Source organism: Theropithecus gelada, chromosome 9 (genome assembly GCF_003255815.1).
Source record: "Theropithecus gelada isolate Dixy chromosome 9, Tgel_1.0, whole genome shotgun sequence".
In the NCBI taxonomy this organism is placed as follows: Eukaryota; Metazoa; Chordata; class Mammalia; order Primates; family Cercopithecidae; genus Theropithecus; species Theropithecus gelada.
Window position 1 is genome coordinate 5,514,251 of NC_037677.1, and position 68,152 is coordinate 5,582,402.

Here is a 68,152-nt window from a genome sequence, read left to right on the forward strand (position 1 = left end):
AAAAAAAAAAAAAAAAAAAAAAAAAAAAAAAAAAGAATTCCAACCTGGACAACATGGCAAAACCTTGTCTTTACAAAAAAATACAAAACAAAAACAAAAAGCCAGGCATGGTGGCACACACCTGTAGTGTCAGCTACTTGGGAAGCTCAGGTGGGAGGATCACCTGAGCCCAGGAGATCAGGGCTGCAGTGAGCCGAGATCACACCACTGCACTCCAGCCTAGGCTATAGAGTGAGACCCTATCGAGAGAGAGAGAGAGAGAGAGAGAGAGAAATAAAGAAAAGCAAGCAAGCTGCAGGGGAGGGGACAGGGACACTGTGTAAAAGCTGAGTCCCTGTCCACTTCTTTTGCCTGTGAGCAGTCTGAAGAGTTGGCCAATTGAAGGAAATCTTTACTGCTTTGGGTCTTACTCGGAAACCCAAAGGCTTAGCTGAGTATGAGGCTGCAGCAGTCCCGGTTCTGCTATCTTAAAAGTATATCTGTGGGGCAGGCACGGTGGCTCACACCTGTAATCCCAGCACTTTGAGAGGCCGACATGGGTGGATCACCTGCGGTCAGAAGCTCGAGACCAGCCTGGACAACATGGTGAAACCCTGTCTCTACTGAAAACACAAAAGTTAGCCCAGCATGGTGGTGTGTGCCTGTAGTCCCAGCTACTTGGGAGGCTGAGGCAGGAGAATTGCTTGAACTCAGGAGGCAGAGGTTGCAGTGAGCTGATATTGTGCCACTACACTCCAGCCTGGACAGAGCAAGACTCTGTCTCAGGAAAACAACAACAACAACAACAAAACGTATGTTTGTGACTCCATTTCATGACCCAGGCCTGCCCTACCCTCCACCTGGAAAAGGTCCTCAGCACTAGGCCCCATGGGAGACGGACTCCGCAGTCCCCTCCAGTTCTCTGCTATACTCACCTTCTCCTCCCTGCAAGCAAACAGAGGAAAGATACACGTTCCCGAGGGTGGGCAGAGGTCTCCAGTCCCCACCGCGACCACAGGGTTTCCTCCTCCGCAGCCCTACTCCAGCGAACCCCAGGCTCTGTGTCGCATCAAAGGCTGGGGGTGAGAGAAGTGCTGCCCCTGCCTCCCCAGTCTAAGCACCTGGATGGTGGACTGGGGGCCAGAGGAGGACGCAGGTCCCAGGTCCTGTCTGTGCCAGGGGCACAAGGCACTGCTTCCCCTAGGCGGGAAGCATTTGATCCCCTAGGCAGCTCTTTCTTCCAGAAGCCTTACTTATCACAGGCGAATTCATCCACCCTGAAGCTGCACGTCATAGTGGGGGCAGGGAGGAGATTTATATGGCCTTCTAGCTGAAGCTCAGGACCACTCTCTGGAAGGTTTTTCAGGAAATCGAGGACTGCCAGGAACCAGGTTGTGTTTAGCTGTGCACACTGGCCTTGACAGTCATGGAACATTCCAGAAATGCACCGCCCTGATCCACCCTGGGGCCAGTATTTTGGTTAGGTGTGTTTGGCACCATCTCATCAGTAACCCCGTGGTTTCCAAATGCCTCCTCCCTGCCCCTGTTCCACTAGGGCCCTTTGCCTGGGGCCAAAGCAAACACTGGGAACTGGAACAGAGGAGGACTTTCCCAAGGGAGCGGCCACCACCTGCATTTTAGCTGTTCACCCCAGCTGAGCTAAGGGCAACCTCCAGCTCCTGGCTGCTAAGATTCCTCCAGTTTCCTTAGATTGTCAGCCTGGGACATGCCAATGTGTTTCATCTGTCTCAAACCACAGAGCACCGTAATGAACAGAGGCATGGAGAAACCAGTGTCTTTCCCCCACCATCCCAAATGTGGGTCTGTCTCTCCTCCCACCAGCCTGGAAAACAAGGGAAAATGATTAACAGACACGCTAACTAGGGCGTGGCTGAGCCTGCAGGGATCAAGGATGGGCTTTGGTTTCCTTGGGTAAGAACGCTGCTTTCACTGTGTCCGTGAAGGATAAAGGGCTGGGATCTCACAGATCGCAGATTTCATAACCAAAGCTGGGGTTCATTGCATGCTTTCCTGTAGTAACCAAACTCAAGCTATAGAATCTTAACTAAGTTAACACATACATCCCATCTTTACCAAGATGGGGAAGGGACCCGAATTAGCAATTCATTTCCATTCTTCTTGGTCGTGGTGTTTTAGCTTTCTTTCTTTCTTTCTTTTTCTTTCTTTCGTTCGTTCATTTCATTTTGGTTTTTTTGTTTGTTTGTTTGTTTGTTTGACGGAGTCTCGCTCTGTCACCCAGGCTGGAGTGCAGTGGTGCGATCTTGGCTCACTGCAACCTCTGCCTCCCACTTCAAGCAATTCTCTTGCCTCAGTCTCCCAAGTAGCTGGGATTACAGGTGCCTGCCACCAAGCCCTGCTAATTTTTGCATTTTTAGTAGAGACGGGTTTTCACCATGTTGGTCAGGCTGGTCTCGAACTCCTGGCCTCAGGCAATCCATCCGCCTTGGCCTCCCAAAGTGCTGGGATTACAGGCATGAGCCACCGTGCCTGGCCCGCCCTCCCTCCCTCTCCCTCCCTCCCTCCCTCCCTTCCTTCCTCTTTCTTTCTCTCTCTCTCTTTCTTTCTTTCTTTGTTAGCCCAAATGCCTATTTTGTTTTCCAAAGTGTTCAGATAGAGTAAGTTACTAAACCATTTGGTCACTTTTCCTGGTGTCATTCAATGACCACAGTCAGCAGGTTAAAGCGAGGCTCTAACTTAAATACAGAGGCTACTTTAATAGGCCTGTTTTTCTCAGAAACATGAACATCTTCACTAAAAAGCCGTAGTTAGGTTCCTGTACACGTCATGTTGTATTGAGGACATCTAAGCCTAGCCCAAAACTTTAGGAAGAGGCAGCTCCCAGGGAGGGTGCTGGAAAGCATCCAGGGAAAGCGCAGCATGAGCGCAGCAGGCACCCACAGAACCAGCATCGGAGCGCACCTCAGTGAATGGCAATTTATTCCACGGTGACACAGGCCAGTCCCGTGCTGAGCAAGTTTATATTTTATTTCATTATCCCAACAGCCTCTGAAATTTTTTTATCTCCATATCCAAACCCATGCAGTCAGAGGCTGTGACTTTTACAAGGCCACACTGAGAGGCCCAACCCCGTCCAGCCTGGCCTCTGTAGTGTCCAGGCTTGGACTCTTAACCACTGGGGTCCTGGGTTTGGCATCTGACTCCCGGGCTCAGGGACTGGTGATAAGCTTCTTTTCTTCCAGGGCTTCAGCCTCCTTGTTCTGCAGTGGGTATCATTGTCAGCCATTTACCCAGGGAATGTCCATGGCCCATGCCTGGCACCGCACTTGGGTAGCCGATGGGCCACGCTATGAGCAGACTCCGGGTTGTTATGGAGATTAAGTGAGCTGACATCTAGGGGTCACTCAGCACAGTGCCTGCCCATAGCTGGTACCCTGGATGGGAGCTAGCACGGCAGCTCCACACAGCCTTCTGGGACCCGTAGACTCTCTTCTTCTGCACCAACTCCAGGACCTCATTTAGCCCCTATCATAAGCGTAACTCTGTCCCCTGCTCGCTAAGGTCCAGCTCTGATGCACCTTGTATCAATGGTCAGTGTCTGGCAAAGGGTTTGTGGCATAGAAGAGGCTCCAATACTTGGGTGGTTAGCTCCCCAAGTGCCGTCCCCACTGAGTGCCGCCCACCCCCCGCCCCGTGCCGTCCACCCCCACCCCGGGTGCCATCCACCCATCTAACGGTGCTCCCTATCTTCCAAGGCAAATTGAGACACCCCTCGGTACAGAATGAAACCATTCTCTTCGAAGAACTGCGTGTTTCCCCCAGTCATTTTTGTTCTGGGGAGTCAAGTGTTTTTATGAACCCCTGAAGCTTAAGGACACTGTGGCATCACCCATTGTTGGGGGAGTTTTCTGGTGATTATCAGTGAGCAAACCTCAGGGCCAGCCCCGATTCAGAAAATCAGCCTTGGAGCTAGGACTGGGCAGAGACCCCTGGCCCTTGGTCCCTAGGGAAGCCAGGGGATTGGGGCGGGGCAAGTAATGAGATCATGTCTGCAGAGGCCCCCAGCCTCTTGGAAGAAGATTCCGCTGTAATTTCTTGGAAAAAGCCAACTCCTTCCAGCCCTTTCTGCTCACACCATCTCAGTTTTCCTGTCTGGCTGCAGCCACCAACAGCAGCTGCAGGATCTTGCCAAATTTCCATTGACTCGCTCTCTGGTCTCCTCATGCTGGCGCAGTCCTCCCCTCCCGACCACGAGAGCCAAGGGCAAATTGTGTGGTCCCACCGATCACTCAGTCCTGCAGATAGCTGTGTTAAGGGTGTCTGGGGACCTGGGGAAGGAGTGTGTTTTGTGTTTTGTTTTTATGCATTTCCTTACTCTGGATACGGGGATCTAGGGAGGGAGAGAGAAGGTAGGCTTTCTTCGCAGGGGATGCTTACCTACTGGGGAGCACAGCGATTTGGGCTTTGGGGGCCTCCATCAGCCCTCAATGATGTATGGTTTCCCTCATTGGCCTTCACTGGGGTTCCCCTCAGTGCACTAAGGTGGACATGGGTGAAAAAGACCTGTGGCCCCCTAAACAAATCGACCCCGGATGCCATGGGACAGGGTTCCAATCCTGCCTCTTGTGTTGATTTTTTTGGTGATGGATGACAAATCCCTTTTCATCTCCAGTTCTGATCCCCTCATCTTGGAGGCACTCCTCCCTGTCTGGCATCCCACAATTTTCTATGGGAATGTGAAGATGCTTCAGTAGGGCCACTGCCCTAAGAAGCATCTGGGGCAGGTGGACCAGGGTGAATGCATCAGCCATGAGGACAGTGAAGGGCCGTGGATGTGGCAGTGGAGAGGAGGGCTGGCTGGAGAAGATGGGAGAGCGGCAGTTCCCATGCAGAACAGCAGCAGGAGGGCCAGGGAAGATGAGCTGGACAGGTAAGTATGGCAGGCAAGTGGGTAAGCAGGTGAGCAAGTAACTAGATAGGTAGGTGGGCAGGTAAGCAGGAATACAGGTGGGCAGGTGGGCAGGGATGAAAGTGGGCAGGTGGGCAGGGATACAGGTGGGTAGGTGGACAGGTGGGCATGTGGGCAGGTAGGCAGGTAGATGGGTGAGCAGGGACGCAGGTGGGCAGGTGAGCAGGGACGCAGGTGGGCAGGTGGGCAGGGACGCAGGTGGGCAGGTGAGCAGGGACGCAGGTGGGCAGGTGGGCAGGGATGCAGGTGGGCAGGTGGGCAGGGACGCAGGTGGGCAGGTGGGCAGGGAGGCAGGTGGGCAGGTGGGCAGGGATGCAGGTGGGCAGGTGCAGGGATGCAGGTGGGCAGGTGGGCAGGGAAGCAGGCCCTTGAATACTGTGCTAAGGAGTTTGGGTTTTACCTTGAGGATGAAGAGTTCTTAGCAGCTTGTTAGTGGAGCCTAGCAAAACCAGAGGCACAGAGATGCTGCCAACTCACCTTGCAGAGAGCACCTCAGAGATTCCTAGCAAAGAGAAGTCCCCGGGAAACCCAGTGACTCTGAAACCTTCATGCAGGGATGTGCCTGGAGAGCTCTAGAAAGGGCTGGAGCCAGAGGGATAGTTTCCGAAAGCTTCACAAATGCTGTGCTTCTGAGCTAAGTCCGCACCCTGCATCTGGGCAGTGCACACGCAACCATGCACCAACCACACCACTCTGTGCAAGGACCTCAGCTCCTCGCCCAAATGTCGCAAGGCGAGGCCAGGCAGGGCTCAGTATTCCACTCTGAAGGTGAAGCTAATGTGCTTTAAAAGAAGGCAGAGGCTCTCTGTGGTTGTTTCTGTTTCCCTCGCTGGGAGGTGGGACAGGATAGTGGTTAAGCGTGGGTTCCATCATGGAACATCTAGGTGGCAATCCCAGCTCTACCACTTAACAGTGTGTGCCCTTATGTGCATTTCTTAACTTCTCCGGGCTTCTGTTTCTTCATTATCAAACTTAGGATTGAGTGGATTTCTCTACTCTCTACACCTGGAGAGAGAGTAGTGGGGTTACCTCACCACATGGCTTGTTAGAAGACTACGATAAAATGTGTTGTTATGATGATCTGTTTCTCCAGCACTTTTCTTTTAAACAGTCTGGAAAGTTGAATAATAACAACAGGCCTTTTAAGACTTTTGGAGGTAGGAACTACAATGATCCCCAAACTCCTGATGAGGAACCGAGCCTCAGAGGGCTCATAACATCCCAGGATCTCATGCCCCCAAAAAGGGCAAGGCTCGGGAGGTGGAAAGACTTCTCATCACCAAGTACCACAGGGAGAAGGTCGGCTCTGGACTGAGCCTTAAAAAGCGTGTCTTGTTCAGGAAGGAGGTTGAGGAAGTGGGTGGCCATGTGCCCAGGGTCCTGGAAGGCTCCCTGGACCCGGGCCTCATGGACAGACTGAGAAAGCCACTCCTGGCCGGGGTCATGCCTGCAGGGCCCTTGCTAGCCTATGAAACCCCACGGGCCTGTACATTTCCTCCACAGGCTGTGAGAAGCATCAGTATGTCCTGTTCGGAGTGACAAATGACACTCGACCCCAAGGACCACGCAGACTTAGTAATCAGTGACAGCTGCAGCAGCGGTTCTGCTGGCCAGGGGGCAAGGTCCCAGGCAGCTTCTCCTTATGGGGTATAACCTGATTGCACTGCAGCTCTGAGCTGCCCCAGAAGCCCCGTGCACAGAGCCTGAGACTACCTCGAGCCCCTCCATCAATCTGGAGCAGCCCCCCTCTGAGTCTACAGAAAGAGACCGGAGCAGTGCAGGTGCCCACTCAGTGCTGAAATGATCAATGAGTAAGTGAATGAGTGAGTGAAGGAATGCATGAATCCTTCCACCTCTTCCCTTGTAAGAGACATTCTCTGAGCAGCAATTGCCCCAGCCTCATGGGTTTTTCCAGAACTGTGTGAGAAGAAAGGAACTGCTCAGTGTCAGGGACACCCCTCCAAGTCCCACAGATCACAATAGCAGGCATCTGACCCATGCCAGACCTGTCCCTCTGCAGGGAGCACACACACCCACCTGCCCCCTGTGTGGTCGGCAGCCATGCCCCTGAGCCCTAGACGCAACAGAGAGCAAGATCTCCAGGCCCCAGCTCCATGCTGATGGCTGCTCCTGGACAAGGATGCAGGCACCTGGAAAGAAAGGACAATCCACCACCGAAGGAAGCGGAGGGGCTGGGATTTGAGGTCACAGCATGGAAGGAAAGAGCTGAGCTTCAAAGGCCGCAGAAGAAGAACAGGCAGAGTTAACAGGAAAAACCACAGTCAGGCCCTCTGGGATAGGCTGGGGTTGCCTGCAGGGCTGAGGAGGGGGAAGAGGGGCCGGGACCAGCAAAGGCTGCCTGACAGTCTGCCCTCCAGACAGCCACTTCCTCCCCTGTGCCTGCGCCATCTGGGAAGCCCCTATGGGGGCTCAACTTTCAGCCGTGCTTCAGAGTGGGGGGACCGTCCCCTCCCTCGTTGCTCCCCATTCTCACGTCCCACCCCCCAACAGAGACCCCTTTCTGCAAGGCCAGGAGTAAGCACACCACATCATACCCTTGCATCAGAGCCCTGGCACGTCCTTGTTTTCAGTGGTTTGGAAGTGAATCGTCTCTGGGCTTGTGCTGAGGCCAAGATACATGTTTCTCCTTTCTCCGCTTTCCTTTCTGGTGCCTTGTTATGACTGGCTTTGGAGCCTGGCTTCAGGGCGGTGGGGAGAGATGGAGAACGGGCAGGCTGTGGGGGAGGTGGCTGGGGTGCCAGGGAGGGAGGTCTCGGGACAGCTGCCCTGCCAAACTCAAGGCTATTGGGCGGGTGACCTTGGCCTCCAGGTCAGGGAAGCTGGCGGTATCTCACAGGCCACAAAGTCCCAGGATCCAGAGAGGAAGGAGGAGGGAGCCGCTGGGAAAGTGGTTTAGGCTTACGTGGTTGATGAGTGCGTGGGACAGCAGGAGGAGGAAGAAATGGGGAGGTTGCCAGATGGCAGAGTAGGAACCCACACTCAGGAGAAACTCACTTTGTTCCAGCCTCCACTCGGAGCCGAGTGTCATCCCGTCCACCCCGGGCTGGCCGTTTCTCCTTCGCTGAAGAAAACCAAAAGGCAGAATTTAGGGACCGGCCTTCAGAGCCCATCAGGCCAAAAGACACGCCCTGAGCACCCTGCGCCAGCCCTGAGCTGAGCGGCAGCCCCACCAGCTGGCCCTTACGGCCGAGAGCAAGAGCAGGCAGGTGGGAGCTACTGACGGTCTCAGGGTGCTGTGGAACGTGCACCCCCACCAGCCTTCCACAGCCACCACATCCCAGGAGAGGCCAGGACACCACCCCAGAGCAAACAGAAGATGGGAAAAGGCTGGTTCTGAAAAATGTTCACATTCTCCTTCCCAGAACTCCAAGATACTAAGATGTTGTAAAACAAAAAGAAACGAAAAGATAGGAGGGAAAACACCCATTGATGACAATGATTCATTCCCTCAATACATTTCCACAAAATCAACCTGGAGCAGGACCCAGAACTCTGCGTTCTCCGTCAGCGCCCAGCTAACTCCTCCGCACCCCTGTTCAGGGCCAGGTGGCAACACATCAAGATGGTTAAATTGAAGAGAAGTCACAGGGTGGTGGAAACATTTTAAATAACAAGCACCTGGTGAAGCGGTTCATAGCTGGGTGTGGACGAAGCCACGTGGGAGCCGGGGTTGCAGGGCTATGGTTGTTGGACAACTAGGTAGACTTGCTACTCTAGGCTCAGTTCTCCTGTTTTTTCTACCCAGACTCAGCTGTCCCTCCATGCCTCAGCAGCAGGACAGTGGAAGGTTCTAGTCTCCAGGTGCTGGAATTACCTGGCCCCCTGTATGCAGCTCCCTTCCTCTGAGACAGCCCCCAGCCAGACCTTCCTCAGCCAGTGTGTGGGATGGAGGTAGAAAGCAAAGTTTACATAGACTCCCCTCTCACCCCACAAAGAATGCTCCCACACAGTCTGGGACCCATAGAAAGGACAGGGCTGGCTGGGCACAGCAGCTCATGCCTGTAACCCCAGCACTTTGGGAGGCTGAGGCAGGAGGATTACTTGAGGTCAGGAGTTCAAAACCAGCCTGGACAACATGGCGAAACCCCGCCTCTCCAAAGTATACAAAAATTAGCCAGATATGGTGGTGTGTTCCTGTAGTGCCAGCTACTCGGGAGGCTGAGGCATGAGAATTACTTGAATCCAAGAGGTGAAGGTTGCAGTGAGCTGAGATCATGCCACTGCATTCCAGCCTAGGGGACAAAATGAGACTGTCTCAAAAACAAAAATAAAAAATCAAACAACAGGGCCAACAACACACAAAGAAAGGGAATCCGAGAGGAAAGGTGACTTGCTTCAGGTCATCCAGCCAATATAATGGCCGAGCAGGTATCAGAAACTGGACGTGCCGTGAAACATGAGCTTCTGCTGCCCTAAAAATACCAGGGTTCATTCCCCTGTCAAGCAACAATGACTCTCCGTGAGAATGCAAGTTTTGATCAATAAGAGTTTATTACTTGGCTCCAGTAAGGAGGGCACTGGGCATACTCCCAAAGCAGTGTCTCTCCAAGGGAAAGTGACAGGAGGGTATTATGGGGCAATGGAGAGGGCAGAGGGCACATCGTCGCACGTAGAGCAGGGGTCTCTGTGGCACAGGCACCGTGTCATCATGCCAGCACGGGGGTTGCACGTTATGGACCTGAAGCTGCAGCGTTTCCAGGGTAGAGAGTTTAGCACTGTCATGAGGAAAGTTCACTGGGATTCATGTCTAAGCTGCCGGGGTCTTTCAGGAGCTGGTTCTGACCAACAGGGTGGCCTCATTCCACCCAGGGTTTAGGGAAGAGCAAGCTGCAGGGCAGGAGGCTGTAACCCAGGCTGATGGCTCAAGTGGATTAAATTCCTACAGTCCCTGGACGTGGTAGCACACACCTGTGGTCCCAACTGTACTCTGGTAGGCTGAGATGGGAGGATCCCTTGAACCCAGTGCGTCCGGAATTGGTGGGTTTTTGGTCTCACTGACTTCAAGCATGAAGTAGCCCCCCCTTGCGGTGTTACAGTTCTTAAAGATGGTGTGTCCGGAATTTTTTCCTTCAGACTTTCACATGTGTCTGGAACTTCCTCCTTCTGGTAGGTTCGTGGTCTCACTGTCAGGAGTGAAGCTGCAAACCTTTGTGGGGAGTGTTACAGCTCTTAAAGACAGCGCGTCTGGAGTTGTTCATTCTTCCCTGTGGGTTCCTGGTCTCGCTGACTTCAACAGTGAAGCTGCAGACCTTTATGATGTTACAGCTCATAAAGGAACTGTGGACCCAAAGAGCCAAAGAATAAACATTCCAGGGCGGGGAAGGAGATCCGAGTGAGTTCCTGCTGACTGGTTCAGGCAGCCAGCTTTTATTTCCTTATCTGGCCCCACCCACATCCCGCTGATTGGTCTATTTTGCAGAGAGCTGATTGGTCCGTTTTGACAGAGTGCTGATTGGTGCCTTTACAATCCTTGAGCTAGACACAGAGTCACAAGAGTGCTAGTTAGCTAGATACAGAGTCAGCTAGATACAGAGTACCAATTGGTGTATTTACAAACCGTGAGCTAGACACAGAGTGCTGATTGGTGTATTTACAAACCCTGAGCTAGACACAGAGTGCTGATGCGTGCATTTACAATCCTTGAGCTAGACATGGAGTCACAGAGTGCTAGTCCTCCAAGTCTCCACTAGGTTAGCTAGATACAGAGTACCAATTGGTGTATTCACAAACCCTGAGCTAGACACAGTGCTGATTGGTGTATTTACAAACCCTAAGCTAGACACAGAGTGCTGATTGGTGCACATAAAATCCTCTGGCTAGACATGAAAGTTCTCCAAGTTCGCATGGGGTTCAGGAGCCCAGCTGGCTTCACCCAATGGATCCTGCCCCTGGGCTGTAGGCGGAGCTGCCTGCCCGTGCCGGTCCGGAGCGGGGCCTGCACTCCTCAGCCCTTGGGCTGTCGATGGGAACTGGCGCCAGGGAGCAGGGGGCGGCGCCCGATCAGGGAGGCTCAGACCGCGCTGGAGCCCACCACAGGGGGAGGAGCTCAGACATGGCAGGCTGCAGGTCCGGAGTCATGCCCCGCCGGGAGACAACTAAGGCCCAGCGAGAATTTGAGTGCGGCGCTGGCAGGCCGGCACTGCTGGGGGACCCGGTGCAACCTCCGCAGCTGCTGGCCCGGGTGCTAAGCCCCTCACTGCCCTGGGCTGGTGGTGCCGGCTGGCCCACGCCCACAGGAACTTACACCAGCCCACGAGCGCAGCCCGGGTTCCACCCGCGCCTCTCCCTCCACACCTCCCCGCAAGCAGAGGGAGGCGGCTCCAGCCTCAACCAGCCCAGAGAGGGGCTCCCACAGTGCCGTGGTGGGCTGAAGGACTCCTTAAGCGCCACCAGAGTGGACACTGAGGCCGAGGAGGCTTTGAGAGTGAGGGCTACTAACACACTGTCACCTCTCACCAGGAGGTCAAGGCTGCAGTGAGCCAAGATCATGCTACTGCACTCCAGCTTGAGCAACAGAGTGAGACGTGTCTCAAAAAAAAAACAAAAAACAAAAAAATTTTATGGTGGTCCCTGCAGACACTCCTTGTCTGCTTACACTTCGGCCCTAGTGCATTTACTGCAGAATTAAGATCTGAATCAGTCAAAGGGTATAACATTTTGGCTATGCAGGATGAGTAAGTTATTTGAGATCTAATGTATGGCATCGTGAGTACAGTTAATAATACTGTATCCTGGGAATTTGCTAAAAGATAACTTCTCACCACACACACAGAAATACTGTCACTATGTGAACTGATGGGTTTTTTCATTAGCTTGACTGTGAGAATCATTTCGGTCTATACATATATCAAAGCATCACGTACACCTTAAATATATACAATTTTTATTTGTCAATTATACCTCGATAAAGCTGAAAAAGTCTTTTTACATTAATTTTAATTTTAGAAGAATTGAGAGCATAAAGTGACCTTCGAGACCTTTCGTGTGCACCCTGCGTGTTTCAGATAAGAAGTCCGAGGCCCAGAGTGTGACACCCCCAGGCTCTGAAAGACCTGTAATCAGGACAGCCTAGCTCCACCCAGCCCGTGGCTCCCTGGGACTGAGTTGCCTTCAATGTCTCCAGGGCTGGGGGTTACTGATGGTGGCAGGGAGCAGGGGCCTTCTAGACGACGCCCTCCTGGGCCCACGCCACAGCCAGCTTGGGGAGGCCCAAGGCTTCTCCCGAGGCTCCTCCTGCTGCGGCTCCCGCAGCCCAGATGGGACGAAGGCCAGTCTAGACTGTCCCGCTGGTGCCCCCGTGTGGCCAAACGCTAAGCACCAGGCGGGTGCAAATGGACTTACTCAGCTTTTGAGCCTGCTGCGCGCTTGGACCCGCAGGTCAGGGCCAATGGGGTTCAGGACGTCTGTGCACGGACGACTTGGACCACAAACCTGTGCCTGAACAGTGGCTGGCAAATATTTAGGGGTGAACCTGCGGATCATTCATGAAAACTAAGAACATGCAGAGGACCCCGAGCTTCAAGCAGCTTAACAGTGACACTAAAAAGCTCACCTCAGCCTGGGCAACACAGGGAGACCCTGTCTCTGCAAAAAATTTAAAAATCAGCCATGCATGGTGGTGTGTACCTGTAGTCCCAGCCCAGCTACTTTGGAGACTGAGGCATGAAAACTGTTTGAGCATGAGAGATCAAGGCTGCAGTGAGCCAAGATCACGCCACTGCACTCCAGCCTGGGTGACAGAGTGAGACCCAGTCTCAAAAAAGTTAAAAAGCTAACCTCAAGAATCTCCCCTTTTGTTCTGATCTTCAGCAGTTACAGGATCCCAGAAGGATCACTTTCCCAAAGCAGCCCCTTTCGGCACATCCCAGTGGCTAAATTCCCACTCATTATAAAGGGTAAGACGCTCCGGCCACTCATCCTCCAGTGTCTGGGGCCCACAATCTTTTAGGGACTCAAGAAAATGTTCTTACTTCCACTTCTATTTATTCATTTATTTATTTAGAGACAGAGTCTGGCTCTGTTACCCAGGCTGGAGTGCAGTAGCATGATCTCGGCTCACTGCAACCTCTGCCTCCTGGGTTCAAGCGATTCTCCTGCCTCAGCCTCCCAAGTAGCTGGGACTACAGGCGCCCGCCACCACGCCTGGCTAATTTTTTTGTATTTTTTAGTAGAGACGAGGTTTCACCACGTTAGCCAGGATGGTCTCAATTTCTTGACCTCGTGATCCGCCCACCTCGGCCTCCCAAAGTGCTGGGATTACAGGCGTGAGCCACGACACCCAGCCCTCACTTCTTTTAAAATCAAATTTTAATATAATAATAATACACAGCTATGAATCCAGCCTAGATCACATTCATCTTTGTACCAAGAGTCATAAAATTGCATTTTTTTTTTTTATACAGAAAAAGGTCCCTGAAAGGAAAAGAGTCCCGACCAGGCCCCCTGTTCCTACACAGCCCCAGGACTGTGCCTCTGAAAGCTCTCACAAAGGTAAAAGTCCATTTCCAAAGAGGAGGAGCACCGTGGGCCCATTCTCGTTTGCTTTCTCTGAGACAGCACAGATCTGAGGGGGTGTCCAGGTCAGTGAAGCCATCCGAGAGCGTGTGACAGGAAGGGGGATGCTTGACCTGGAGTGGGCAGAGGGGGACGACATGGGCCACGCGGGCGTCTCCACCTCTGCAGAAGCAGTAAGAAGAAAGGAGAGGTCAGGCACAGCTGGGTTCCTCTTCGATGTGGTCTGGAGGAAATGGTTTAATCTCCCAGACCGCTCCACATCTGTAAAGCAGGGAAGACACCAGCATTGGCCCGATGCGGCCATCTCGAAGATCTGCCACCCGTGGGAGGTACCGGAAACGGAGCTGCCAGGACCGTTTTCTCAAGATGGCGCCCGAGGTAATGAAGGAAGCTCCTGCCCCTCCCAAAGCCCAAGCCGAAGTAGGGGCTTTGAGGGCCAAGGAGGCAGTGCTGAAAGATGTCCACAGGCACAAAAAGTAGATCCGCCGTCAGTCACCCTCCGGCGGCCCAAGACGCTGCAGCTCCGGAGACAGCCCAGATATCCTTGGAAGAGCACCCCAAGGAGTGTCCCCAACCCGAGTCAGCCATAAATAAGTTATTAGGTTGGTGCAAAAGTAACCACGGTTTTTGCCATGACTTTGGATGGCAAAAACTGCAAGTACTTTTGCACCAACCTAACAGAAGACCACCACACACTTGTCAAAGCTGACAGGTGCTGGTCAAACAGGCTAGAAAGAAGCCCTCCGACATCGGTGTGCCCCAGGCCCATACCCTGTTCAGGCCCAATGTTCAACTGGCACCTGGCTAAGACGGTTTGGATGTTGCCCAAAAACTGGGTCATCTGAACTGTGTCCAGAGCTGGGCATGGTGGCTCACACCTGTAATCCCAGCACTCTGGGAGACCAAGGTGGGAGGGTCACTTGGGCCCAGGAGTTCAAGACCAGCCTGGGCAACATAGTGAGACCCGATTTCTACAAACTTTTTTAAAATTAGCTCAGCATGGTAGCTCACGCCTGTGGTCTCAGCTATTCTGGAGGCTGAAGCAGGAGAATCACTTGAGCCCGGGAGGTTGAGGCTACAGTGAGCCATGATCATACCACTGCACTCCAGCCTGGGTGACAGCATGAGACCCTGACTCAAAAATTAAAAGCAATTAATTAAAAAATAAAATAAACTGCATCCATATAAATATAAGCTATAAAAAGTATAAATATAAAATATAAATACATATATACATATCGATATAAAAAGTATATATAATTCTAAATATATACTTTTTCCCATGAAAAGAGTGGAGCCATCATCCTAATGTGTTTTGGCTCTCATTTCCTAGGTAGACCCTGAGCCAGGCCACATCCAGAGGGGAGCCCTGCATGGGCAGCAGGTGAAACCCCGTGGAGATGCCCAGGGATCCAAAGGCGGCGTCACTGATGGCAAGGCTGCCCCTCTTGGTCTCTGGGTTTGCCAGCGCTCTGGCTTGGAGACAGGTGCTGCAGCCTTTCCAATGCTGGGCTCATTCTTGACTCGTCATGAAGTGCTTTCTGCCAGGGCACCCTGGTTGGAAGTTTAGAAGCCCTAAAGGACAGCTACAGTTGTGGCAGCTGTGAGAGAGCAGCTGTTGTTGATCCACACATGGGCCATAAGGTTTATTCCAAGAGGTTCTGGAAATCTGCTGGGAGGGATGACTCCTTTGTGTGGGGAACACGCTCAGATAGTTCCACATTCACTCATCTCTACACCACACCATGAATAAAACTTAGATTCCAGATTTTAAACACTGCCAAAGGGCAACTTCCTTCCTTTACCCACTGACCCCACAACTGCCCTCAGCACACAGTCATCCTGGACCTGCTCCCACAACAGGGCTCCCTTCAATGCTGCGGACTGGCTCAGGGTCGCCCTGGGAAATGATGGTTAAAAAATCAAAATGGCCGAGGTGCCCGGTTCAGCCCTCTGTGCCAAACGAGCACAGCAGCCAGGTGCAACCGGAATGACCGATGAGGACCAACAGACGTCCCTCCCACATGGCACCAGCAGCCAGGGCCCCTGAAGGTCACTCACTGTTCACCTTGGCCCTCATCCTGCAAACACATTCGGAGCTCATTCTCTGAGCCTGGCTGTGTGCTGGGCACAGGGCTCCTGGGGTGAGGGCAGACAGGACCTGGCCTCTAGCCTCAAGGTCTGGGAAACTTTACAAGCACATGAATAAAGTATTCGAATCAAGAAAGATAGGAACTATTACAGAATTAAAAGCAAAGTGCTTTGGGTAGAGTTATAAGCAAGGTACCTGGAAACCCAGAAAGAGAAGGATTCTTCAGTCCGGGAGGAAATTAAGGAACATTCACAGAGGTCAGAAATGAGCTGAGCCCTAAAAGATGGAAAGGAATTTCCTGCTTAACTAGAAAGCTTTCTCCACAGTCCGAAATATGTTTCACAGTGAGAAGGAGGATAGGCAGGGAACACGTTGGCATTGTGGCGTTGTGTTGTTACTGCTGTTGTTGTTTAAGCCAGCAGTACACCTCACCACATTAGTGTGGATGTCTGGAGAAAGTGTGGAGACTACATTGGCATCTAAAAATTCCAGTTTCGCTGAACGTAGCGGCTCACGCCTATAATCGCAGCAATCTTGGGAGGCCAAGGTGAAAGGATTTCTTGAGCCCAGGAGATCAAGACCAGCCTGGGAACCATGGCAAGACCCCATCTCCACAAAACATTTTGAAAAATAGCCAGGCATGGTGGTGCACACCTGTGGTCCCAGCTATTCATGAGGCTGAGGCAGGAGGATCACTTGGACTCAGGAGTTCAAGGCTGCTATGAACTGTGATTGCACCACTGAACTCCAGCCTGGGTGACAGAGTCAGACCCTATTTCAAATAAATAAATAAACAAACAAATAAATAAAAATTCCAGTTGCTAAAGCCACAAATATCCAGAACCCACACACTGACCTGTGCCTTCCAGGACTGCGGCGGGGAAGGGTTCTGTCTTACCGGCTGCCACAACGGAGCCCCACAGTCTGGGAGGCTTAAACAGCAGACATTTATTTTCTCACGGTCCTGGAGGCTGTAAGTCCAAGGTCAAAGTGCTGGTGTGATTGGGTTCTGGTGAGGGCTGTTGTCCTGGTGTGCAGACAGCCACCTTCTCACTGTGTCCTCCAGTAGCTTTTTCTGTCTGAGACAGAGAGAGATCTCTGGTGCCTTTTTCCTTTTTAAATAAGAACACCAGGTTTTTTGAAAAGAACGGTCCCACCTTTATGATTTCCTTTAACCGTATTCACCCCCTTAAAGGCCCTACCTCCAAATATAATCACATTGGAAGTTAGGGCTGCAAAATATGAATTTGGAGGAGGCATAATTAAGTCTGTAGCAGGCATTCCCAGCAATGCATCAAAAAACAAAAAGACACGGAAGGGTGGAAAGAGAATGCAGTGAGGAAAGGGTTGGAAAGGGAGGGGCTGTGGCCAGGACGGTGTCAGAACTGCCAAAGAGATTTGAAAACCAGGGACCCAGGCCATCCTCTGGGCCACTCCCAAATCAAGGGAAGAGGCTGGACGGGTCCAGGGTCGTCTCCTTCTTTTCTGTGTCAGATCTCCTTGATTCTACGGTAACTCCAGGCATCTTTCTTCCTGTCCTATCCAGTCCTCACCGTAGACTCATTCTGGAAAGCGGGGAGGGATGGCCGGGGAGGGAGCAAAAGAGAAACTGTTACGCTGTAGGTCCCGGAGAACACAGCTCTCCCTGGGTCTGGGAGCTTAGGGACTTTCTGCCGCACCCCACGCCTCACAAGATTGAAAAAGTTTCATCAGGGTCTGAGCTCTGGGATTTGGAAAGACTCATGGAAAACAGAGCAGAGCCTGAGCTTTGCAGAGAATCCCTGCCTTCTCATAAAATTCTCCTGGAGGAGGCAGCATCAGAATGGATGCTTGAGACACACTACAGAATCTGCTTTCCCAAATCCTCCAACACACAGGACAGATGCCTCCTGGTTCTCATCGTACCCCATCAATCATGCCCCAAAGCTGCCTGAGCCCTCACCTCCCGGACTCTCCGAAAGCTGCCAACAATTACTGCTGAGCCAGCAATGCATAATCGTCTCCTTCCTGCCTTCCCGTCTCTTTCTGTCTTTTGTTCCCTGCCTGGAAATCTATACAGCATGAAAGGAGTTATTGAGGTGTGTGTGGTGTTTTTTTTAAACAAGAATCGGAAAATTTGAGTCATCTTTTTACAAAGTTAGACTGTAAAGGTTGTCGTCCCCTCTAAGGATTTAATAATGAAGTGAAGAGACCAGAGGTGACCAGAAACAAGTATGAGAGGAAACGAGAAGCCGTTATTCATGGATTTCCTGCAGTGTGCTCAGCACAGCACTACTCTAGGAGTTGGATGATTTTTTTTAAGGTGCTGGTGCTAGGGGCTGAGTGGTGCTACTTACTATCTATTCTTCTGTTCTTCCTCAATAAGAGAAACCTTATATTGCTTGGGATGGCACTGTGCCCAAAGTAAAACAAATAAACACACCAAAAAAAAAAAAAAAAAATACAAAAGGCTTGTTTGGCTGGCAGACACCTCTTTTGCCAAGCTCTTTCCATCTTCTTCCATCTGCCTGGAAGATAGGCATGATGACTGGAGCTATAGCAGCCATCTTGGGACCATGAGGGTCCCAAGGTCAAAAGGTCAAAAAAGTACAAAAGCTTTGGCTGTGGTATAGATGACGGTTGGCAAATTATGGCCCATGAGTCAAATTTGGCCCACTACTTGTTTTTGTAAATAAAGTTTTATTGGAACACAGTCATGCTCATTTATTTGTCTGGAGCTAATTTTGCCCTGTCCATGACAAAGGGGAGTGGTTGTAACCGAGACCACTTGGCCCACAATGCTAAAAATATTGGCTATCAGAAAAAAAATTATAAACCTCTGCTCTAAACCACAGGCAGCAATTGCCTATCTCCAGACTTATTATGTTAAAAAAAAAAAAAAAAAAAATCCTCTTGTATTTGACATGAGGTTTCTTGTGTTTAACGTGAGGTTTCTGTTACAGACTAATTGATATAACACTATTTACACTTGAGGCACTCAGAGTTTACATAGCTGTGGAAGCAGAACATGGCAACTTTTAGAAAATTAAAAAGACACATCCCAAATTCCCTCCACCAGAGTAAGAATCATGGCCAACCAGCGTGAGGTAGCCCTACATAACCCCAAGCAGCAATATTCACGGCGTCCTCTAGGTGGAGCTCTGCAGTGCACAGCCTGGGCAGCTGGGGGCAGCTGGAGGCAGCAACCTTGTAACTCTGGCTTCATTCTGCAGCCCACTAATTCAACCAGTATATGGGGATTGTCTCTGTGTCAGACACTGTGGAAGGTGAATAAAACATGGTCCCTGGTCCTTAGAAGCTTATAGTATAAAAGAAATATACCAAGTAGCCATATGGTATGGACTAAATTGTGTCCCTCACCCAAATTCATATGTTGAAGCCCTACCCCTCAATGTGACTGTATTTGGAGATGGGGCCTTTGAGGGTGTAATTAAGGTTACATGAGGTCATAAGAGTGAGGCCCTAAACCAAATAGATCTGGTTCCTTATAAGAAAAGGAAGAGACACCAAGGGTGCGCACACACGGAGGCGAGACCACGTGAAGACACCATGCGAAGGAAGGTGGTTTGCACATCAAGGAAGGAGGCCTCAGGGGAAACCAAATTGCTGACAGTTTGATCTTGGAGTTCCAGCCTCTAGAGCTTGGGGACAATTTATTTCTATTATGTAAGGCCCCCAATCTGTGATCTTTTGTTATGGCAGCCATAGCCAAGTAACACACAATTTAAATAGACCACACGATGGCTCGAGGTCAGTGCTCCAGAGATGCAAATGTCACATACCGAATAGCATTATTCCAAGTCCTGGAGGATAAAGACGTGACAGTGCCTGTGTCCGCTGAGACAACCAACCACTGCTGCTCCACACGCCTTCAGCAAGCACTGCTCAGGCTGGGCCACCTGATGCTGAGATCTCCCTTGATAGGTGTTCGATTTGAAGAGCAAACATTGTGTCCTAGCAATTGAACACCCACCCAGGCTTCATCCACCTGGGCACCCAGTCCAGCCCTGGCAGGCATGGCCTGGCCTTCACATTCCTCTCTCACTGCCTCTCCCAACTCCAGATCTGGCCTCCAGCTCTGCCAGCTGCCTGTCTACACCACACACCACAACCTGACCAATTTTCCAGAACATGCGTGTTTCAGTTCATGTCATTCCTTGACTAGAGATGCAGAGTTCAAATTCCCTTTCTCCATGATGCATTTTTTTTAAAACAACAAATTCTCAAGCACTGTTTTCCTCTTCTGTGGCATTCACTCCATTCTGGCTTCTGTTGAGACGATGTTGATAAAGCTGATGCATCTTTTATCCTCTCCTAAATGGGAGGGTCTTAAAGGGAAGCCAAGATCTTTGCACTTACCTTCCCGAGACTCAGTTCAGAGCCATGTATTAGACATTCAGTGCATGCCCATTAAATAATAGATCAATGATAGATCAATAGATGAATGATAGCTCAAGAGACAGATATACTGATTGATTGATTGATGATAGATATACAGATGATTGATGATAGATCAATAGATAGATAATAAACTGATAAATAGATGATTAACAGACAGATAGATAGCCAGTGGCACACACCTGTAACACCAGCTACTCAGGAGGCTGAGGCAAGAGGATCACTTGAGTCCAGAAGTTCTGCTGTGGTACACCATACAGATCAGGGGTCCACAATAAGTTCGGCATCCACATGGTGACCTCGCGGGATCAAGGGACCACCAGGTTGCCTAGGGAGGAGTGAACCAGCCCATATTGGAAATGGAGCAAGTCTAAACACCCATGATGATCCGTAGTGGTATCACTCCTGCAAATAGCCACTGCACTCCAGCCTGGGCAAGATAGTGAGGCCCTGTCTCTAAAGAAAAATCGACAGATGATAGATAATAGATAATCAATGGATGGATAGATAAATGAATAGATAGATGACTGATGGATGGATAGGAAGATAGAGGGATGATAGATAATAGAGAGAAGGAATAGATGATGATAGATGAGAGAGAAAGAGAGAGAGGTAATATTAAAGCCATCATCTCTGGCCTTGCAGGGAACACTCTCACAGCTGTGTTTCCTGACTGCACTGGGCAGGATTTGGGTCCAAGCTCCTCTTGCGGTCCTGTGAAATGATCCTATCCCAGGCAGCTGCCCTCCCAGAGGAGTGTCCACCTGGGAGCATGCCACAAGCCCAGGGGAACATTCTGATTTCCTAAGGGAACCAGATGTCCCAGTTTGGGCGAAAGGGCCTCCCGGGAAAACAGAGTACTGCCAAGGACTCAGTCTGGCACGTCCGCAGAGGGAGAGAAACTGTCCCCACCCTGTGTGGAATTGCTCCTCAGCACACAGAGGTATCACTGTGTGAGGTCGGCGATGATGTATGCAGGCCTGTCTCAAGGCGATCTTCTGGTGGGGAGGACATTCTCTCTGGTTGTATTTTCATTGCACTCTCAGTGTTTCCGTGCAGAGTGGAGTGATCACCCCTCCTTGACCTCGTGAAGCTGCTCAAGGGCAAAACTCTACCCAGGCCTCGATTTGCTTAGAAACAAAATACGCAAAGGAAACACCAATGCAAGGTAGCTTGTTATTCACGGCTAAGAGAGAGCTTCTCTGACACTTTGGACTTCCCCTCCATCAATCATTTACTTCAGTGCTTGGAACGTCAGGAGGAAAATAATGAGTCACACCTGGTCTGAGGCAACCAGGTCACCTGTCAGCACAGAGTGCCTGCAATCACAGCACTTGGTGACCAAGGTCCTGACACTCGGCTGCAGCTGGAGGCATAACAAGAGGTGCCAGAGAGAAAGACCAATGAGATACTTTACAGCCAAGGTCTGCAAAGCACACACCCAGGGACTCCAGCTTAGGAAGCCTGGCGGTGAACGTTTGTTGAATGCAAAGGAACACATTGTCGCAGGCTGGCCTGGGAGCCCAACACAAAATAAGAACCAGCGCCCAACTGGGCTCTCAGTTTACTTGTTACTAGAAATATTATTGGGTTTTATCAAGTCTTGGCAATTCTGTTGCCCTGTTTGAAAGGGACACAGAATTAATCCATTGGCTGTCAGGTCATCTGAGGAAGGGCATCGTAGACCAGGCCAGTTTTAGATTCAGCCTGCTGGGTGTGGGAGCCACTGGTTGGTGGGGCAAGCACAGGTTGGGGGCTGGATGTGGGAACTCAGTAGCACCCAGCCTCTTGAGTAATACTGCTCTCATCAATGCCGTATTTAACCAAAACTGCACCTAAATCGTATCTTATCTGTATTTCTTGAATACAAGTTTATACTCCATAATATTTTAGAAGCAGCAAGGGACCCCTCTGACAGCAAAGAAGCAGAAAAAAAAACTGACAATTGGACTCTTTGAAGTTAGCTTGTGGTGGATTTTTTTCCTATGGCTTAGTTAAGTTTAAGTTTTATAAATGACCTATTTCTGTTCTGCTGCCCACAGATTCCCAGAGGCTCGTAGGCAAAATCCCACGCTCTCCGGCTGGCCAAATCTTGCCTTTTATGATCAAAGTCTCTCCCAGGTCTTTGAAAATCATAAGCATAAGAAGGATTACAGTAAGCCCTGTTATACATGTAAAATTCCAAGGAATTAAGTCTCACTCTCGTTTTCGTGGCTGCTAGAAAAAGTATGAAGGGAAAAAAAGTCATACCAACGGATCTTCTGTTTCTTCATCCTCACCCCGGAAGAGTGCTGCCATTCATCGAAGTCGTTATAAAGCTTTGTAAACCACAGAGCACCATGGGAATCAAAATGAAGTTGTTCTTTATGCTACATAATTGACTATTGATCCAAGACTTTAGAAGGTCAGCAGTCATCCCTCTTCCATCTTCTCCAGTGTCCTTGGCGGAGTTAAGAGTCAGTTGTTCCTTTCTTGTTTGCTCATGCCTTGTCCTGGTCCACTGGGGTGGCTAAAACAAATTCTATATGGCTGGGCACAGTGGCTCATGCCTGTAATCTCAACACTTCGGGAGGCTCAGGAGGGAGGAACCCTTGAGCCTAAGACCAGCCTGGGCAACATAATGAGACCCTGTCTCTACAAAAATTAAAAAATTAGACAGATGTGGTGGCACACGTCTGTAGTCCCAGCTACTCAGGAGGCTGACGTGGGAGGATCGCCTCAGCCTAGGAGATTGAGATCACGCCACTGCACTCCAGCCTGCGCAACAGAGCAAGACCCTGGCTCAAATAAAAGAAAACAAAACCTAAACACTGGTGGTTTTCAAACAAACAACGGAAGTCTATTTCTAGTTCTAGAGGCTGGGAAGCCCAGGATCAGTGCCTGGTGACAGCAGCTCTCTTCTTCACAGACAGCACCTTCTTTCTGTGTCCTCGTCTGCCTGAAGGGGCAAGCCAGCTCTCTGGCACCTTTTTTTTTTTTTTTTTGAGATAAAGTTTTACTCTTGTTGTGCAGGCTGGAGTGCAGCGGCACGATATCAGCTTACCTAACCTCTGCCTCCCAGCTTCAAGCGATTCTCCTGCCCCAGTCTCCCAAGTAGCTGGGATTACAGGCGCCCGCCACCATGCTTGGCTAATTTTGTATTTTTAGTAGAGATGGGGTTTCACCATGTTGGTCAGACTGGTCTCGAACTCCTGACATCAAGTGATCCACCCACCTTGGCCTCCCAAAGTGCTGGGATTACAGGTGTGAGCCAGCACGCCAGGCCTGGCACCTCTTTTCTAAGGGGACTGGTCCCTTTCAAGAGAGCTCTGTCCTCATAAGCTAATCAGCACCCAGAGGCTCCACATCCTAATACCATCACTGTGGGGGTGGGGATTTGAACACAGGAATCTGGGGAGACACAGACAGGCAGACCACAGCATCCCCCAGCTCACCACATAACGAGGTGCAACATCTGTTCCTGTACCTGCTCCCTGAGAAACAGACTCAGATTCTCGGGGCCAAGATTTGCTTTTATGTGTTTTCATATCCTTAGTGCCCAGCAGAGAACTTAAAATAGAACAACCGGTAAAAAAAAAAAAAAAAAAAAAAAAAAAAAAAGGAAAGAAGAAGATGGGTGGGCTTGGATGGATGGGGAAGAGGCCCAAGGAGCAAGAGGACATCCCTGCTTCTCGCTGGTCCCAGCCCTCTGTCCCCAGCACAGCGGAATGAGCTTCAGGATTTGGATTCACACCAAGAACAGAGGGACTTTTCTTTGTTGATCACTCAGTGTGCAGATGGTGAAGCTAAGTGCACGTCCTGGCTCAGCGTTCAGCGGCAGATTCTCCCCAGCCAAGAAGTTCCTGTGCACAAGAACCGGACACCTGGAGGCCAGATGCTAGAGTGAAATTGTATTTGAACAAATAAATGTGTACACATGTGCACGAGAGAGAGAGAGACAGAGACAGGCAGACAGGCCTATCATCCATCTTTTCTGTCTTTATTTGTGGTTTGGAGAAAAAGGAGGCACTCTTTAGACTGGACCAATTTAAGACATCTTTTCATTCAACTTGTGAGAGATCACAAGACCGTCATGCCAAAATCACTAAGGCCTCACTGTCAATACCGTGTGGTGCCAATGTGGAGAAAAGAGAAAAGGCAAAGACTCCAGGGTCTGGAAATATTTTCTTAGCCACTACAGGGGACACAGCCCCTGCCAGGGCCCTGTGCACCCCACCTTCATCTCTCCACAGCACAGCTGCTCGAAAGATGAGCAAGCAGCCCAGCTTTGCTCTCAGAGCCAGTCTTACACTCATTTTTCTGAATAAAGGAACTCAACTGCCTAGAAGAAACAGGTGTCGCCCGCTGGAGAGAAAGCACGAGCAGTTTAACAAAGTGGCCCAGGGGATGAAATGGACAGGCAAAGGCATTCTTTTCATCCCAAATGACTTCAGAACTCTCTGCAGAGTCACCTAGTAGCACGGATGGGATACCACAGGGAGCATTGCTGTGGTCCAGGAGTAGACAAGATTTGACTCCCTCCCTGGAAGACCATGGGGAGCCCAGAGCTGAGCAAGAGATCACACTGGGGACCCCACTGGGGTCTCTTGCTGTCTCCCTCACCTCCCGATGCCTCACACCTGCAGAAGGTGGGCAGCACCCCGGCTCCAAGGGCTGAGGACAGAGGGTGCAGCTGCATTTTCTTACTGTGAAATGGTCCCTCAATTATGATCTCTCCATAATAAGGGGAGGGTTTGATGCCAGGGACTTTGTCCAGAGCCAGACCTAGAAGACCCACCATCGTCTAGGGAGCAAGCCAAGCCAGCGCAGGCAAGGCTAATCAGTGAAACGCATTTTATCCAGCACTTTCCTGCAGAGGAGATGAGGGTCAGCTCTGTGACACAAACATCAGGACCCAGGGCTTTGCATATCTAGTTTATCTGACAGTGTAGTTCCAAAAAAAGTGTCAACACCCACTGTGGAATACAAGCTCCTATAACCAAAACCATGCCCTTGTGGCCAACAGGAAACTGAAAGGTGTTTTTAAGCAGAACCCAGTTTATAATGGTTACACATTTTTGCCCTTCGTTGCTCCTCTATGCATTCAATTTTTATTAAGAAAAAATTAAACATCAAAACACATGGAGAGTAACACCCATATTTCTATTTGCCCCACCCACCCCCCAACATAAGCAAATAGTAGTATTCTATCATGTGCTTCATATCATTTCCTTTTTTTTTTTTTTTTTTACAGATGGGGTCTCACTTTGTTGCTGAGGCTGGTCTCGAACTTCTGAGCTCAAGCAATCCTCCCGCCTTAGCCTCCCAAAGTGCCGGGATTACAGGCCAATATCATTTTTTAAGAAATGGCATACAACAGAGCTGAAGTTCCCTGTGTTCCTATCCCCAAGCCACAGGTATCCCCATGACACCAGTGTGTGGTTTCCATGATTTTATGTATTTACTGCATACATATGAATTCTTAGATGAGCTTTTTAAAAAAAATCATACAAATTGATTTATACCATACACAGAAAAGGTTTGGCAATTGTTTGATCGACCATCATATTTTTTAGATCTATTTGTGTTAAAACATGTAATTCTAATCCAACTTAACTTTTATCGAGTGTAGGTATGAAATATAAGATGTATATGATATTCTACATCTTATTCCTTACTGGTGGGGTCTTTAACTATTACAGGTATTGCTGCAGTAAACAACCTCATATATGTCTCCTTGTGACACTGCATGAGAGTTTTTTTGTTTTGTTTTGTTTTTTGAGACGGAGTCTCTCTCTGTCGCCCAGGCTGGAGTGCAGTGGCCAGATCTCAGCTCACTGCAAGCTCTGCCTCCCGGGTCCACGCCATTCTCCTGCCTCAGCCTCCCGAGTAGCTGGGACTACAGGCGCCCACCACTTCGCCCGGCTAGTTTTTTGTGTTTTTTAGTAGAGATGGGGTTTCACTGTGTTGGCCAGATGGTCTCAATCTCCTGACCTCGTGATCCGCCCGTCTCAGCCTCCCAAAGTGCTGGGATTACAGGCTTGAGCCACCGCGCCTGGCCCCGAGAGTTTCTTTAGGGTATATTTATATAAAGTAGAATTACTAGGGACAAGGGTTACGCACGTTTTTAATTGCATTAGTATCAGCCAATAGCTCTCCAAAACAGACCCATCATCAGTGTGGTCCGCACAGGCAGCCTGTGCATTTCCATTTGCCCATATGGCTCACCCATCAGCACTGTGAAACTCAGGCCTGTCAATGACTGTCTCCATGGCGGCATTCAGTGCTAATCACTTTGCTGAATTAAACATTAATGTGAATTTCCCTGATCACTTCGGAGCATCCTTTCCTGTGAGTGGACATTTCAAGATCCCTCTTTTATAAAGCCCTGTTCTTATTCTTTGCCCAGTTTTTTTCTATTAGGTTATCTTTTTTGTGTGTGTAGAAATGGGGTCTCATTAGAGTTTTTTTCTATTAGGTTATCTTTTTCTTTTTTTGTAGAAATGGGGTCTCATTAGGCTGCCCAAGCTTGTCTCAAGCTCCTAAGCTCAATCCTCCTGCCTTAGCCTCCCCAAGTGCTAGGATGACAGGTATAAGCCATAGCACCTGGCCCATTTTCTTAATGATCTATAATAAGATCTTGATATATTTTGCTTGCCAATTACTTGTTATATATGTTGCAGATGTCTGCTCCAAATCTGTCCACTGCACACTGCATTTCAAAATGTAAACTGAGAAGTCTTATGACTGCCGGACTCCTGAAATAGATGGTATGATCTTAAAGTGGGAATAGTTCACACAGCTGCAAGACCTACAGATATCAACAAAACCACACAACAGTCGATGTCACTTTCATATTTAGGGACCACTTTATGTTTTTCAAGGCATCTTTTTTTTTCCTTTTTTGTGGGGACAGAGTCTCACTCTGTCTCCCAGGCTGGAGTGCAGTGGTGCGATCTCGGCTCACTGCAACCTCCGTCTCTGAGTTCAAGTGATTCTCCTGCCTTGGCCTGCTGAGTAGCTGGGATTACAAGCGTGCACCCCCATGCCTGGCTTATTTTTGTATTTTTAGTAGAGACAAGGTTTCACCATCTTGGCCAGGCTGATCTCAAACTCCTGGCCTCAAGTGATCCACCTACCTTGGCTCCCCAAATTTCTGAGATTACAGACGTAAGCCACCCCACCCAGCCAAGGCATCTTTCAATCATTTAATTTCAACCTCATAAAAACCTGAGGCGGCCGGGCGTGGTGGCTCACACCTGTAATCCCAGCACTTTAGGAAGCCAAGATGGGTGGATCACGAGGTCAGGAGATTGAGACCATCCTGGCTAACGCGGTGAAACCCCGTCTCTACTAAAAATACAGAAAAAAAAAAAAAAATTAGCCGGGCGTGGTGGCGGGCACCTGTAGTCCCAGCTACTCAGGAGGCTGAGGCAGGAGAATGGCATGAACCCGGGAGATGGAGCTTGCAGTGAGCCGAGATCGTGCCACTGCACTCCAGCCTGGGCGACAGAGCCAGACTCCATCTCAAAAAAAAACAAAAAAAAAAAAAAAAAACCTGAGGCACGTGGGGACCCATCTCATCCCCCTGAGGTGAGGGGTTTGGCTCAGTGGTTGGTCATCAAGACCCCTTTAGTGCTCCAAGTCTGACCCGTTATCCCGGTTTTGCAGCTTTCCAGAACAACTCAGAGTAGAGAAGCAGACAAACCTGTCTACAGTCACAGTCCTGCGTAAAGGGGGGGCGGGGGAGGATCCAAAATCCCAGTCACCGGGTCCCGTGAACAGCGTCTATCTCCCCCAAGAAAAGTCCACATAACGGGGTTGCTGAAGTCGGCCCCAGGAGACCTGGGGAAGAGATGGCAAGGTGTGGCTCCCTGGCAAGCACAGCGCTGCCAACCCACCCGGGACATGGCAAGACGAGAGCCACCCCTCTCCATCCACACGGGATGCGTCCATCTTGGTGTTTCCGCCCCATAAGAAAAGGGTCGTGTGAAGACAGGGATGCACTTTATTCCACCACTTTTATTGAGCAACGGCCGTGGGGACCTGATGCTGCGCTAAGTGCTCTACTGTGAGACATCACCAGACGTCATTGCTAGAGGCAAGAATCGCTTACAAAGGTGAAAGGGCAGAGCCTAATACTTGTTTTTTAATGGTTGTTATTCCATGCAGAAACACTGACTGATCCAGAACTGGTAGCTAAGGCGGTGATCAAACAGGAATGCTCTTCTTCTCAGTTTAAGACGAAGACTCGCCATGACAACGGCTGGAACGCTGGAGAAGAGAAACCCCACGGCGGCCGGTGTGAAGCTTTTCGCCAGATTTGTGGCTCCACCCCCAAGTACCCACGTGGAGAGGCCTCCAGTCGTACAGCACAAAGGGCCTCGCCTTGGGTGGCTCAGGCTCACTCTGTCCCGCACTGTCTGTGGTGGGAGGTTCGGGCCGGCCTGGGTGCATCCAGTGAGTACCACGTTCCCTTTTCTGGGCACACTGTCTCCAGGACAGGCCTGATCCGTTCTCCATTGCCCCAGAAACCCACACATCCCTGAACTAATCATGCAAAGGGGTTCTTAAAATTTATGAAGACAAAGACTCCTAGGCCGGCCCATACAGTCTGAATAGGCTACCGAATGCTCCACCAATGGCTTATAATGCAGAACGACCTGTTTCTATCACTGCAGGATGGGATTGTAAGATTTTCTTATCCCGCCTTGGCTGCAGAGTCCCATTCCCGTCCAACCCAAAGCACCAGGACAATGCTGGATGTGATCGATGTTCCATGAGTATCCGCAGAACCAAATAATAAGTGGGTGATGGTGCCTCCTGGGTGTGGGCAGCCTCTCTTACTAATTTGATAGCTTCAAGGAGTTCACAGACTGCAGGGTGGGTGAAGAATTCGTTTGACAACCATAGAAACAGCTGAAAAACTATTCCCACTGAGTCTCCAAACGGCCCTGTGCACTGAGAATGCCGAGCCACGAGAATACACACCTTGACACACCTTCACACTGCTGTCGGTCTGAATGGCTCATTAGCAAAACCTTAGGGGTACCGCCTGCGTGTCCTCTAAAAGGTTTTTATCCTACACATAAACTTTTTACAAGAGTTCAAGACCTAATACTGAAGACGAATTTCCTAAGAAACTCAGTGCTCCTTGTGGGGTATACAAAGCCAGGGCCTTCCCCTACAAACACCATAGAAAGTCCCTGAGTGACGGATGCGCCCAGCCCCACGCCTGTGTTCCAGGAAGAGCATCCACACAGCAGCCAGCAGAGCCGCGGTCCCAGGCCACATCCGAGGCCGACCTTCCGTGGGCCCAGCCATTCCCTATGAGCACCGAGGGCAGTCCTGGTGCCGACCCGGAGGTGGCGGCCTGCACCTGGGACCTGTGCATCTGTGGTCGGCTGCCCAGGCGAGTGGGAACTAGCAACAATGCCCTGAGTCCCCAGCTCTGCCAGCCTCCTCTGTGCTCCCCACGCCGTCTGTCCTGAGAGTGCCTTTGAGGACGGCCCGTAAAAGAGGAAAACTGGCCCACGCCCAGTGAGGAGGTAGGTTCCGTAGAACAGCGCAGGGTCACACCCACAATTGTGACCTGAGACGCAGGCCTTCCTAACACCTTGGAAACATTATCCAGGATGCAGAATAGAAGCCTACACAGCATCGCAGGAAGGGACTCGAAGGAGCGTTGTTCTATCTACAGCAATCACGCTGCTTCAGAGGAACGGGCAGAGCCCTCACCCGGGCAATGCTGGGCACAACGGGGGCAGTCACGGCCCGGACCCCGCATGCAACTCAGTTGTAGGAGAGGTAATCAATGAGCCGGGCTGGGATGTTTAACTTGGCGATCTTCTCCAGCCCTCGGACACCAGTGGCCTTCCTCAAGCTCACCCTGCAGAGCTGCGACAGAGTCAGAGGCGTCTCTGAAAAAGGGAACAAGGAAGGCCATGAGGTTAATTTCAGGAAGGAGCACGACACCTGCAACCGAATACAAACTCAGACAGAATCGGAATCGCCTCCCTTTCCCCGGGAACCGGGATGTGTCCTGCAGGCCTCCTCTGGAAGGACAGCCAGGAACCTGAGGAAGGGAGCCCAGCAAATGAAATTCGGGGCGTGATGTCCACTGGGATTGCCTTTTGTGGGGTTTGGGGGTTTGTTTGGTTTTAAGGTTTTTTGTTTTTTGTTCTGAGACAGAGTCTCGCTCTGTCGCCCAGGCTGGAGTGCAGTGGCGCAATCTCAGCTCCCTGCAACCTCCACCTCCTGCATTCAAGCAATTCACCTGCCTCAACCTCCCAAGTAGCTGGGATTACAGGCACCCACCACCATGCCCGCCTAATTTTTATATTTTTAGTAGAGACAGGGTTTCACCAAGTTGGCCAGGCTGGTCTGAAACTGCTGAACTCAGGCGATCTGCCCGCCTCAGCCTCCTGAAGTGCTGGGATTACAGGTGTGAGCCACCGCACCTTTTCAAAACCATGGTTTTGGTTTTTAGAGCCACGGCATTATATTTCAGCACCCAAATTTGTCATCAAACAACTATATCTGCAGCTAGGAGGCTCATCTGTCAAATGTCCGGCACAGGAGGCACAGGTCTGGTGCCTGAGCAGGTGTCAGCCACAGCTTCTGCTGGTCCAGGCCACAGGCCACAGGGAACCCAGGGAGAGCTGGGGCAGCAGCACAAACAGCCCCCGCAAAGTGCCTAAGGGTCTGTCCTAGTGCAGAGGACAGGAGCCACGACTAACAGCCTAGCACTCAATGGAAGCCCGCAGGGAGCCGACATATCAGGGGTCCAGGCTGAAGGCTGGAGGGGTTAGGGCGGGCTCTGTGGGGCGCCTCACTTTCGTAGTACTCCAGGCACTTGGCGGGAGCGCTGCTGCTCCACGTGTAGTCAGACGGCTTCTTCCCACGGTTGTCCCGGGCATAGATGTTGCCGCCAAACTCGATAAGCATCTCGATGAGGTCAACATTCTTGACCTTGGCCGCGTGGTGAAGAGCTGTCTCATGAAGCTTTGCCGCATTCACGTTGGCCCCTGGAGGTCAAGAGTGCAGAAGAGATTTCACCAAGAAGAGAAGCTGAAGTCAGGGGGACAATCACGTCCGTTTCTTCACACAGCACGGCGGCAGAAGCAATCCCCACCCAGAAGACAAAATCAGGACAGACGCTACCGTAGCTTTCAAAACTGTTTTTCACATCCAAAAGCAGGAATTACCCATTGTCCCCCCTCATGAGAAGAGAGATAAAGGTAGGCAGCAATCATAAAGAAATAACTGGAAATAGAACCGAAAAGAAGAAAAACAAAATGAAAAACGTCCTGAGTTAAACAAGCGTTCTAATGCCCTGTCAATCTGCCTTCAGGGGTCCTGAGATTTCTGGAAGCTCAAACCAGAGCTACTCAAGCACTCCCACCTGGCCTCGAGCACAGACACACACTACTTCTTCCTCTTGTGGGCGCAGGACGGAGGCTCCAGAAATACTGGTTGAATGAAAGAATGAATGTTCCTTAACAATGCATATTCTTTTACAAAAGGAAAACAGATAATGTACCCAAAACAGTAGGCAATTCAGAGAAGAGATTTAGCTCTGCACTCCTCAACTTTCTCACGATAAGAGCAGACATTCATCAAGCTGATTAAAAGTAAAAAAAAAAAAAATTTTTTTTTTTTTAAAGAGTAGACATTCAGAAAGATGCAAAGAATTAGTAGCTAAATACGGCTGGTTTTGTTTTTTGTTTTTTGTTTTTTTGAGACAGAGTCTCACTCTGTCACCCAGGCTGGAGTGCAGTGACACAATCTCGGTTCACTGCAACCTCCAGGGTTCAAGCGATTCTCCTGCCTCAACCTCCCAAGCTGCTGGGATTACAGGTACACCACCATGCCCAGCTAATTTTTCTATTTTTTGTAGAGATGGGGTTTTGCCCTGTTGGCCAGGTTGCTCTGGAACTCCTGGCTACAGGCATGAGCCACCACACCTGGTCAAATATGGCATTTTTCAATGCACTAAAAAAAGATTTTGATAAAAATCTGATTTTTGTAACACATCATTCTTAGGGCACAGCCATCACTAATCCGATACGATGGAATCCCCCAGGGTTTCAGAATTCTTTTGAAAGAAAATGCCATTTTCTTTGAAGTCTGTTTCTCAAGTAACAAAGGAGGTTATAAGAGAAAACGAATGAAAGAGAAGTATTTTAAAGAAGTCAAGCAAATCGCCCAGCATCAGTAAAATAATCCGCCAAATGACAGATTCAAACCACAACTGTAAAATATTATCAAAAGTGGGATTTTAAAACAATCAGACCACTAGCACGCCATCACTTACCGACAATTTCAGAGGGTCAAAAGAGGAGTTGAGAGGTGGAATGCTATTCCATTTTCTAGTTCCTCTGCTCAAAAACTATCTGAAAAATCCTGCTTTCTGCTTTAAAATATTTGAATCCCCTAAAAGCACATAAGAACCATGCTCATAACAGCATTCATGGAATGATCCAGCCCTCCAAAGTGATGACATAAGTCAAGAAAGTTCTTTCCACTTCCCGCAGCCAAAACTCAGAAGTTAGGACAGGAAAAGGATCTCTCAACCAGGAAAAATGCTAAATTACCTAGGTCCTGAATTTGGCAGAAATGTACTGCAAAATAATAATAATAATAATAATATTTAAAAGCAATAGATTGAAGAAATATTTTCCCCACAATTCAACCTCTCTTTCACACAAGGGGTTTTCCTCCAGTATGATGTTGCAATCATAATACAAAGTACATTTTAACACTAAACATACACTTGTAATGAAGAACAAATTGTACCATCCACAGAATCTACAGTTCAAGTAGCTTTCTCTCATGTCATTAATTCTGGCAATATTCTTGCCAATTGGGAGAGAAAGAGATGGTCTCTATTTTAACCAAAGGGAAAAAAAAAAAACAGAGAAAGAGGCCCAAGGGAGGCACAGCTACTCTCTCACGATAGAAAACCATGGCTGGAAAGAGCTCTAAAAATCATGCTTCCTGCTGTGCTCCACACACGAGGCCTTGGCCACGGGCTCTTGCAGAGAGGCGGCCTTCCCAATGTACATCTTTTCAAAATGCGTGTTTGGCATCATTTGATTGGGTGGAAGGGAAGGAAGGTGAATAAGGAAGGAAATGAAATTGTGAATAAGGGATTGAAAGGAAACACCAGGCCAGGGGTGCAGGCAGCAACTTGGATGGATCCTGAAAGCATAGCGCTGAGTGAGCAAAGAAGAGAGTGAGAGATGAAACCCGAACAACTATGTCCATTAAAAATACGTGCCTTGGCCAGGCGCAGGGCTCACACCTGTAATCTTAACACTTTGGGAAGCTGAGGCGGGCGGATCTCTTGGGCCCAGGAAATTGAGACCAGCCTGGGCAACATAGTGAGACCCTAGTTCTACAAAAAAATTAAAAAATTATCCGGGTGTGATGGCACACACCTGTGGTCCCACCTACTCTGGAGGCTGAGGTAGGAGGATCGCTGGAGCCCAGGAGGTTGAGGCTGCAGCAAGCCGTGATTGTACCACTGCACTCCAGCCTGGATGACAGAGTGAGGCCCATAGTGAGAGAGAGAACACATACAGGTACTCGTTAGAAAGAAGAAAACAGGACCAGGCACGGTGGCGCATGCCTGTAATCTCCACACTTCGGCAGCCTGAGGCGGGCAGATCACCTGAGGTCAGGAGTTCAAGACCAGCCCAGCCAATATAGTGAAACCTCATCTCTACTAAAAATCCAAAAATTAGCTGGGCGCGGTGGTGCACATCTATAATCCCAGCTACTTAGGAGGCTGAGGCACGAGAATCGCTTGAACCCGGCAGTCGGAGGCTGCAGTGAGCGGAGATCACACCACTGCACTCCGGCCTGGGTGACAGAATGAGACTCCGTCCCAAAAAAAAAAAAAAAAAGAAAGAAGGGAACAGATACAGAGGAAAGAAGGAAGAGAGAGGGTGGGAAAGGGAAAAAAAGTAACTGTGTGTGAAGCAAGGATGGTAACATTCCTTGAACTGAGAGACAAGAGAAAGACTGAGACAGAGGCAGAGACAGAGACAGAGAGAGACAAAGACAAAAACGGGGAGCCAGGAAACAACTAGGGAACTAAAAGCTCTGAACTTCATGCTTCAGAGAAAAGGGGTCAGCATAGGCTCATTACCAAAATCCTGCTTTCAACGCCAAATAGGATTAAAGTGGATTCAGAGAACCCATGGCCAGCGATGTGAAGGGACCTTCTAAGACCTTAGCACACCAGGACTGGCACAATCCTGGAACATAAACACAAACAGCTCAATAGGTGCTTGCTGCAACAAGAGAAATAAAAAGAAATAATAATGGCAATTAAATTTTAAAAATTTATAATTGAAAATTTTTTTTTAAATTAAACAACAATTTAAAAAAAATTTTTTTAATTGTGCCAGGACCAGTGCTAAGAACAAAGGTGGAGGCAGGACCGTCCTCAGGGAGCGGCTTCTGAACACTGCTGGCAGAGTTCACTATTCACTGCCAGCCATCAGATTAAAAATTACTTCACCACCATAACCGGACTTTCACCCTCCCTAGCCCTCCTCCTTTGCAAATACAATCTGGTTCCTGGACTCGCCTCACCGCCTACAAAGAACAAGCACAACGGTCTCTACGTCCCCCCTGGGGTGCAACGTGGCTGCCTCACAGTTCAGCTCTCAAACCGCACACGAAAGCACCTGCAATCATGTGGGCCCCGACTGGTTCAATCCCTCTCCCCTCTCCACAGTAACTGGTTCAAATGAGCCAGGTTTGAGCCAATCAGAATTTGGCAAAGTTTGGGCAAAGGGACTGGGGAGAGGTGCGGGAAAAGGGACTTTCCACTCTTCTGTTTTTCTGGAGACACAGTCCCTGGCTTTCCTTCAGTTTCCCAAAGGATCTGTGACCCGATCCCAAAAGTTCAGAATCATTACTTTTAAAAAATCCGTTTGTGAGGACGTAGGGGGTGCTGTTGTGTCTCTCTTCTCTGTATGTTTGACGATGACAAAATGGTTTCTAAGAAGATGATGATCCATCTGCTCTCACAAGGGGTACTAGAGGAGACCACCAGAGAGTAGGATGTGAATCAGGAATCCCACATGGAGCTGATGGCTGGACACCACCCACAGCATCGAGCCAACACTGACAGTCACAGCGGGGAGGCTTCCCCACTCCCCAGGGGGCATGCAAACTCCCAGGGAGAGCTGTGGGAACCCCGCTTTAGGGCGACAGTGGGCATCACAGCTGCTCCTTCCTTTCCAGCCCCCACCCCCGACTGTGCTGCCACCTGGTAATGTGGTGGAGGTGGGAGCAGACCTGACTTCAGCTCCAGCGTGGGCCCCGCCTGGTCTAATCCCTCTCCCCTGACCACAGTAATTGGTTCTAATGACCCAGGCTTCAGTCTGTCAGAATTTGGCGAAGTTTGGGCAAAGGGACTGGGGAGGTGTGTGTGAAAAGGGATTTTCCACTCCTCTGAAAGAGTCTCCAGAAGGCTTAAAATGGGAAACATCTGGCGTGTAGGCCTGAAGCCACTGCAGCCCCGTGATCTTGCTCAGGGAAGCCGGAGGCTTAGGATAAAGTCAACACTGAGGAAAGCAGGATCACAACATTCAAAGAAACTGGGTGACACCACGGAACCTCCAGTCCAGCCGCCCCTAAACCTGCTCTGCGTCTCAGCCCTGAAGTCACCTGAACTAGAAATGCCCGCCATTGTTTACCAGGTAGAAGTGGCTTCCTGTTACTCGCAAAGGCATCCAAGTGACATGAAGTCCTAACTGATACAGAAAGGATGTTTGCTTTAAACACTAAGTTGATCCCTTTCCCTACAACCACACCAAACGGAACTGAAGTAAAAATGGAACTCATGTGTACTGAGCTCACAACGGCTTGATACGAATGCACTGCCCTGTGTTCATAGAAACAGATCCAGCTGCCAGAGGACAGCTCGGCTGGAAACACTTATGCTTGCTTCCAATGGAGATATTTTTAATACAGTGTATAAAAAATTAAAAGTACCCCAACAACTGTTCCTATACAAAATGAATCTTTTCCACTAAGAAGACTTAAAAGTGGCACATGAAAGTGAATAAGATTCTCCAACAGAAAACTACATATAACTAAGCTCAAATGGCTGTCATCGGAGGGGATTCATGATCTTCCTGTTCCTGAACAGGTTTGTTCTTGTTGTTAAGAGATGGGGTCTTGCTATGTCTCCCAGGCTGGCTCAAACTCCTGGGCTCAAGCAATCCTCCCGCCTCAGCCTCCCAAAGTGCTGAGACTACAGCTGTGAGACACAGTGCCCAGCTATCCTGAAGAGTTTTGTTTTTATCCTACACCACACCCAGAATTTGGATGAGATGATGAAACTAAAATTTTCCCTCAACAACATTAAGTTGGGTTAATGATAAAAACCCTGTGCCAACAGTCACTTTGGCTAAAACTTTTGGTATAGACAGGCCCTGAGCCTAATCCTCCATTGGTTGGGTCTTTTTGGTTTTGATTTTTTTCCCTCCTTGGGAATCTCGATCCTGAGTCTTTTCGAACACCTGACAACAGCCTGGATTCCAAATGCTCCATATTCTCCTAAATGTCGCTGACTCTACTTCCCATTACATCCCCTTCTCTCTTGGATTCAGGCAGCAACCTCACCAGGCAGCTGTGGGGACAGTGGCCTGTGATCTCTAGAAATAATCATTGGCATTTGTTGAGTACCTACTAGGACACACCAGGCACCGGGGAAATATGCCCAGTTCTCCCAGCAACCTGCAGCATAGATTCTTCCAGTGTTACAGATACATAAACTGAGGCCGAGGTCTCAGCTGGCAAGTAGGAGAGCCAGCCTCCAACCCTGGTCCCTCTGACTCCTCTACCCAGCTCTCTGCTAGGCACAGTAAATACCTGTTCAGGTAAATACCCTTGCAAGTAAACACCTGCTTAGGTGAACAGCCTTGCAAGTATATACCCATTCAGGCAAGCTTCTCATATAAATCCGTAAATACCCACTCTGCAGGTAACACCCATACAGGTAAACACCCATGCAGATAAACACCCACGCAGGTAAACACCCACGCAGGTAAACACCCACTCACCTGCATTGAGCAGCACTTTGACACAGTCCAGATGCTCCCGGGCACAGGCAACGTGCAGAGGGGTCCCAAAATGGCAATCGTGCGCTTCCAGATTGGCCCCGACATCAATAAGAAGCCTCACACATTCGGAACTCCCTTAAGATAAATGGAAAAGGGGGGACAATGTCCTTGAATACGGACACCGGAGACAACAAGCACGCAGACGCGGCAGCTGCAGCAGCCTCCATCCCTGGTGCAGGGCAGGGAAGCCAGGCAGGCCTGCATCCCAGCCTAGGGAGGAGTTCATGCCCCGCATGGCCCTCAGGAAGCCAGGACATGGCTCTGCGTCCCCCTGAGGAGGGGAGGGCTCACAGCAGTGGGAGAAACGGGCCTGGCCAGCCTCTTGCTGTAAGAACAGGAGACATGGGGCACCACCTAGAATGGGCCAGGGAAAACTCTCCCGCTGCCCTCCTGTCCTGTGTCTACCTGCAGCTGTCGGCACTGAGTCCAGTCTCCCAGGAAACCCCCCAGACTTTCTTAGGCAGGTCATCCTCCTGTGCCCCACGGCAGCCGCCTCTCCTGCCTCTTTTTTTTTTTTTTTTTTTTTTTTTTTTAGACAGTCTCATTCTGTTGCCCAGGATGGAATGCAGTGGTGCAATCTCAGCTCACTACAACCTCCACCTCCCGGATTCAAGCAATTCTCCCACCTCGGCCTCCCAGATAGCTGGAATTACAGGCGTGCACCACCATGCCTGGCTAATTTTTTTGTATTTTTAGTAAAGATGGGGTTTCACCATGTTGGCCAGGCTGGTCTCAAACTCCTGACCTCAGGTGATCCACCCACCTCAGCCTCCCAAAGTGCTAGGATTACCAAGGGCATGAGCCACAGCACCTGGCCTCTCCTGCCTCTTAAGCAGCTCCTCTTCCTGGGTCTGCAATGTGGATTTGAAGCGCGGTTCCAGGCCCCCCACCCTCCCACCCCTGCACATTCCGTCTAGGCTCCATCCTTTCCTGTCACTCAATTACCTCTTCACTGTTGGCAGCTCCCTGATTTTCCCCACCAGCCTCACACCCAGCCCCAGCCCCGGAGCCGTGTGCTGGCCACTAGCTGGTGTCTCCCACTCCAGAGCCCTCTCCCTTTCCTGGGGTCCCTGCTCCTGACTCAAACCTGACCCATTTCTGACCTCTTGAGCCACCCCTTCATACCAAATCCTACAGATTCCTCCCCAAACCTTCTAAATGAACCCATCTCACTCCACCAGCCTACTCTGAGCACTGGCCACCTTCATCCCAGCGATGGTCCCCAACTCATTCCTCTGCTTCCAGGAGACCCCGACCACCACTGCCACCTCCGTCTGTCTGCACATGGAGGGCCACTAAATGAACCTTCCCCAACTTCTGTTTTCCTGGCCCTCAACATCTGCTCAGAAACCTTCAAGAGCTCCCCGGAGCTGTCCCCATGGCCTGTAGACATGGAAAGACCTGAGAGCAGGAATCAGGGGTGACCCACAGGCAGCCATGGCTCTGCCAGCACCGTGGAAGGGCACATACCCCATACCCTGCACCCCAGACGTGCATCCAAAGGCAAAGGCCATGCTGTCTGGTCAAGATATAAGCCACAGTTTGCAGCCTCTGCTCAAAAGAGTAGAATCCAAACTCCTTTGTCATTTAAACATCTTCCCACCAGCTGGTCTCACCCTAAATTCCAGTCCTCTCTGCTCCACTGGGAGCTTCTAATGCAGTAAGATAGGACAAGGAGTGTCCCCCATGCTCGGGGTGCCCTTTTATCTTCCCAGCATCTGCAATCCACCTGTTCTCAGAGGGCAGCTGGAGTCCCACCTGCTCACTGAGCCTGCAGGACCAGCACTGTGTTTTGAGAGCACCGCACACAGCCTCCTGGCCCAGGCTGTTGGGACACGTTTCTCTGTCCTCTCCCATCTCAATCAGGGACCTGCAGAGCACACTAGAACAAAGCCCAAGTGAGCCTCTGCCGAGTGCCCCAGGCCCTGGTGCTAATGTGGAGGGGCCCGAGGAGCCCTGGCTTGGACACAGAATCCTACCATAGAGTCACCCACCCCAGCCCTGGAGGAAGACCTCAAGGAGGGAAAGCTTAGAATCTCGGCAGCTGAGCCACCAAGAGCCAGAAACAGACTCAGAACTCTCCTTCACCAGCCAAGGGCTCCCAATTTGTCTACTCTGCTTTCTTCCCAAAGTCCTTTAATCCCAGAAAGGAGGAAACTTCCAGGGCCCAGCTGGGCCAGCCCAGTTGTCTGCCAACTCACCACTCATGCAGGCCTCGTGCAGGGGGGATGCTGTGTACAAAGGAGGGTTGACCTTGGCCCCATAGGACAGCAAGAGCTTCACACACTCGATGCTGCCCGAGGCGCAGGCGTCGCAGAGCGGGGTGCTGCCATCGATGTTGCGAGCATCCACCTCATGGAAGGAAGAAACAAGTATCAAAGGGCAGAGAAACGCCACGCAACCCGCTTTCCCATCCTGCTGTAGGTTCATCTTTGCTAAGATGCTTCTTAGAAGCACCAGTTTGCTTTGGTATTATGTGCTAGGCGAGGACACCGAAAGAGACAGCACGTGGCTGGGGAGCACCCACAGCCTCCTGAGTACAAAGGTCATCTCGTTCAGGATTCTTTTCTCTCGGGGCAGGATAAGCTCAGCCGCCCCCTCACCACCCCTACCCCAAACACCTACTAAGCACAGAGCAGGACAGGGGAACCCTAGGCTGCAAGCTGGGAGAGGCAGGCTTTAAACATGAGTTTTAAAAACTCTAACTTCAGCTGGGCACAGTGGCTCACACCTGTAACCCCGGCACTTTGGAAGGCGAGGAGGGTCACTTGAGCTCAGGAGTTCGAGACCAGCCTGGGCAACATGGCGAAACCCTGTCTCTACAAAAAATACAAAAATTAGCTGGGTGTGGTGGCGTGCACCTATAGTCCCAGCTACCCGGGAGGCTGAGGTGGAAGGATCACTTGAGTCGAGGAGGACGAGGCTGCAGTGAGCTATGATCACATCACTGCATTCCAGCACGTCACTGCATTTCAGCCTAGGCGACAGAGTAAGACCTTGTCTCAGAAAACAACAAAAACCTCTACCTCAATGGAAGGAATGCCTGAGACAGCTTACCATCCCTCCCCTAGTGAGAAAGTCACAGGCCGGGAAAAAGGCCACTCCCCAAACTGGCAAATTTTATTCAGCATTTGTCCAAATTCAAATTCCGTTTGGGTACACACTGACATGGGTTCCATTCCAAGGTTTTGGGAAGAATAAACAGCACATCGTCTTCCCTTTTTCCCCACCCCTTGAACTCTGAGACCAGTTCCTTGTATCCCTAGTACATTGGCCAGGGGTGTGCCCGGCCAGTGTTTGCCAGCTCGGGAGAGCTGCCTGCCAATGTGCCAGGAATTCTGCTGACCAGAAACCCCCGGTGGCTTAACACTAGCCAGGGTGGGAACATTTACACCAGGGAAAGCAGCAATACAGAGTTTTGTTTTCGTTCCTTTTTTCGGAGAGCTGGTGGGCCAGCATCCCACCGAGTCATCCTAAAGCCAGAACCCTGCTCTTTGGGCCCAAGCAGCAGCTCTGCGCCCAGGCCTGGCCGCCCCTGAGAGAGCCTGCATCTAGACTGTGGCCAGCCTGCTGGCTCCTGCCCACCACAGGGCTGGCACTCCCACCACCAATCTGTTCAGGTCGCCCTTTCTTCCACCACCGTGACCTCCTAACAGCCAGGTCCACAAGCACTTCTCAGCCATAGGCTTCCTGGTACCTGTGTGCAGTGGACACAGTGCAGCCCCCACCCTCCCCTCTTTCCCAAGTTCTCCTGAGTCAACCTTCTCCATTCTGGCAGCTGCAGCCAGGCTGGGGGTCTGCCCTGATGGGCCACTCACCTGGGCCCCAGCCGCCAGCAGCAGCTGCACGCACCGCGCCTGGCCCTGCAGACTGGCCGCGTGCAGGGGCGTGATGGAGTCCACAGTGACCTGGTTCACACAGGCGCCACTCTCGATCAGCTGTTGCAGCTGCAGGCTCTCACCCCGCTGGGCTGCCTCGTGCACAGGGGTCCGTTCCACCCAGAAACCTGGAAAGGAAGGGGACCTCATGCTAAGACCCTGCCACTTCATCCAGGACAAATGAGCACACGTAAGACTCCAGGGCCCCTGATGCCACCAAGGCACCATCCGTGATCATGCAATTGTCCCAGCACTTCTATAAAGATCCCTGAGACACCGCCACTCCCCTGCCTGAAGGCTGGAGTCCAAGCTCCTGGGCAAGGCCTACAAGGGGCTCCATCCTGTGGACCCCGCTCACCTCCACGGTCCACCTCCCACCACTGCCCCTGCATAAACCCGCTCTGCAGGCACAGGTGCTCACCACTCCCCTGCAGTTCCACATCCTTCTCTGCTAACATGCCCACCTTTGCCCTCTGCCAATTGTCCACTCGGCAATTTCCTGGTGAAACGTTTACATCCTCCAGGTGGGCCCAGATAAAACAACTTCCCTGGGAAACACTTCCCACAAAGCTCACACACACACGCTCAGACCACTGCATTTACAGTGTCTCCTGCACTCGACTGCCTTCAGAATCCATGTTTTAATGACTCCACTTTAGTGGCGTCCTCAGGCTTATCTATATACAAGTCATGTCATCTGCAAACAAAGATCGTTTAACTTCTTCCTTTCTAATGTGGATGCCATTTATTTATTTATTTATTTATTTATTTATTTATGAGATGGAGTCTCACTGCGTCACCCAGGCTGGAGTGCAATGGTGTGATCTCGGCTCACTGAAACCTCTGCCTCCCGGGTTCAAGCGATTCTCCTGCCTCAGTCTCCCAAGTAGCTGGGATTACAGGCACACACCATCACACCCAGCTAATTTCTGTATTTTTAGTAGAGATGAGGTTTCACCATGTTGGCCAGGATGGTCTCAAACTCCTGACCTCAGGTGATCCACCCGCCTCAGCCTCCCAAAGTGCTGGCATTACAGGCATGAGCCATCACGCCCAGCCCTTTTATTTCTTTTTCTTGTTGAATTGCTCTGGCTAGGACTTGCAGTGCAATGTGGAACAGAAGGGGTGAGAGCCAACATCCTTGTCTTGTTTCTAGTCTCAGGGGAGAGCATTTAGTCGTTCACCTTTAAGGATGATGTTAACTGGGTTTTCTTTCTTTCTTTTTTTTTTAGTCTCAGTCAATCATAGTGATCCTATTTCCCATATAGCATCCAACCCAACTCCAGCTAAGGAGAGGTGAGGGAGAGTCTGCGAAGAGGCCTCCAAGCTTCCATATTCTGTTCACTCCCAAGAAGGAGCTCGAGGGGATGGCTGTCTCCCTTCCTTCTCTGGATACTGCCCGGATGTGAACTTGAACCTGCTAAGCCATCTGGCTACCTGCCTGAAGACAGGACCTACAGGAATGGCAAAGCCGGGAAAGGACTGGAACCTGGAGGACGAGTCAAGGACCATCAAGTGCCTGGAGCCAAGCCAATGGGTAGGCTTTGTCACATTTCTTTATTGTCTAAACCAAGTGCAGACAAAAGCTTGCTAACTAGTACAGACCGTAAACTCCCCAGATGCAGAAACCACACACGCCTATGTTTTCTCAGCACCCATCTCAGACACAGAGAAGTCTTCTAGACACTTTAAAATGTCATAAATGACAACAATGCTGGATGAAAGCTGACATATCCTTACCATCAACTCCCCAGCTTCGAGCAGACAAGATCACACCACACACCTCTTCTCAATCAACAGTTTCCTCTTACTATTCTGACATGTCCCTGGAAAACCTTCCTATCACCTGGATCTTCCCCAGATCTTACTTTTACAAAGTATATCTGGGCCGGGTGCTGTGGCTCACGCTTGTAATCTCACCACTTTGGGAGGCTACGGCGGGCGGATCACTTGAGGTCAGAAGTTTGAAACCGGCCTGGCCAACAGGGTGAAATGCCATCTCTACTAAAAATATTTTTAAAAATTAGCCAGGCATGGTGTTGCATGCCTGTAATCCCAGCTACTTGGGAGGCTGAAGCAGGAGAATCGCTTGAACCCAGGAGGTGGAGGTTACAGTGAGCCCAGATCACGCCACTGCACTATAGCCTGGAGAACAACAGCAAAAGTCTGTCTAAAAAAAAAAAAAAAGAAGGTATCTGCATCGAATTTCCTCTGCAGGTGGGCAGCCTCAGCAGTTAGTGCTGATGACTCTGGCTGCTCTTAGAGATCCCCACATTGCCCCCCTCCCCCACCTCTGCCTTTGGCACTGAGACCAGGGTTAAGAGTTCCCTGGAGCCACAACTGCACAGAACTGCTTGGTGGAAACTCAGCTCAGTCTTTTATCAGCTTACCCAAAACACAACTTCCCCGAGTGTCAGCTTCTTTACCTGTAAGTTGCTATAACAATTATTTTTTCTTCATAAGTGGTCTATGAACATGGTCTATGAACATTCAATGAATTGAAATAGGTAGATGCACTTAAAGGGTGGGGCCTGGCACCGAATCAGTGCTCAATAAACGTTGTCTGTTTGTAGTATTTTTGTGGGGTTTTTTTGGTTTTTTTTTTGAGACAGAGTCTCGCAGTGTCACCCGGGCTGGAGTGCAGTGGCGCAATCTCAGCTCACTGCAACCTCTGCCTCCTGGGTTCAAGTGATTCTCCTGCCTCAGCCTCCTGAGTAGCTGAGATTACAGGCACGTGCCACCATGCCCAGGTAATTTTTTGTATTTTTAGTAGAGACGAGGTTTCACCATGTTTGCCAGGCTGGTCTCGAACTCCTGACTTCGTGATTCACCCACCTCGGCCTCCCAAAGTGCTGAGATTACAGGCGTGAGCCACCACGCCCAGCTGTTTGTAGTATTTTTGCCTCCAATTGTACCTATCTGTCTTGTCCACAGCCAAAGAGCCCGGGTGACCCTATGTCAGTGGACGTGGGAGTAGGGAGAACTGAACCACAAAGGAAGATTCGATCCCCACAAAATGTAAAAGTCAAGCTTCCATTTGACTGACCGTCTCCAGGTGGCCCTCAGCCCCACCAGTTGTAATGAACAGTAACCCACTGACCTCCTGGGGTTAGTGAGAAGTGGTTTCGTGTCACTTTAAAATCAATCCGCGGGGAGCAAAATCCCAAGGGTAGAAGGAGAGGCCGCCACTTGAAAAAGAAGAGGAAGGCAGGGAGAGACCTAGGCCTTACAGCAAAAAAGGAAAATGCTTCTCAGGAGGCCACCTGAGCAGGGAAGGCACGTTCCCAACGTGCCTCCATTCACAAGATGTCCAGGTGGATTTAGCGTCTTCCGCTGCCACACACAAAGATGACTAAGATGCAGCAACAGACAGCTCACAGTCAGGGACCAGGGAACACTTGTGCAGACAATTCACAACATGACAACTGCGATCGTGTCTGGTGACGGATCAGAAGCAAGAGCCCCGGTGCCCAGGGATGGCCAGGGAAGGTCACAGAGGCCGCAGAGCTGCAGCCAGGTCTATCTTGGGCACCACTGATTCACCTCTGTACCCTAGAACCTGGCACTGTCCACGAAGATGCTAGTATCTACGTGGTTGCTCAGCGGGTGAGTGGATGAGTAAATGAATGAAAGGAGTTACTAAAACCAATTATAAAGTCTGGCCAGGTAAGGTGGTTCATGCCTGTAATCCCAGCACTTTGGGAGGCCGAGGTGGGTGGATCACGAGGTCAGGAGTTCAAGACCAGCCTGGCCAATATGGTGAAACCCCATCTCTACTAAAAATACAAAAAATTAGCCAGGTGTGGTGGCACATGCCTGTAATCCCAACTACTCGGGAGGCTGAGGCAGCAGAATTGCTTGAACCCAGGAGGTGGAGGTTGCAGTGAGCCGAGATCACGCCATTGCACTCTAGTCTGGGTGACAGAGCAAGACTCCGTCTCAAGAAAAAAAAAAAAAATTTTTAATGAAAAATAAAAAAAAAAGTCCATAGCAGTGAAACAGCAAAAGAACTAACATTTTTGTTTAAGGGGCCTTTACCCATTCTTACACAGAGGCTAGGATAATTTTAGAGCATTGAGATAATATGCAAAAAGAGCAATTGTGTAGTTTTGAAATTAACTCTGGGATTAAAAGGAAAGCATGTAAACAACTAGCTATGTTTTGTTAAAGATTTTTAGCAACACTGTGACGTGATCAAGGACAAAGACGTTCCCAACCTCGGACCCTCGCTGGTGCCCAGGTATCAGCGGTCCTGGGTTACCTCTTCATCCCAACAGCCTCCTCTTCCCACTGCTCTCAACATAATTAAGAACCTGAAACCTGTACTGACTTAGATGGCACTTTAGACACTTGTCTACCATCTTCCTGGTTTACAGGCTCTCTAAATAAACCTGCCACCAACTCTTGTCTCTCGTGTTTGGCTTTTGAACAGTAAGCAGCCAAATCTGGGTTCAGTTACAACGAGACATAAAATTTTTAAAAGAAAATCTAATTTTATTTCTCTGTATCGCTAGTCTATAAAGGAAATGCAACTTATTTCTAGTGAATCACGTCAGCTGCTATGGTCTTACCAGCAGCGATTAAGGGCAAAAATTAGCAGCAGACTGATAAGAAAAAAAGAAAAAAGAAACTTCCGAGCATCTAAGGGCACAATCAGAGTGAAATGGCAACCCACAGAATGGGAGAAAATATTTGCAAGTCATATACCTGATGAGGGATTAGTCCAGGATATATAAAGAACTCCTGCAACTCAAAAAAAAAAACACAGAAATAACCAGGTTTAAAAATAGGCAAACGAGTTGAACAGACATTTCTCTAAAGAGGATACACATGGCCATGAACATAAAAAAAGGTATTCAACATCACTAATCATTAAAGAAATGCAAATCAAAACCACAATGAGATACTACCTCACAGCTGTTAGGATTATCAAAAAAAACCAAATACGTGTTGGCGAGAATGTGGAGAAAGTGGTGCCCTTGTGCACTGATGATGGGAATGTAAAATGGTCCAGCCACTGTGGAAGACTATGTGGCAGTTCCTAAAAAATGAAACATAGGATATCATATGATCCAGCAACTCCACTGCTGGGCATATCTCCAGAAGAATTGAAAGCAGGGTCTTGAAGAGAGATTCATTTGTACACCCACAATCATAGCAGCATTATCGTCAACAATCCAAGCATCCAGTGGACTATTATTCAGCGTTGGGAACGAAGGAAATCCTGTCCCATGCTACAACATGGATGAACCTTGAGGACATTATCCTGAGTCAAACCAGCCATTTCTAGGCCGGGCACGGTGGCTCACGCCTGTAATGCCAGCACTTTGGGAGGCTGAGGTGGGCAGATCACTTGAGGTTAGGAGTTCATGACCAGCACAGCCAACATGATGAAACCCCATTTCTCCTAAGAATACAAAAATTAGCCAGGCATGGTGGCTATAATCCACGGTGTGTCAGTAGTCCCAGCTACTCAGAGGCTGAGGCACGAGAATCGCTTGAACCCAGGAGACGAGAGGTTGCAGTGAGCTGAGATCGTGCCACTGCACTCCAGCCTAGGTGACAGAGTGAGACTGTCTTGAAAATAAATAAATAAATAAATACGCCATTTCTGTCCAGGCGCAGTGACTCGCACCTGTAATCCCAGCACTTTGGGAGGCCGAGGTGGGCAATATGGTGAAACCCCAGCCCTAATAAAATTACAAAAATTAGCTGGGCATGGTGGCCCATGCCAATAATCCCAGCTACTCGGGAGGTTGAGGCAGGAGCATCACTTGAACCAGGGAAGTGGAGGTTGCAGTGAGCTGAAATCATGACATTGCACTATGGCCTGGGTGACTCTGTCTCAAAAAAAAAAAAGCCAATAATCCATTTCTGAAAAGTCAAATACTGCATGATTCCACTTATGTGAGGTCCCTTGAGTAGTCAAGTTCATGGAGACAGAGAATAGAAAGGTAGTTGCCAGGGGCTGGCGGGAGGGGAAACGGGGAGTTAGTATTTCATGGGGACAGAATTTCAGTTTTACAGGATGAAAAAGTTCTAGAGATCTGTTATACAAAAATGTAAATGTACTTAGCCCTACTGAAATGGACACTTGAAAATGGCTAAGGTGGTAACTTCTGTGTTATGTGCTCTTTATTACAATTAAAAATAGAAAAAAAAATTTTTTTAAGTAATCAGAAGCTGGAGGACCTAGAGCATGGGGGGGACTGTCACCCACAGGCTGTCCTCACAGGAGATTTACAGTGGGGAAGGGAGGGATAGAAGGCCAGAGGACAGCAGGTGCCTGGGCTGCACCTCGTCACCTTTCCTGACACCCTCAAACCACCGATGGCCCTTCCAGGGGGCGAAGAGACCCACACTCTGCATAAAGGTCAGCCCCCAGCTCCCACCACCACAGAGCAATGACTCAGCCCTGCAATGGCGGGGCCAACGTCCCAGGTGAAAAGAATCAGGAAGGACAGCTTGTGGTCACAGACCTTAAATGGATGAGGAGTGAGCCCAGGAAATGCTGTCTGTTAGTGAATGGACTGGCCAGGCTGGACTGCAGGCTGCTTCCAGCCCCTGTGCCAGGCTCCCTGTGGTGGCAAAACGCCCCCCTCCCCAATCCCTGCACCCTCTCCCTTGGCAGAGCACCGCCTTGGAAACCTGAGACTCCATGCTGTGCTGGCAAGTTCCCTCCGGACTCACGTTCTGCCCCTAAGCCCTACCCACTGCTGCCACGTAATAGGTCTCCCGTTGCCCGCTCCCTAATGCAGATGAATGACAAACCAGTCTGACAGGGCCTGTTCACAAGGGTAGAATCCAAGCAAGGTATAAGGCCCACACCATGCAGTCACAGGCCCTGTCCCCAGGCTCCCTGTCATGCACACAGCCGTGTCCAGTGACACCAAACTCTACCGACTCAACAGTATCCAGTGGCTGCAAGCCTCATGCTTTGTGTATGCTGTTCCTTCCCCTGCCTGGAAAGCCCTTCTCAGCCCCATTCCCCACCTTGCTTCCGGCTGAAATTCCTCAACTGAGGGAACCCCTGCTCCTTAGGAAGCCTTCCGAGCATGCAGCCTACCCACCCACGCCCTCTCCACACTATCACCGCGCCACCAACTGACCAGCATTCTTCCTTCCCTGGCCCTTCCCTAAGGTCGTCCCCCATCACCTTGGGGATAGTACCACAGCTAGCCGGTCTCCCCGCCCTGACTGCATGTGCAGGTATCTGAATGAATAAGCACTCCCCAGACATCTTCCCCTGCCAGACTGGACTTGGACCCCTGCCGCTGGGTTCTGTCCCCTGCTCTACTTTCCAGCCTAGGACAGTGGCCTGAGACCTAACAAGATGCTCCTACACTCTGGCCAGGCGGGGGCTCATGCATCCATTAAATGAAGAACTTGTGTTACAACAAGAGCCAAGGCTGCAGCCCTGGTGACTCGTGATCCAGTCCTGATGGCTGGATTCTACCCACCTCCTCCTCTGCTTCAGGTCAGGGTCACAGTGATACATACATGGCCCCTCCTGTTTACTTGCCACTTGCAGGCCTGAGCTCATGAATAGCCAGGCAAAAGCCTTTGCCCTGAGAACTAGAATTTCACAGACGTCATCCATGTATCTACTGCAGACTACAGCAGACGTCACCTTGAGAAGGAATGACACATGCTTCAGAACATTCTCTCCACTTTTCCACCCACAATACGAACTTACTGACTAGGCTGGTGTGCCAGATGTGGACCTTTCCGGACCGCAGCTCCTCCTCCCCTCTCTTGCCCCTTTGCCAGGGCCCTGACACCCTCCCATCTGAGGCTGCGCCCTGCCCCAGGACTGACCTGTCCTTTGAGATTAGGAAGCCCTGGCTGAACAGGCCAAGTGGCTCAGGGTCAGCCTACCCTCAGGGAGCGGCCTCTACAGGGGCAAGCTGCAGGAACCGCCTGGCTCGTGAGTTCAAAGTGCGTCTCACAGCTTACGCTCTCCAAGCCTCGGCCTCCTCTCTCCTCAAATGGGTGCTGGGAAGACTGAAGGAAACTGGGCCCGGCCACCTGTAAAGGCTCTGAGTAACAGGCACTGTAATGGCTCTGGGATCACTGCTGTCATTATTACCCTACCAGTCCTGTGGGGAGGGCAAGTGCGGGTTCTTCCATCTCATCTTTGTTCCATAGCAAGCCCCCACCACCTTGCATTCCAGCTCCAGTAACTCGATGCTTATCTAAGTCGGGTGACTGAGTCTCTGCCCAGTTTTTCTGCTCAGTTCCTGGGCCCTCTGACACCACAGCCCCTCCATCCCTCCCTGCCTTGTAAGCCACCCAGCAGTGTCCCGGGCCATGTCACCACTGCTGGTTGCTGCACAGCCAGGTTCTCCTGGCCGGAGACCACCAGCAGCTTGAAACCAGCCGGGGTATGAGCATTTAGACCAGGGAAAGCAGCAAAGCAGACTTTTATTTTTGTTTCTGTTTCTTTATTTTTTCCCCCAGGCAGTTGGTTTGCCAGTATCCCCCTCAGTCACCCCAAAGCCAGAGCCCTGCTCGTTGGGCCCAAGTGGCAGCTCTGTGCCCAGGCCCAGCCACTCCCTAGAGAGCCCGTGTCTAGGAGGCGGCTGGCCTGCTGACCCCTGCGCACTGCAGAGCTGGGCACCTCCAGAGCCCATCCTCCCCACTGCCCTGCCTGCACCCACACTGGCGGGCTTCACTTGACCCTCGCAGGGACTGCAACTATAAATGCAGCAGAGCCACTTGCCCTCCACCCCGCCCCACCAAGCCTGGGGCCTCTCCAGGGTCAGGGCCCACTCCAACAAAGAACAATTCTCAAATGCCACCAGGGACATCTTCCAGACAAAGCCGATCCAGACAAAGCTATTCCAGACAAATGCTGGCTTTGAATCCAGGTCAAATACCCAAGATGCACCTTTTTTCCTATTTTGTTTTCTTCTTCTTCTTTATTTATTTATTTATTTTTGACACAGGGTCTCACTCTGCCACCCAGGCTGAAGTGCAGTGGCGTGATCAGGGCTCACTGCAGCCTCAACCTAGGTTCAAGTGATCCTCCCACCTCAGCCTCCCAAGTAGGTGGGACTACAGGCCCATGCCCCACCATCACACTGGATAATTTTTGCATTTTCTGTAGAGACAGGGTTTCACCATGTTGCCCAGGCTGGTCTCAAACTCCTGGGTTCAAGTGATCCTCCTGCCTCGGCCTCCCTAAGTGCTGAGATTACAGGCATGAGCCCCGCGCCCAGCCCACAGTGTACTCTTAAATGTTGCTGGGAGCCAGAAATTTTGTTCAGAGTAAATCACCAAGGGGAGTCTGGGGTCCTGGCTGCAGAAATGTCATTTCTGCATCAAAAAAAAAAACAAAACCCTGCAGCCTCTGGAAGAAGCCCTCCCTGCAAAACTCCAGTAAGGATCCTTGAAATGGTGAGGGCGGGCCCTCCACCCTGACCCACCCATAAAGCCATGCTGGGGTGGGCGAGCACACACTTGGGGAGGCCACCTGGAAGAAGCATGGCAGGCACCGGAAGCCCCCAGGGAGGGTTTTCTGATGCTGCTCTCAAAGGGCTCAGCCTCAGCTCTCAGGGAAAAGACAAGAGTCCTGAGTGACACAGCCCCCCAGCATCCCAGAAAGCTGAGGATTCATGAACACGTGCTGGCCGTTAGAACTGAGAAGGCCTTAGAAACGCTGGACGATGGGCCGGGTGCGGTGGCTCACGCCTGTAATCCCAGCACTTTGGGAGGCCGAGGCAGGCGGATCACCTGAGGTCAGGAGTTTGAGATCAGCCTGGCCAACATGGTGAAACCCCATCTCTACCAAAAATACAAAAATGAGCTGGGCCTGTAATCCCAGTAATAATCCCAGCTACTCAGGAGGCTGAGACAGGAGAATCGCTTGAACTGGGAAGTGGAGACTGCAGTGAGCCAAGATCGTGCCACTGCACTCCAGCCTGGACAACAGAGTGAGACTCTGTCGAGGAGAGAAGAGGAGAGAAGAGGACAGAAGAGAGGAGAGGAGAGAAGAGGACAGAAGAGAGGAGAGGAGAGGAGAGGAGAGGGGAGGGGAGAGGAGAGGGGGAAACATGAGGCATACCAATGCAAAGGCAAATAAATGCAATTATTAGAGATGGTGAAAGATAAAAAGGAAGTTTTCTGAGCTACCTGAGTTAACTCTTAAGAATGATACTTTAAGTTAGAACTCATTGCTTAATTCCTTTTTGACAGAGCTTAGCTATGAGAAGGAACTTTTGCAGTCAGGAATACTAAAAAGAAAGCGGTAGTGCATATTATCTCCAGTCCTTCGTGTTATGGGTTCCTGTCTGCTGGAGCACTGCTCCCGGGACTGACCCCATGGCATTTTCCTGGCACCAGGGGATGCTGAACTTGGAAGGTCTATAACTATCCTCTGTTGGAGGCTCCAGAGGGCGTGTATTGGGTGAGAGTAGTGAGCCGTGAGTCCCACAGGGCCCATCCTGGCNGAGGAGAGGAGAGGAGAGGAGAGGAGAGGAGAGGAGAGGAGAGGAGAGGAGAGGAGAGGAGAGGAGAGGAGAGGAGGGGAGAGGAGAGATGAGATCCTGGAGGATCAACACTCCCAGAGAAAGCCAAATGTAGCATCCATTCATCTCTGCCTGCTGTCCAAACCACACGGAAATGATAGTAAGGGAATAAAAGTGGGGGCTAAATGCACAAAGACAAAGAGACCACAGAGGAAAAGAGAAATGAAGCATCTCATGGTAACAACTAAAGACAGTGTACGTGACAACCCCGGCACAAAGAGGGTGCCTAACACATGGCACTTATCACTATCACCAAATTTTAATAGCACAGCCTAAATTTCAGTTTTAGTGTCCTTGAAACCCAAGGGAAAAAAATATTGATCTTTATTTTTCTATGTAGCAACTCCCACTTACAAGTCTAGGCTCAGTGTTTTCTTGCTAAGGTGATATTTTTCCACCATGTCTTTTTAAATGTTTTCATTATGAATTCCCAAAATATAGTTTGTCGGTAAACTTGAGATCAAACAGCAGACTGATTTCAAGATGTGTTCAATGAAGCAAAAATGCCAGTATTTGCCTTCTTAGAGGGACAAAATGGTCAAAACTCAGTAAGAGTGGAGAAAAGAAAGGGAAAGAATAAATGAAAGCAGAAGACGAGGAGAAAAGAGGTGAAAATAGGTGGACTAAGGAGTAAAGGAACCGGGAGAAAGGACCAAAGGTGTCAGGAGAGCTTGGTGAATAACAAGCATTTCCTTCCACGGCATGGCGCTAAAACCACGCTGGATTCGCTGCATTATCCTTCAATGTCTCCTGCCCTGACTCCTCATCACTCATTCAATTATCTGCTACCCCGACTCCTCCCTTGCCCCTGGTCCACCCCAAAAGGCTATGGCCCAGGGAGCATGGGGAGGGTCCCCCAATCCCAATCCCACCCTCAAGGCACCATGGGAGCTCAGGCCCTGACTCAGGACCCCTGAGCTCTGATTCCGCATCTTCCCCGTCTCAGTTAAGGGACCCGAGGGACGCTTTTCATCCTAAATCACCTAAGCCTCGGTTTCCTTAGGATAGCAGGCAATGTCTCCCAGGACTGCCATGTCGAGAAGGACGATAGAGGTACTGTTTTGCCCATAAACATGCTTCCTAAGCCTTTGTTACTTGCTGTGATTTCCTCTGATACTTTCGTTGGCCCTAAATAGGCTTTTCTGGTGTGTCAACATGCCCTCTTTGAATTCTTGTTTTAGGATAAAATAGACTCCCACTCCAAGTAACTCTCTACCCTTTAGAAATGCCCTGGACTGCTACCCTAGTGGATTCTCCCTCTCCCCGTCCTGACACTGAAATCAAGAACGATAGAGCTGTGTTTCTCATTAAACACGGAGGATCTCCTCTGTCCCTCCGCAAAGATCTCACTCAACTGAGAGGACCTCGGTGGGGAGGCATAAATCCATATGAGCAAGTGGAAAACAAACAGGCTGCGGAGGGATTTCCGAACCATCCGGGGAGCTGGCGAGCAGGCTGGGGCAGTGGCTAACCAGGATAGAGAAGGTGGGCTTGGCACGCGGGGTAGGGACCAGCGAAGGGCAGGGAATCTGAACTACCCCTGGGAGGGCACTGAACGCAAAGGGATGCGCAAATTCCCATAAACAACAGGAAGACACCCCCTGCCCCACCCCCACCCCGGTTTTCCAGAGCGGCAGCAGACAGAGTTGGAAGACCCGAGGCTGCAGGGGACACACGTCTCCAAACACTGAACCAGGAGACAGAGAACACAGGACCCGTCGCTTATCTGAGGGGCCTAAGAAGACTGTCTGGGGATAAATTAGGGATTATGCGCAAAGAACACCAAACCCACAGGTAAACAAAAACAACAGCCGCCATGTCCAAGAAAAGCAAGACATTACACTAGGAGAGAAACACAGTCCCCACATAGCAAGTGGCCCAGCTGCAATATTCACGTAGTCACAATAATGTCAACACTGAAATCTGATTTAAACAGAAACAATTCTACTGGAGGACCCTGGGGGGAACGTACAGGGGCGTGAGGGAGCAGCCAGTAGGTCAGAGGTTCATCTTCCACAGAAGGACGTCCATAGGGAATGCAGAATTAATTAATTAACTAATTACTTTAATTTTGAGACGGAGTCTCACTCTGTCACCCAGGCTGGAGTGCAATGGCATGATCTCGGCTCACTACAACCTCTGCCTCCCAGGTTCAAGTGATTCTCCTGCCTCAGCCTCCCAAGTAGCTGAGATTACAGGCGCCCGCCACTATGCTTGGCTAATGTTTGTATTTTTATTTATTTATTTTGAGACACAGTTTCACTCTTGTCGCCCAGGCTGGAGTGCAATGGCCCGATCCTGGCTCACTGCAACCTCTGCCTCCCAGGTTGGAGTGATTCTCCAGCTCAGTCTCCCGAATAGCTAGAACTACAGGCACCCGCCACCATGGCTCGGCTAATTTTTGTATTTTTAGTAGAGACAGGGTTTCGCCATGTTGGCCAGGCTGATCTCGAACTCCTGACCCCAAGTGATCCGCCTGCCTCGGCCTCCCTAAGTGCTGGGATTACAGGCATGAGAGACTGCGCAACAGCCAAAAACCTAAATGCTTTGGTTGGGGTACACCACACATCCAGAATTTGAGGTCAGAATGTTAAAATTGACTAACGCTCCTACGGTTCGCCTCTAGTGCTGCTGGAATGGCAGTACTGTTTTGAATCCAATACATTCAGCTTATTCATTACATTGGGAATAAAAAACATCAGCAGAACTTATTTGGGGAGAAATATATTAAATAAAAAATGACGATGTCAAAAATACCAGTGAACCTCAAAAGTTGCGGATTTATTAGTTTAAAATGTGCCTTTCTTCTACAGATGCATTCCTTAACAAACGATGCAGAAGACATGCTCAGAAGTGATGCCGTGAACAGAAATATTAAAATATGTGTTTAAATAAGCTTTCGTCGTTAGCTATTCACTGCTTACTTAAGCTAATCAAATGCAGATCACAGTGTCAGGGTCAAAGTCTTGTGTTTGCCCGGACTGGAATGCCAAATAAAAACAGATGCTTATTAGGTACCTTTGATCATGTCAAAGCTGGTTATTTTGCAAAGTCAATTAAAATATCTTTGCCTTGCTATGACGGCAACTTCCTCTTCAGCTAAATTTAATTTACCCTTAAGACTTTTCCCTCTTACGTGCACTACTGTTTTTACCAGGATGAATATACTTTAGATTTTTTTTCTCTTTTTAGGCTTTCATAGTGCTTCCGTCGTTCATTTCAGTGACCACATTATTGCTTCATAGGCAGCAAAAAAATTTGCTTCCCCAAAGAGTGTACTTCCCTCAAATCCATTTCATTCTTGGGGCTGCTCGGATGGTAAAGAAGGCTGCGTGTAGAACTGGGATCGCACTTTTCAGAGTGTGCCGCGGTGCCCCAAGGCCACCTTCACTGGAGCGGACTCGGGGTCATGCGGACGCCTCTGCAGGATGCTCGGACACTGCGCCACGGGCCTCACCCGCGCTAGTGGAGGGGGGTTCAGCTCTCACCGGCTGCCCCGAGAGGGAGCACCGTGAGCGTTTCCCAGGCTCTCCCCCGCCACTGGGCAACGGTTCTGCACGCGCCCCGCACCTTCCCCAGGGCGCGGGGCATTCGGTGGGTTTGCGGTTGCGAAACCCCACACCTGGCGAGCACCACGGACTGCAGCCCCGCAGTGCGTTGGCCTGGGACAAGGCACCAGACATGAGAGCCCGTCTGGGATGCGCGGCACCACTGCAACCCTGCTCTCACCGCAGCCCACCCAGCCAAACACCCCCGCCCACGGAGCCAGCGTGGGGCGCGCCACCACCTCCCTGGCGCAGGCCATCGGATACGCAGCCAGCCCCAGGAGCCGGCGCGGCGGCCTCGCCCTGCCTTCCGCGGCGCCCGCACGTACCAACGTCGCCCAGGAAGCAGCCGTCAGCCGCCGGGGGCTCCATGCGGCTCACCCGCGGCCGCGCGGCTACTCTGGGCGCTGGGACCTGGGCCAGGCTGCGCGGGGCCGCTGGGCGGGGCCAGTCTGCGCTGGGACGCGCGTCGGCCCGAGGCCACCGAGCCGGGAATTGTAGTTCCCGCCGCCTTGGCGTGGTTCCCGGAGGCGCTGTCCCTGCGTCCCGACTCCGCTGTCGCCGCCACCGGGCTTCGCCCGTCGCGCCGAGGAGTGTGCGTGCTTGCATCTGCAAACCTTGCGTCCCGTGCAAAGAATGCGTCCGGTGCAAAACGTGTCCTGTGCACTTGTCCTGTGCAAACATGTGTGTGTCCATGTGCAAAACATGCATCCTGTGCATATGCCCTGTGCAAAACATGCGTCCGTGTGTAAACATGTATCCATTGCAAGCATGCGGCCCTGTGTCCCTGTGCAAACCATGGATATGTGTTTCCAAGTGCAAAACATGTGTCCTGTACAAAACATGCATCCTGTGCATGTGTCCTGTGCAAGCGTGTCCTGTGCAAGCGTGTGCAAACATGTGTCCACGTGTAAGCATGTATGTATTGCAAACGTGTCCTGTGCAAGCATGTGTCTATGTGTCCACGTACAAAGCATGCGTCTAGCTTCCAGAGTTCACTTGCATTGTACTGATGCTGATGGTGCTCCGGAGTACTCGAGTTCCCCCATGCTTTAACTTTCAAGAACCGCTTCCCACCAGAGCCGGTGTTCATAATCACTGTTTCTTTGATCTTTCAAGATAATAATTTCAAATCATTCAAATCAATTTTTTTAACGCCTTTTCTTTACGGGTGGTTTTTAATCCAGTGTTCCCTTAAGCTGCTTAGCAAATGCAGGCTGGGACACAACCTAGCAGAAATGAAAAACCTGTTTCCTGTTTCCCAAATAATACCCAGTCAACAATTGAGTAAGGGATTTTTATTTTACTTATTTTTGCAAAGCGGCTTCCCAAGTTTAGAAGGTTTAACCTTGTCGAAGTTCACTGTAGCCCTGCCAGGAGATTCCTCACTCACCTGACCTGTACTGAACCTCCTTGCAGAAGTTAGTTTGGGCTCAGAAGTAAATATACCAGGAATCATCCAGTCTGGAAATAGGTGAGGACTGGCAGAGAGTGGTCAGTTTGGTGTCTCCCTCTACAAAGCTTCTCGGATGACCCAGGTCTCCATCTTCAGTCCAGACTGAAGGCACTATACCTAGGGGACATTGAACCACAGCTTTTGGAAAGCAGAGCCCCTGGAAATGTGGAACCCCAGGCCTGGGAATGGAATTTCAAGCCGTGAGCACTGGGCATGTAGAGCCTTCTTGCCACTTTCTAGCAAAATCAGACTCCCGCATTTTTCTTGCTGGTTTTCTGCACTTTTTACTAAATGTAATAGATTTTTGTGTCATTATATTTACCACGGATGTTATGTTTTCCCCGTGGCGATGTCGTGGTTTGTATGATTGCATTTTCTTCGATATTTCTTCCTGGACAAAGTGTCATCTAAATTTGAGTATGATCATGTAGAACATATACATACATACATATATATATATTCATGTGTATGTGTGTTATCCAAGTGTTTGCTAAACATATTAATAAGCAATTATTTGCTTATCATTTGTGTTTTTCCTCCATTCTGTTGCTTGATCAACATATTAAAAGATTTCATTACAGAAAAAGCTTTTCAAAGTTTACATATATATTCAGAAATACATTCCCTGAAAGTATTTCCTTTTTCTTCAATATTTAGAATGTATTTCGCCAGCAAGAGCCAGAAAATATATATTACTCTGTTCTGTTCTGTTGTTGCTGTTAAGTCTTTGAGTCCCATCTGGAATTCACTGCAATGCATAGAATGAAAATATAGGAGCTCGATTCATTCTTTTCTAAACTGAAATAGAGTTTTTCCAAAAATATTCATTAAATAGTAATCCACTTATCTATTTTTGCATTAATCTCTTTTTATTGCATGTTGTTTCCAATTACCTTTTGAATCTATTGTAAGAACAGCTGTGATATTGATAAAGTTTCTATTATTCATTTAGCAAATATTTGCTGATTACCTACCCTAAGGTCAGTGATTTTTAACTACCACATGTGGGTTTTTTTGTTGTTGTTGTTGTTGTTGTTTCAGACAGAGTCTCACTCTGTCGCCAAGGCTGGAGTGCAGTGGTACCATGTTGGCTCCCTGCAACCTCCGTCTCCTGGGTTCAAGCAATTCTCCTGCCTCAGCCTCCCGAGTAGCTGGGATTACAGGCGCCCACCACCACACCCAGCTGGTTTTTAAAATATTTTTAGTAAAGATGGGGTTTCACCATGTTGGAAGCAAGTGTCATTTTATAAGATCATAATTTCTTTTATTAGCATTTTAAAATCTGATAAGACCGCTATTTGGAAAGTGGTGTAGTTAGGGACTCCCCACACATCATTAAACGAGATGTGTTAACCCCTGTTTTTTCTAATAAAGATAGTCTTCATACCACATTTTTAGAGTCTCCTAGGTCATAAGATACTCTTCTTTTGCCTTCAAAACAAATAGCTTGGGTGAGGACTAAATTTGTAGGAAATCCAATTCTGTTTGCTTGGATAAGCCATTTTTCCTAAACTTACTAACTCAATAAATCAAGGTTTTGTTAAACATGTATATTTCTGGGTTTCTCCTGGAGATTCTGGGCTCCAGGGAGAGACGTGGGAGGCAGTACTGTAATTTTTTTTTTTAATCATTGCCGCAAGTTTGGCAATCACTGGTATACCCCATCCTTCAAAGGCTGTGAGGAAGCATTTCATTTACAATTTATGTTGACTGATTCTTTTCCTAAATATAAGAGTATTGAAAAATATATAGTTCTTCAAGTTTTGGTTCCTCTCTCCAATCTTCCTGCCATTGTTAACTTTTTAGAGTCCTCAGGAAGTTGCTGGGTGCAGTGGCACACACCTGTAATCCCAGCTACTTGTGAAGATCACTTAAACCCAGGAGTTTGAGACCAGCCTGGACAACAAAGTGAGACCCTATCTCTAAAAAAAATCTTTAAAACAAGCTCTTAGGAAGTTGCTTTTGGTAGCTTGTCTGGTTTTCATTTGTAGCAGTGGCAGACAGAGACTGTAATGGGCTGACACCATCTTGGCTGGTACAAGAAATCCTGATCTGATTGGATTTAAGGAAAACAAAGTCATCAGTTTAGGGTTTTCTCCAGGTCAAAGACCAGGCCAGGGCCCAGAAATCTTATATGGCCACGCTGCAAGAAACCCTTATCTCTCATAGCCACACAGCCAAGGTTTCTGAAAGCTAAACTCAAAGTATAAGCTTGCAGGTGACTGAAACAATGCAGATTACATTCTCAGCCCCATGGAGTCTCTCATGGTAAAGATAGGGAACTAATTGGAAAGGAGTGGGATGCGGAAAAATGGAATGGGAGCAAGTGGGCAGATTTCCATGAAGCTGAAGATCTTAAACCCCTGAATTCTGCTGAGGCTTCTGTGGCCAGTAGAAGGAATCCACCTGTGCTTACTCAGAGGGTTAACCTTGCCTGATGAATCTACGATGGCCTCACCAGTGGAAGCTGATTTGCAAAGAGCTGTGGATCCTCCTCAGGATCTACCCCCGACCTCACCTGTCACTGCTTCTAGACCTGTAACCTGGACTCGACCTGCCTGGCCCTGAAAGGTAAGGTTCAGAGGGGTTTGAGGCCTAATAAGGCACAACGCGCACCATAAAAGTTGCAAGATTTTTGCCAAGTGACATTGGCAGAAATCTGTAGCACTTATATAGGAATGGATCAAAGGGATACTGGATCAGAGTGGAAGGAAAATAATGTCGGATCCGGCCAGAATGTTTAATCAGGTTTACTGTATCGCAATTCTAAAGTCAATTTGCTTGTTCAAATGGCTAGGCATGGTTCTACGGGTGAAATGCCAGAACCTTCTCGGTACACTTCGGAAAAATGTCCCCTAGAGTAGGAGGATGAATGCTAGAGTAGATTTTTCATGTAAAACCTGTCCACCCATTGCCTAACTCTGGCTCTCAGAATCTGAAGGAAACCCCTTCACAAGAGAAGTCTATTTGTCAGGACGGTGTGGGGGCGGGGGCAATGGCTTCTTCATCCTTGAGGAGTCTAGGCTGGTAATGATGGTGGGAGAGATGCTGTCATTAAGCTTTACTCCCTGAATTCACTGGGAATGATAGAATCTGATGACTGAGTGGTGGCACTTAGTTGCCAAAGCCAATGTGGGACCAGCTGCCATCATGGGCAGCAGAACTGGCACTGTCATCAAGATGGTCTGTCCTCAGAGATCTCGGGCATTGATTAGTCGATGACAGCATCCCTACAGCTGAAACACATGGCAGCCTACTGAAGCCTGACTTGATTTTTACAAGCAGAAAAGCTCTAGGTCTGGTGAAGAGCAGTACAGAAAAAATCATTGTAATAGGGAGTTTCAGCCTCCCAACTAATTCTCAGAGTTGAGCCAGTTCACAGACCCAGAGCTCCTTGAATGAAAGGGGGGCCAGGTGCACCTGAACTCTGAGCTACAGAGTTTGTACTGTAACTCGTCCTCCTAACCTTCCCAAAGAATCTCATGGATATTTACTAGGTTGTATATTGACTATGAACTGAAGAAAGGGAAATAACAAGACTATTCAGCAATTGCTGGTCAATGGCTCTGAACTGACACTAATTCCTGGAGATCTAAAATAGCACTATGTCTATCAGACAGAATAGGAGTGGATAGAAAAAAATGATCAGTCGAATTTGGGTGTAGGTTTGTCTCAGATAAGCCCAGTGAGTTCTAGAATCCTGTAGTTATTTCTTCAGTTCCAGAATGCATTTGAATGCATATACTAGAAACTGGCAGAGTCCCTACATGGATTCTGTGAGCCAAGTAGAAGGCACTGAAACTGCCTCTATCTACCAAAATAGGAAAAAGCCATTTTACATTGCTGGAGGAATTGCAGAGTTTAGTGCTACCATCAAGAACATGAACCACTATGCCTGTAATCCCAGCACTTTGGGAGGCTGAGGCAGATGGATCACGAGGTCAAGAGATCAAGACCATCCTGACCAACATGCTAAAACCCCGTCTCTCCTAAAACTACAAAAATTAGCTGGGCGTGGTGCCGCAAGCCTGTAGTCCCAGCTACTCGGGAGGCTGAGGCAGGACAATCGCTTGAACCCAGGAGGTGGAGGTTGCAGTGAGTCAAGATCATGCCACTGCATTCCAGCCTGGCGACAGAGCGAGACTCCGTCTCAGAAAAAAAAAAAAAAAAAAAAAAGAAAGAAAGAAAGAAAATGAAAGATGCAGGATGGTGATTCCCCCTGCTCCCACCCGCCCCATTTCCATTCAAATTACATAATTTTGCCTGTGCAGAAGACAGACGGTTTCTGGGAGAATGACAGTGGATTATTATAAACTTTATCAGAGGTGAAGCTGCTGTTTCAGAAATGCTTTCATTGCTGGTATGCAGCTATTGGTATGATGAATGCTTTCTCTGGCTACATGGTTACATGTGGTTAGTGAAGACCATGAGGAACAGTTTGTTTCCAGCTGTCTGGGGCAGCAATTCACCGTCACTATCTCACCTTGGAACTTTATCAACCTTCCGATTTTATGTCATAATCTGATCTGCAGGAATCTTGGCTTCCTCTCCATTCACCAGACTATCATTCCCATCAAGTGTTTTGATGATACCAAGCCCATTGGATCTGATGAGCAGGAATTAGTGTCTACTGTCAGCATTTCAGTAAGACGCATGCATGCCAGAGGGTGGGACAGAAATTCAAATTTCTAGTGATCTGGGAAATGTCAAGACACCCCTCCCAAAGTAAAGGGAAGGGGCTGCATCTGACTCCTCCAGCCACTAAGAAAGAAACACGGCACCAAACAGGCTTCCTTGGATTTTCAAGGCAACATATACCTCATTTCAAACATTTTTTTCTTTTCTAATATAAGCAGCCATTGGCTGTCACTGGCTCCCTATTTGCAGCTTCTCAAAGTCTTAGGCGTGTGTGTGGCTCCACGTGAAGAACACCAGCTTTCCTGCTAGTTAGTCAAGCCAATGAGGTTGGACACTAATAAAATGGACAAAGGCATAAATTTTCTTCTAATCACTGCTTTAGCTGCATCCCACAAGTTCAATGTTATGATTTCATTTTCTTGCGGTACAAAACATTTTCTAACATTTCTTATGATCTCTTCTTGGATCTGTGGCTTATTTAGACATGTGTGGTCTAATTTCCAAACATTTGGAAATTTCCCAGATATCCTCTTGTCATTGAGTTCTAATTTAATACAGAATCTGTACCTAATATACTCTATAGTATTTCAATCCTTTTAAATGTGTTAAGATTTGTATTATAGTGCAGCATATGGTCTATCTTACTGAATGTTCCCTATATGCATTAATAGAACATATATTTGGCAGTGAGGTGAACTGTCTATAAATTTTAGTTAGGTCAAATTGTTTGACAACATTACTCAAGTCTTCTCTACCCTTCTGATTTTCTATATTCTTCTATCATTTCCTGAGAGACTGAGGCCTGTTTCCAACTGTGAATCTGAATTTGTGTTTTTCTTTTTTAGTTCTGTCACATTTTTCCTTACGTTTATTCAAGCTTTTTTACTAAATTAATACACTATTAATACTGTATCTTCTTGATAAATTGACCCTTTGATCATTACTAAATGTCCCTCTTTATCTCTGGTAATATTTTTTGCCGTGAAGTCTACATTGTCTCATGTAAATATGGCCACTTCAGCTTTCTTACAATTAGTGTTTGCATGTATGGATTTTTTCATTCTTTTGCTTCCAACCTATGTTTTTTGTATTTACAGCACATCCCTTCTATCTCACCTGTACAGAATCTGACAGTCTCCACTATTTTTTTTTTTCCCCCACAGAAAGGGTCTTCCTATGTTGCCCAGATTGGAGTTTAGTGGCTATTCATAGGCACTATTCTCCTGCACTACAGCCTTGAACTCCTGGGCTCAAGCAAACCTGCTGTATTAGGTCCGTTCTCTCACTGCTATAAAGAAATACCTGAGACCTGGCTGGGCGCGGTGGCTTATGCCTGTAATCCCAACACTTTGGGAGGCCGAGGCAGGCGGATCACGAGGTCAGGTGATCGAGACCATCCTGGCCAACACAGTGAAACCCCGTCTCCACTAAAAATACAAAAAAAAAAAATTATTTGTATTATTATGCGTGAACCCGGGAGGCGGAGCTTGCAGTGAGTCGAGATTGCGCCACTGCACTCCAGCCTGGGTGACAGAGCGAGACTCCATCTCAAAAAAAAAAAAAGAAAAAAAGAAATACCTGAGACTGGATAATGTATACAGAAAAGAGGTTTAATTGGCTCACAGTTCTGCAGGCTGTACAGGAATCATGGGTGGAGGCCTTAGGAAACTTATAATCATGGCAGAAGGTAAAGGGGAAGCAGGAGGAAGAGAAAGAAGGCGGAGGTGCTACACACTTTTAAGCAGTCAGATCTCATGAGAACTCACTATCACGAGAACAGCAAGAGGGAAATCTGCCCCCATGATCCAATCACCTCCTACCAGGTCCCTCCTCCTCCAACAATGGGGATTACAATTTGACATGAAATTTGGGCGGGGAAACAAATCCAAACCATATTACCTCCTGTCTCAGCTTCCTGAGTAACTGAGACTACAGGCACGCACCAGTGTGCCCAACTTGTGATGTATTTTTTAAAGAAATTCTAGATTTTGCTGATTGCATCCTTGTGGTGTCATGTAACGTGTTCTCTGTTCACCATATTTTGTGTACACTGGAAGGTCGATCTATAGTCTAGATGCTTAATTAGATCCAGGTTTTTTGGTAAGAATACTTCATAGATCATAAACTTCCTATTGCATTAAATCTGGAAGCCTATGATGTCTGGCTTTCCTTCTTTTTGTGATAATAAATTTGATGGGCTGGTCTAGGGATGATCAAACTGATTCATTAAAATAACACTTTTTTAACTTTTTTAACACCTCTCAGGCCATGTACTAGGAAATTATGTGTATACATGATCACATTTGATCCTCGTATTAACCCTATGAGGTAGGTCCTGTTACTATCTCCATTTTGCAGATAACAATACTTAAGCACAGAGAGGCTAAATTACCTGCCCAAGAGCACCCAGCCAGTGAGTTGCAGAATTGGAACTGGAACCCAAGTGGTCTGGCTACAGAGCTTTTTATGTTTACTGAGCCATACATAATACATGATCCGTGTGTATGACTGAGCTTCAATAAAACCTTATAAAAACTCGGGAGGCTGAGGCAGGAGAATGGCAGGAACCCAGGAGGTGGAGCTTGCAGTGAGCTGAGATGGCACCACTGCACTCCAGCCTGGGCAACAGAGCAAGGCTCTGTCTCAAAAAAAGAAAGAAAGAAAGAAAGAAAGAAAGAAAGAAAGAAAGAAAGAAAGAAAGAAAGAAAGAAAGAAAGAAAGAAAGAAAAAAACAAAACAAAAACCTCATTAAAACAGGAAGCAAGCCAGATTTGGCCTAGGGGCATAGTGTGTCAACCCCTGCTTTATGGCATCAATTCCACTTTTTATACATTCCATCAATGTTTTCAGTTCATCCTTAGCTCTTGAAAGTTTTGCTCTTTCCTGTAATATTATAGCACATGACCTTTTTAGGTTTTATTTTAAGTTGACACAATAATTATCTATATTTATGGGGTATGGTAGGATTGTTTGACACATGCATACAATGAGTAATAAACAAATTAGGGTAATTAATATATTTATCACCTCAAACATTTATCATTTCTTTTATTTATTTATTTTATTTTTTTGGCCAGGCTGGAGTGCAGTGACACGATCTCGGCTCACTGTAACCTCTGCCTCCCAGATTCAAGTGATTCTCCTGCCACAGTCTCCTGAGTAGTTAGGACTACAGGTGCACACCACCATGCCCAGCTGATTTTTGTATTTTTAGTAGAGACAGGGTTTCACCATGTTGGCCAGGATGGTCTTGATCTCCTGACCTCATGGTCCACCTGCCTTGGCCTCCCGAAGTGCTGGGATTACAGGCATGAGCCACCGCACCAGGCCTGTTTTGTTTTGTTTTTTGAGACAAGGTCTTGCTCTTGTCTCAAAGAGCAAGTGCTCCAGCTCTTGTCATCCAGGCTGGAGTACAGTGATGTGATCTTGGCTCACTGCAACCTCCGCCTCACCGGCTTAAGAGACCCTCCCATGCCCAATCAATCCTCCCACCTCAGCCTCCTGAGTAGCTGAGACTACAGGCAAGCACCATCATGCCAGGTTAATTTTTGTATTTTTTGTAGAGATGGGGTTTCACCATGTCACCCAGGCAGGTCTCAAACTCCTGGACTCAAGCAATTCACCTGCCTTGGCCTGTCACAGTGCTGGGATTACAGGCATCAGCCTGGCCTTAGCTTTGTTCTTTTTGATCAAGATTGTATTGGCTATTTGTGAACTTTTGTGGTTCCATATAAATTTTAGCATTTTTAATTCAATTTCTATTAAGAATGTCATCAGTATTTTGGCGCAGATTGCATTGAATCCATAGATCCCTTTGGGTAAGCATGTGCCTTTTAGCTGGAATTTCTTCCTTTGTTTTCTTTTAAATATAAAGATTAGCTTCAGTACTCTTATATTAGTTTGATAGTGTTAGAGTAATTAATGTTGAAAATTAAATAGTATCTATCATCTAATTTTAACTACGACAGAGGTACCTGAGACACCAATAAGAAAAACCAGTTCCTGGGCCCCCACCCTTACCTAGTTAAAAAGAACTTCAAGGCCAGGTGCAGTGACTAACACCTGTAATTCCAGCACTTTGGGAGGCCGAGGCGGGCAAATCACTTAAGGTCAGGAGTTGAAGACCAGCCAGGCCAACATAGTGAAACCCTGTCTCTACCAAAAATACAAAAATTATCCAGGCGTGATTACGGGTACCTGTAGTCCCAGCTACTTGGGAGGCTAAGGCAGGAGAATTGCTTGAACCTGGGAGGCAGAGGTTGCAGTGAGCCAAGATCATGCCACTGCACTCCAGCCTGGGCAACGGAGTGAGACTCTGTCTCAAAAAGAAAAAAAAGAAGGAAGGAAGGAAGGAAGGAAGGAAGGAAGGAAGGAAGGAAGGAACAAACTTCAGGTGTGGGGCCCAGCATTTGCATTTTTAGTAAGATTACAAGAGTGCTGTTATGTTCTCTGGGAAGCAGACAATGAAATAAGTGAGGGTTAGGAGTGCTCCCCAAAGGCTTATTGGGCAGTGTGTCAGTTTCGGTACTCCAAGAAGCAGACACCAAGATGGGCTAGACGTGCAATAGATTTATTAGGGAAAATTCCATGAAGAATAAACGGGGAGGTACAGGGGTATTGTGGGAGAACCCACAGATGAAGATAAAGGCCTGGTTTCTGTGAAGGAAGAGCAATAAGGAAGGTCTGGATAAAAGGAGTCTCAGATCACAGCTCAGGTCTGAACGTAGCTTTGCCAGGCTGACGGAGAGTGCCTGAGCAAAGGTTGCCCATTGGAGGGTACAGGCAGGCTTGGACCAGCACTCGTATCCCCGCTGTGCTCAGCCACTGTCTGGGAACATCCTGGAGGAAGCGTGAGACGCACAGTGGCTCCAGTGGGTGGAAATTGGAATCTGTGAGTCAGCTGTGCTCCCAGAGCAGCTTCTCTTTAGAAAGATCACTTCCATCACTACCACAGTCTGCCTTCCACCAGATAAATCTATCTCTCCGTACTTATTTAGGGGAGCAGTTTCTCTATAATTCCCAAGAGCCTCTCAATGGGGCACTTAGAAAAAGAAGGTCAGTGGTACAAATAGGATCTGTTTCTGCAGTTAGTCTCAGGGCTTCAATGGGCATTCATCCTCTTCTTCCTCCACCATATTTAAAATTTTCCTATCCCTCTCAGCTACCACCTCAATAAGTCTTTCTTTGTGGCTCACCTTGTAACATGACTCAAACCTTGGCACTTGAGGGGCTTGAACTCATAATAATAATACATTTCTAAGGCTGGAATTGCTGTCTGTGTCCATCAACAGTTACAATGGGACAAGGGAGTACCAAGGGGCCCCCGAGTGCACCCTGGATTGTGCAAATGTTCCTTCCCGTGTGCAAAGACAGCTCTACCTCCTCCTGCCCATCGGCAGCAATCACTACTGTCAAGAAAGTCACAGCTCTTCGTGCCTGCTGCTGCCTGGATGCAGGAGTCTAAGTGCCCCCACAGCAGCTTTAGCTTGGGATTTAAAGGGCATGTACTGAGTCTCCTGAGACGAGGACATCTTCTAGGGTTGTTTATTTAATTTTTTCTTTTTTTTGTCTGGCACATGTGAGACACCTTTTTTGGAGACAGACCAGGATCTCCACCCTGGCAGAACCTGAAGTTTGGGAATGGATGTCTCCCCGTGGAAGTGATAGGAATTGGGGCTACTTCTGCTCCATCTCCACCTCCAGCTTCCCTCTCCTCCTTCCTGGCCTTCTCCTAGTTGCAGATATTTTGTAGAACCCTCATTAGCTGCCTATTTATTTTGGAATACTATGTCCTATCTCCACTCTGTAAGGGCCAGGCCTCATGGGCTGCCTCTCCACCTTTGCCAGTCATTAGAGTAATTATGACCTCCAGCTTCTATCAGACCTCATCTGCCTCTATTACCTTAGATCCTGCCTGCCCCTGGAGACCACCCGCCTCTAGTACCTCAGCTCTGTGACCACCTCTCTTATTGTGAGCTCACACCTGCATAGTCGTCACTTCTCCTGGGTTAACTCTGGTGAAATTGTCACCATTCAGGCCACCACTTGGCACCAAGGTCCGTCCTGTACCTCACATTCCTCTTAGAATGAGCCTCTTTTTGCGATCAGGACCATGAGTGACCCAATTCCAAAACCCCAGCTGGCCTTCTCTTTTCTTGGACCACTCTCAGTATTTACTTGTATCAGTCCCTGGTCTCTGAAAAGCAGACATACAAGCGATTTATTGGGGGAAATGAATGTAAAGAATAAACCAGGAAGGAGCAAGAGTAGGTGGGGAGAGTCTTAGATTGTGGTGCAGGCCTAACACTTGTGCATGGAAAAGGGGAGGAAGAATTGGGTAGGGGGAGTCTCAGACCACCATGGAGCTCTAGAAAAGTCTCAGCTGGGAGATGTGCACCTCAGAATGAAGGTTCTCTATGAAAGAGGCCCTGCTGGCCGGGCGCGGTGGCTCAAGCCTGTAATCCCAGCACTTTGGGAGGCCGAGACGGGCGGATCACGAGGTCAGGAGATCGAGACCATCCTGGCTAACACGGTGAAACCCCATCTCTATTAAATACAAAAAAACTAGCCGGGCGAGGTGGCGGGCGCCTGTAGTCCCAGCTACTTGGGAGGCTGAGGCCGGAGAATGGCGTGAACCCGGGAGGCGGAGCTTGCAGTGAGCTGAGATCCGGCCACTGCACTCCAGCCTGGGTGACAGAGCGAGACTCCGTCTCAAAAAAAAAAAAAAAAAAAAAAAAAAAAAAAAAAAAAAAAAGAAAGAGGCCCTGCTCTGGGCAGGAATGGCCCAAACTCATCCTCCACCACACTCAGGCCCTGACTGAGAACAGCCTGAGGGCAGCAGATTTCAACCCACGCTTCTCTCCACCTCCATAGCGCTTATTTTTTGAAAAAATTTCTAAACATGACACTTTGTTTATATTTTTCTTACAGAATTTTTTGGAGGAAGTCCTGTCATATTGCTGAGTTTTATAAATTGGGCAATGGGATACTCTTAAAACAGAGACATTCTTGGTTTCCTACTTATTATT

At 49.1% G+C, this 68,152-nt stretch overlaps 1 protein-coding gene across 1 annotated transcript; it reads right to left on the reverse strand.

The window, feature by feature from the left end:
- Nucleotides 1-28,454: 28,454 nt before the first annotated feature.
- On the reverse strand, nt 28,455-55,934 carry ASB13 (ankyrin repeat and SOCS box containing 13). Its single transcript, XM_025396547.1, has 6 exons — nt 55,360-55,934; nt 40,897-41,084; nt 39,280-39,430; nt 37,019-37,153; nt 30,767-30,958; nt 28,455-29,851 (listed from the first exon to the last, which is right to left on the reverse strand). Exons 1-6 carry the CDS (start codon nt 55,928-55,930, stop codon nt 29,724-29,726), a joined length of 1,365 nt encoding a protein of 454 aa, XP_025252332.1. The 5' UTR covers nt 55,931-55,934; the 3' UTR covers nt 28,455-29,723.
- Between the last annotated feature and the right edge of the window lie 12,218 nt (nt 55,935-68,152).

Bases quoted from the DNA above. Each gene is read 5' to 3' on its own strand.
- ASB13 (XM_025396547.1), bottom strand. From the start codon at position 55,930: ATGTTTGCACACGCTTGCACAGGACACGCTTGCACAGGACACATGCAC. The intron at 39,431-40,896 runs GTGAGTGGCCCA...TCCTTCCATGAG, and splicing joins TGCTGGCGGCTGGGGCCCAG to GTGGATGCTCGCAACATCGA. The intron at 37,154-39,279 runs GTGAGTTGGCAG...ATTTATCTTAAG, and splicing joins GCACGAGGCCTGCATGAGTG to GGAGTTCCGAATGTGTGAGG.